General features: G+C 37.2%; 6 protein-coding genes and 1 non-coding gene across 7 annotated transcripts; 4 read left to right on the top strand and 3 right to left on the bottom strand.

The window, feature by feature from the left end:
* Positions 1-4,928: 4,928 nt before the first annotated feature.
* On the top strand, positions 4,929-6,272 carry LOC140778573 (zinc finger protein GIS-like). The gene has a single exon (XM_073123365.1). The coding sequence runs from the start codon at positions 5,385-5,387 to the stop codon at positions 6,225-6,227; it is 843 nt and encodes a 280-aa protein (XP_072979466.1). The 5' UTR covers positions 4,929-5,384; the 3' UTR covers positions 6,228-6,272.
* Positions 6,273-14,685: 8,413 nt separating this feature from the next.
* LOC140777742 (kinesin-like protein KIN-7D, chloroplastic) lies at positions 14,686-39,065 on the top strand. Its single transcript, XM_073122072.1, has 23 exons — positions 14,686-15,288; positions 15,389-15,486; positions 20,265-20,354; positions 21,437-21,489; positions 22,787-22,852; positions 22,945-22,998; positions 24,590-24,649; positions 25,742-25,820; positions 26,970-27,037; positions 28,468-28,530; positions 28,634-28,738; positions 29,642-29,746; positions 29,881-29,988; positions 30,163-30,309; positions 32,342-32,524; positions 32,696-32,854; positions 34,739-34,966; positions 36,428-36,568; positions 36,651-36,776; positions 36,856-36,906; positions 37,138-37,185; positions 37,281-37,487; positions 38,413-39,065. The coding sequence occupies exons 1-23, from the start codon at positions 15,047-15,049 to the stop codon at positions 38,929-38,931; spliced, it is 3,000 nt and encodes a 999-aa protein (XP_072978173.1). The 5' UTR covers positions 14,686-15,046; the 3' UTR covers positions 38,932-39,065.
* A 1,794-nt stretch (positions 39,066-40,859) lies between these two features.
* On the top strand, positions 40,860-42,795 carry LOC140778034 (AAA-ATPase At4g25835-like). Its single transcript, XM_073122552.1, has 2 exons — positions 40,860-41,723; positions 41,877-42,795. The coding sequence occupies exons 1-2, from the start codon at positions 40,973-40,975 to the stop codon at positions 42,686-42,688; spliced, it is 1,563 nt and encodes a 520-aa protein (XP_072978653.1). The 5' UTR covers positions 40,860-40,972; the 3' UTR covers positions 42,689-42,795.
* Positions 42,796-43,458: 663 nt separating this feature from the next.
* On the bottom strand, positions 43,459-46,190 carry LOC140778036 (uncharacterized). Its single transcript, XM_073122555.1, has 3 exons — positions 46,030-46,190; positions 45,862-45,944; positions 43,459-43,671 (listed from the first exon to the last, which is right to left on the bottom strand). Exons 1-2 carry the CDS (start codon positions 46,168-46,170, stop codon positions 45,864-45,866), a joined length of 222 nt encoding a protein of 73 aa, XP_072978656.1. The 5' UTR covers positions 46,171-46,190; the 3' UTR covers positions 43,459-43,671; positions 45,862-45,863.
* Positions 46,191-46,322: 132 nt separating this feature from the next.
* Positions 46,323-49,371, top strand: LOC140778035 (protein PHOTOSYSTEM I ASSEMBLY 2, chloroplastic). The gene is made up of 5 exons (XM_073122553.1): positions 46,323-46,523; positions 46,718-46,827; positions 47,154-47,337; positions 48,179-48,271; positions 49,028-49,371. Exons 1-5 carry the CDS (start codon positions 46,439-46,441, stop codon positions 49,156-49,158), a joined length of 603 nt encoding a protein of 200 aa, XP_072978654.1. The 5' UTR covers positions 46,323-46,438; the 3' UTR covers positions 49,159-49,371.
* A 1,058-nt stretch (positions 49,372-50,429) lies between these two features.
* Positions 50,430-50,520, bottom strand: LOC140779996 (small nucleolar RNA snoR117). The gene has a single exon (XR_012107441.1). It is a non-coding gene; the product is annotated as a small nucleolar RNA snoR117 (small nucleolar RNA).
* Positions 50,521-50,851: 331 nt separating this feature from the next.
* On the bottom strand, positions 50,852-53,876 carry LOC140777386 (probable protein kinase At2g41970). The gene is made up of 8 exons (XM_073121456.1): positions 53,679-53,876; positions 53,389-53,543; positions 52,829-53,082; positions 52,559-52,685; positions 52,200-52,473; positions 51,428-51,560; positions 51,246-51,332; positions 50,852-51,115 (listed from the first exon to the last, which is right to left on the bottom strand). Exons 2-8 carry the CDS (start codon positions 53,471-53,473, stop codon positions 50,993-50,995), a joined length of 1,083 nt encoding a protein of 360 aa, XP_072977557.1. The 5' UTR covers positions 53,474-53,543; positions 53,679-53,876; the 3' UTR covers positions 50,852-50,992.
* Positions 53,877-55,148: the final 1,272 nt, after the last annotated feature.

Genomic DNA, 55,148 nt, shown 5'->3' with positions numbered 1-55,148 from the left:
CCTTCGAGACGTCTGGAAGATGAGCTTTTGTGTGTGTTTGTGTGGGAAGCATTGTACACGTTCACAGAAAAATTTCTATTGCTTCTGCTTTATTTTTATTATTATTACTATTACTGCAAACAGCTCGAATTGTCTACAATTGTGCTTCTGGTTATTTTGCCTCCCTCGGAGTTGTACAACCCCCTCTATTTATCTCACTCACTCCATGGCAGGTTGATTGAGATAATTTTTCAATAGCATCCTTGCATCATCTTTATATTTTAAATATATGATGTGCCTGCACAGGCCCAAATCAGGTTAGGTTTATGTAATCAAGCCCAATTTGGAGACACAGGTGGTCAGGGTTAATGCTTTTACTTGATGATGCTCCTCTATAACGTGCCCCTTTTGGTTCTGGCAATGGTCCCAACTTGAAACTAAATGATGCTCCTCCCCAGTACTCCCATCCTCTGAGCTCCTGCAACCTCCATGCTAGCTGTTTACAGCATGCAATCTAATAATGGCCAGAAACAGGCCAAAGCCAACCTCAAAACGAACCATTGTTGTGATCTTTCTTAAGCTGGTCCATCGACTAGACATTAATAAGACCTTGGCAGGGCTCGGTTTTTAGAATGCCCAGCTCTGCAACTGACCTATAATTAATGGTCCAGGTGGTCCTCCCCCTTATTTCTCATATTTAATCATTAAACATACTATGAGATCCTCCCTTGTCTAGGTAAAACTCGGAGCCATTTATTTACGCCACCTCCTAACCAGTCTGGAGTAGAGTTTAGTTGATCAGATGAGTTTCTGATGATTGGTATAAATGTAAACCTAACAACAACGAAGAGCTAGCTAATTCAGGATATATTCTCCTGGCCCTCAGCAATGAAATAAAAGACGTGGTTGGACCTGAATCATCTGATGGCAGCCCATGAAAGCAACCGGATTCCATCTGAATTTGTTCCATGAGAATGGGACGGTCAATGAAGCAAAGAGTTATAATTCTTCTGCCGTGCTTTGATTGCCAAGCAAGAATTTGAACATCTTTTCTTCTTCGTTTCCCCCTTTTCATTTGCCCAACCTTAGTCATACACCATATTGAAATATGACTAATATTGAATAAAAGTATAATCCGGCACATATACCAATAGTAGAAGTGGTGACTACTAAAATGGCTTCCATGACAAGGTATGGGGGGGCTGCGCTTATCCAAATTGGCTCCAATCTTATTCCTCCCCTCTTCAACAGGGCCAGGGCCCCTATCAGGGACCCTACTTCACGAATTGCAAGAAAGGGCGAAAACTATGTTTTGGGAATACAATGCAACGAAAGGGAGAGGAAACACTTCGGTGGGTAAGGACTTTTGTTTGGGACCACTTTGCCACGATGCCCAAGATGGCGATCTAAGATGGCAAGTTACAATCTCTCTCTCCCTTCTCACAAGACGCATTACAAAGGAGAAAACGAGGTAGTCGTAGTAGCAGTAGTAGTACTGAACTTGTCAATAAATTTGTTAACTTTCGTTCTCTTGGTCTAAACCTTGGAAGAGTGGCAGGATTAGAAATTTAGGACGCATGTGGGACAATGACATAGAACCTACCTTGTTTTGATGTCTCCAGCTACGAGTTAATTGAGATGGTACTCTCGTTAAGAGAGGTCTTAATTTCAAAGGAAAGGAGGAGGGGGACCATGTATCATGTTTGTGAGAGGGAAGTGGAATTTATGGGGGGATGCGTTTGTTCATGTGAGTCCCTCTTAACCATCACCTACCATAGTTTTAAGTGTTCATGTGTGGTTGCAAGCAAGCAAGCAAGCCACAAACTTTTTGATTGAAGTATATATGCGACGTGGGAGGAGGACAATCCTTTCGATTCCTCCGATGGTTACATCTCTATGTCGCAATTAATCCAACTTGGATGGGATGGAAACATAGAGGTTTCTTCTTTAGGTTGCTCAACATAACATTTTTTTTTTTTTTTTGGGTCTACACGAGGTTCCTACCCTACTTACACATACATATCTACGATACTCTTGCATTAAAATTTTTCAAAAGTTTCTATCAAGATTCCCTCAAGTGTAATTAGACTCTCAATACTATTTAATTATTGTTAATAGTAGTTAGTTCGATTTCATTAATTGTACCCGGCTTCCCCATCTTCGTGATCGATTTATTTAGATCATTAGCTTAAAACCTCTAGAAGGTACATTTGACTGCCAGTATGTACCTCGTGTTAGGCCAGAGATATAAAGAAAAGAGTACATCTGAACATTATCAACACTGCTAACCTTGTCCATTGATTTACCATTCGTTTAGGTTATTGATGATGAAATATCTACCTATGATATTTTTATATTACTTCTGGGTGGGAAGTATCAAGTACGTCACCCCCCAAAAAATAAAAATAAAATAAAATAAAATTGGGTGCAATATTCCCAAGTTGCTTTAGCTAAGATTTAGAAATGCCACAATGTGCTATCCACTCAAAAAAGAATATAAGAAGCAAAGAATTGTTCTGCATAACAATAAATTAAAGCTGTGTGACATTGGGTGCTCCTGTGGTCCTAGCTCTCAGCCCAATGCCATGATCTGGGCCCTAAGAGAGGAAACCACCAATCCTCCACCATTTCGATCAAAGTTGATTGGTTCGCCTTAATCTGTCAGACCATAGAGATCACATCACCAAGTAATTTGGCTAAGGGAAGATGAGTTCTGGAAGTGAAATGGAGGGGGGGGGGGGGGGGGGGGGGGGACATATTAATCAACCATGAAAAGGGATACATAGATACGTTCCAATTTAATATATATATATCTCTCTCTCTCTCTGTATACCTTCATCTCTTTGTATTGATCGTCCAACATGTGAAAAAGAAACCAATGTGGAACTCTATAAAATCTAGTAATATCTATGTGGTCCTAAGATTAGAAAATCTCACTTCCGACAGCACTATCAAGCCATGCCTTGAGAAGACCACCAAAGACATTGGTATGTGTTACATGGAGGGAACCATCGACCATCACCCTCCTCTCTATTATTGCACAAAGGTTAGGAACTACTCCATAATTTTTTATTTATCTAATCATGGAGAAAGACTAGCCTTCCAGTGTTCGAGCAATCCGTGTTTTACGGCGGCATTGCGTCCACGTATGTCCCTGGACCTCAAACTGACCGTTGGGACGAGACAGTGACTCGACGGCACGAGGTGTCGTTGCCAATTAGCTCGACAAGGCAGTATTAATGTAGTATAATACTTTGCCCAAGGACTCGATTTATAGACGGGAAGTCTAATCATGGTATTGGTCCCCATCATCAACCCTATAACTCGGGGTTTACAGGGGGGAACTTCCATGAATGAATGTTTCATGAGTTCTTCGTGTTGTTGAGACTCATGCTATATTGGTTTTAGTAGATTTTGTAATTTCGATATCGACAGGGATTTAACTCATGATCTTCATCATAACTTAATTTTTAGATTTATAAATTATCTAATATGGTTCATAGTTAATTATGAAGGGAGTGTTAAAAGGAGTCAATCAAACAATTTGAGTTTTTTTTTTTAAAGTCAACTGATTATTTACTATAGATAACTATGTTTTAACTCATAGTAAACATATGGAATGTCATTCACATACACACACACACACACACTTTCCCAAGCCCCTAAAAATACTCAGATTCCTCCAATCAATTAAAGCAAGGTCAATCAGACCCACTAAAATTAAATTATCGTCACAAAGTCATACGGCCAACTAACAACTTCCCACTGCTCAAAAATAGGAAGAATTAAAGCCCCCCACTCCCAGCAATAAAAAGTCTACAATTAAATTACATGTATACATTCATTCATACAAGTCTTTGGGAACAGAGAAAGGGAAAGGGGCCGGGAGGATAAAACGGCATGTTACGTCTTTTTCCGGAAGTATGACCCTCGCCACTGTTCTTATCACCCAGGAACGATAAGGTTATGGAAAAAGAAAAGAAGTGTTTTGGGCCATAATTAACCACTCGTTTGTGAAGTTGTTGATACTTCTGTGTCCATAGATAACTATAGCCATCCATTTCCATCTGAATCAGGAATCTTTCGTGATGCAAGCAAATCTAGGTTGTGGGTCATCTTTGGAAAGTCTACCAACATGATAGTACAAACATGATGGCTGTGAGCACCCACCTACAGAAGACGAGTCAGCATCGGATGCTTAGTCGAGCTTTAGTTGTAGTTTTGAGTCCCTCCTATGAACAAATAAACAATACTACTTTAGTACCTCACCCATCCCAGCTTCTTTTTAGTGGCCAACTCTTTCATCTATCTGTATCTAAGTTAGATAGCAAGCAGGTGGTTGCACTTGCTGACCCTTCTCGTTCTGGTGGAGCTATTAATACTCATAAATTAGCGTACGATATGTTTATAGCAATGGAGTTCCTCCATAGTTGGAAATCTTGTAAGAGAAAGAAAACATTTAAATGGGAAGCTTTAGGGCCAGCTAGCTCTACCGTTGTGGTGGTTGAAGGACGAATTTTCTTTAACTAGTTGTGAAGAAGAAAGGTAGGAAGTTTCAAGAGTTAATACGATTATAAAAAGGATCACAGTGTTAATTAAAAAGGGTATGTAAACTAATATGCCTATATGTTTTATTTCTTTCGTGGGTGAATAGACTAATAATTCACAGAGGAAGGCCTAGAAGGAATCCCCAGAAGGATTGTACTACGGAGAACAACGTTGACAAGAGAAGAACCCAAGTCACTTCAGGGCAGGGTAAAAACCAAGCGAAACTACGCCATCTCCCCGTTCGGTAGTAATCATGGAGCACATCCCCAGGACCACTTACACAGTTACACACTTATATATAAAGAAATCAACAGCCATTAAAAGAAATAAAGAAGTAGATTAATCCACCCCAGCAACCAATCCCTGATCATATCATATAGACGGGGATAGAGAGAAAGAGAGGGAGGGACGGAGAGAGAGAGAGAGAGAGAGAGAGAGAGAGAGAGAGAGAGAGAGAGAGAGAGGGAGAGAGAGAGAGAGAGTCACATTCCCATGTCTCAACTTGACTGATGGTTACAGATGCATGAAAGCTAGAGATCCAAAGGAGAAAAGATAGGCAGTGAGAAAGAGATGGTGAGGTGATGGTATTTAGTATCAGCAACAGCAGCAGACTAGTACTACTTGGTTGTTATTTAGAACTCAAAAAGCTTCTCCAACTCAACAAGCAGCTAGCTCTTTGTCAGCCCTTAACACCCCCCCACCCCCACAGTGTTGGTCCCATATTCCTCCACATATCCCAACTCAAAAACCAATCAAAGCTAGAAGACCAAATTGAGCTAGCAAAAGCCTTCCCCTAAAATAATCATCCACCTCTCTCTCTCTCTCTCTCTCTCTCTCTCCATTGCTTGCAAGCAAGAATGAGCGAGCAAGTTGACTCCTTCTCCCAGCTCCCCTTCATCCGCCCGGTGCCGCCGGCCCTCGACAAACCCTTGAATTCTTCTTCTCCTTCTTCTAGCCCACCCATCCGCCTCTTCGGCTTCGACTTCCCACACGAGCCCAATTCTCCTAACCAAGAGCCCATCAAATTAGACTCACCCTCACCCTCGCCCTCACCCACCACCACCACCACCACTAACACTACCACTACTACTACTACTACTACTGCTACCGCCACCACTACTAATAAAAATAACAGCAACGGTGAGAGTGTGAGGAAATTCGAGTGCCACTACTGCTGCCGCAACTTCCCGACCTCGCAGGCGCTCGGCGGCCACCAGAACGCACACAAGCGCGAGCGTCAGCACGCAAAGCGGGCCCACCTCCATTCCGCCGCCATGGCGGTGCACCACCACCACGCCAGCATGGGCCATGAAGGCCACGTCTACGGCCTCTTCAACTACCATAGGCTCGGCTCGATCCCCTCGGCCGGGCGGTTCGAGCCTACGCCACCGGCCCATTACCCTTCTTGGACTAGTACTAGTACCAGTCTTTCTCCTGGGTTGAGCCCGGGTGCAAGGTTCTACGGGGGAATTGGGACGGTGTCGCAGCCCATTAACGGAAGTCCGTTGCCCGGTTTGTGGAGGCTGCCGGTCCACGGCGGCGCCGCCAGTTTTGGTGCCCTGCATCGAGATCGCTCCATGGAGGTACCTTTGCTCGGAGCAGGCGTCGTTGATTCGTCTTCTCCTTCGTCTTTGCCGCAGGAAAGAGGTGGGTACGGATCCGCGGCTAAGGATGGCCTGAGTTTGGATCTGCACTTGTAATTGTTGTTCGAACTCCTTTTGATTAAATAACAAGATTTTTCTTCCCATTTTTCTCTCTTTTCGCGGATTTTTTTTTCTTTTCCGGTGCTTCTTTTTTGGCTAAAAAATATAACAAAACCCTAGCTTGGTGGCAGAATGAGTCCTTTTCAACTGAGTTAGATGGTTGGCTTAATCATGGTAGTTGTGGTTGGCAGAATTTTGCTTGATATATCAATTAATGCTTCTGGAATTGATTTCACATTATCATTTTTATCAATAATTTACTTCATTGTTTTCACGAGAATTTCGATGCTAAAAAAGAATTATTCACCGTCTCTTTTTGTAGATAGTTTTAATTTTTATACGTCTTTTGAACTTATTGCTTTTCTCATAAGAAAACATAAAAGTGAAAAATAAACCACAAGAGCTGTAACCATTCTCACATCTTCTCCAAAGGCAATACAATTAGCGTCTCGCAGTAGGTACGTAGTGGCTTGAATACAAATATGATATCTATTCTTTATATAATTGGAGATTCTGTTCTCCAATTATGAACTTAAAGTTTGAGCTAGTTGCAATTTTGCATACCTACAAGCATCAAAGAGTACTGTCAAGTGCAGAGACATTCGGTTTAACAAGTTGGATAGATGATCAATATATAATTAGGGGTAGAAGAAGGTATTCATAAGATTACTTAAAGATCGGTGTATTTTTTTCTAATTAGTAAACGCTATGCTTACAAATAATCTACAAACATTCTACAAGATGACTTGTCAACTTATTAACCTTCGATAGTTTCTCTCTTCATCTCATAACCATCGCTATTACACTATATCAAAAGTGTTTGTAGAATGTTTGTAAAGTATTTGTGAGCATAGCGTTGTTCTTTTTCTAATAGCAAGGCTGTGAGCTACTCCCATGCCCTTTCTAGTTTCTACTTAAATATTTTGTACTGTCTTCCATGACCTGTCCGATGAGATGATAATAATATTTATGTGTAAAGTTCTGTTTAAATACATTAGCATCTGTCCTAATTCAATTCCATATACGCTCGAATGGTCAAATAGAAATTATACCGTTTAGGTTTGCATTATTTCCTAGGAACAAGCTAAAAACTTTCTTAAAGTGATATGATTACATATAACTAACTACTTACTTTATTTTGTTCTTTTACATAAATTCTTTTTTTAAAAAAAAATTCTCAGAAGCACAACCTTTGCCATTTCTCCACTACGGCATTTAGTTTATTTATTGTCAACATCCTGTCCAAATAATAAATATTAAACAAACGAAAATTCTGACAAAAGGATTGACTTTATCAAACAAAATGTCAGAGGAATTGATATGAACTAAACTTCTAGCAGACTAAGAGATTGCATTAAGTTATAGTAGGTACGTCCCCTCGCCAATAATTGGTGCTAAGAGCTGCTTGGCTAAGTTTAGTGATCACCTGGCTCACATTTAGATGAGTATACTTGAAACTAGATCAAATTGTACTTTGTAAGGTCTGGCGTTCCATGACAACAATGATTAGCATGTGAAGCTCATGTGGGAGAAAAGGGACAAAAAGGAGGAAGAATTATTTTGCTAGAAACAAACTTGTACATGCTAAGATCCCCAGCATAACAAGAACAAGTGTATCTCACTGGATTGTGTAAGATAGATAACAGTAGATCTATTCGACGTTTCTGAATGCAACTTCTAAGATGCAATGGTAGGTCAGGGTACTTTGATGAGAAATAAATAAAGTGGGGAAAAATCCAACGAAGGAACCCAGGTGCATGCTAGCTGCAAACTAATTTATAGTTTTTGACCAAACTAGCCTCCTCTAAACTTTATATACTGAAATATACCATACCTTAAATTTAATACGAAAACAAGTCTAATTTTGTCATATCAGTATCCGTGTCAATATAATACTGACTGATCAACATTTTACTTAGCTGACGATCGAGTTTAGTGTACTACTTACAGGTTAAGTCACTGATCTTATTAGTGTTTTTATTATGCCAAGGTAACACATGTCAAAAAAATTATTAAGGCACAGACTCAATACGCTTGACTTAAGTATCAGATAAAAAATGTTATACATTTCAGCGTTTTATTTAATATAAAAATATTAAAAACTTATTAGTAGTTCATCTTAATATTGATCAATTTAGTAATTTTAATGCTGAATTGATGATATAGATACGGAGTAGTAAAAATATACCCGTTTCCGCATTAGGTTTGGGAGTGTGGTAAAGAAAATTTAGAGGTTTGTAAGTTTGGTCAAAAACTCAATTGATATCATGAGGGGAACTTATTATGTCCCCAGATAGCTACACATCATTGAATGGTTTCCTAACACACCTCTAAATGCGGGCTCTGCCACTTACAGTCTTACACTGCATGCCCAGTGCTGCAATCTCGTGCCTTTTTCCCAGAAAACAAAGATCAGTGGCTTAAAAGATCATCACCATCATCATTATCATCATTCTCTCTCTCTCTCCCTCCCTCTCTCTCTCTCTCTCTCTCTCTCTCTCTCTCTCTCTGCATCTGAGTGTTGCATGTGCCAGCCTTTGAGTTCTTGGAATTGGGAGGGTAAAGATGAGCACAAGAACCTAAAAACTGAGCACAAGAACAAAAGAAAAGGGGTGGTGGTGCGTCAGAAGCATTTTGGCATGAAGAAATTTTTTGCCAGGAACTATGGCCCAAGATAGTACCACTGACCGAAGCCCAGTAGTAGAAGGCCCCCACTTTTCTTTCTCTTTCGTTCCTTGAGTTTTGATCAACAAAGAAGGTCAAAAAATATAATATGAGAAGATTAATAGACACATGAACTGTTGCCCATCTTTATATAAACCTTATATTATCTTCTTCTTTTTTTAACACGTTAATATCTTCAACTATCTAATATCTCTTACCACCTAACATCAAACGTGAAATGAACTCCTCTCTCTTCTCTTTCTTCCAAAATAAGTTAAAATATTCTCTGAAGCACTTGAAATGATCACATAATATTCTTTTAACAATTAGTTAAACAAAGAATAACTAGAAGAAATATTTCAAAGGTTTTGCATAGTAAAAGGTCACAAAGATTAAATGAGAATCTATATATAAAGATGAGCAATAGTTTAAACATCTCATCTCTTTTTCATATATTTTCACCTTTTTCTTTCTTCTAAATTCCAATCTTATATTACAAAGATCAACCTGAGGTATTAAAATTCACAATCTAGACCAAAACTGAGTTATAAATTCCAATCTTATATGAAAAAGATCAACATGAGGAATATAAATTCACAATCTTATACAACTCAGTTTTGGTCTAGATTGTGAATTTTAATACTTGTTGAAATCTCTCAAATTTATCAGTCAAGTTTGGGCCTGTAAACCGGCATAGGACAGAGTCTTCGATGAACAATTGGGATTTGGGCTTACTAGAGGCCCAAAACCATCTGATTAAAGGAAAGAGCTATTATCTATCTCTCCATTAAATCAAGCATTGAAAAAATAGAGAGTTTTTGGCCTCAGCTCAGCTCAAGTTGAGTTTACCTTGAGCCAATCTAAATCGAGCCCGGGCCTCAGTTGAGCTTATTTTCAAGCTGAGCTAGTCTAAGTCGAACCAAGCCCAAGCCGAGCCTAACCCTAAAGTTAGGCTATTTTCAAGCCAATCTAAGCCGAGTCTATCATTCAGGCTTGGCTTGAAATTCAATTCTAGCCCAAAAATTTGTTTAGACTGGCACCCTAACTAACCATTCTGATGACTTATATAGAAAATTTAAATCCAAAAATTATATATTTCCAAGTCTAAAGTAGAAAAATTCTATATAGGTTGTTGGTCCAGTTAGCAACTTGTATTTGAATAATATCCAAACGTAAAAGAGATTTATGTATAATTTTCTTTCTGAGATTTAACAAAAATTTTAAAAATTTTGAAATTTTCATATAAGTAGGTGACCAAATCAGTGATTTATATCTATAAGTCGCAAGTGATTATTAAACACACCCAGTCTTGTATTTAACTTTCAAAATAAATTGGATATGTAGAAAAACTCATCAAACTTATATTTAGGAAGCTGCTCCATCAAAGTCTTAGACTAGGTTAGAAATTTACAGACACACATAGTCTCATATTTAATTTCTAAAGTAAATTAGACATGTATAAAAAAAAAATATAGATGACTTCCATTTGGGAAGTAGCTGAACCGAGATAGCTGACTACGTTAACAATTTTCAAACACATCTTTTTTTATATTTAACTTAGAAATAAATTTAGAGACAGTTTTAAAATAATAAAAAACTATATTAAAAAAAGACCCTGATGTTAACTTTTGATCCCTTTTAAATCGATCAATTTGGCCCACTAGTCGATATGCTATACCGACCTATTAACAAACCCGTGAAAGTTATAACGTCCGATAAAGTCGATTAGACAAGCTAACCACTCAATATATATATTTAACAGTTAACGAGATTAGTGGCTCAAACTTCCACATCCATGCTTTGTGTGTTCAGAGTAAGATTGCAACCCAAAAATCTAGACATATTAGTTTCTTTCCAAACTTATGTCTGCCCATCTCTCAGCGTACGTCTTTCTATTGGGGGGCTTAAAGTCTTAAAACGTACTATGGAAGCCAAATTCTATGTGTTAATGTAGACATTTGGTGGTACTTGGCTCCTTCGCAGAGATATGCTTCCATTTGAATCTTGACTACATGGACAACGCTACCATGTCACAGTCACTTAGATTTGACATGCCCATCAGCCAAATAGGACATAATTATAGCCCTAGACTGTTTAATTTGGCTCACTGATATGGAGCCATCCATACATGCACACATGCACATCAATAGTCAGTGTTTACTGTATCTAAATAGTTATAGAGATTTAAATTTATGAATAATTCTCTTCACCACCATCGAACTATAACGATTTTTTCATAATGAACTCCCGAATTATTTCTTAATATATGATATTAAAAATATATCACCCACTTCTTTCCTTAGATTTCTACTAACTATTCTTATCCATAAATTGTTATATAATAATCACATGATAAAAATATGACATATTTATTTTTTATATATATATTTGTAAGTCACATTCAACTTAAGAGCTAATTTTATGTTAACAAAAATATAGAAGGAATTTGGTTATTTTCTTAATTTCATCTATGACTTTAAGGGGCTGAGATATACTTGACAAAATCTCATATTTATTATTAAAACAAGATGAGTGATTCTTATAAGAAGGTTAATGATTTGAGCACTATTATGCGTACAAATATTTTACTAGTTAGGTGGCATGGTATCTCATCAACTCTTAGTTTTTCTCATCAATTTAATAACTATTATAACTAATGAGCAAGATGACGACACATTTTAATTTTTTTCATACAATGTTTGTATAGTGTTTGTGGATGAAGTTTTATTTTAACAATATTGGGTACTATCAAAATCTTATGTGTCTTACTAAACCAACTAATTGGACGAGTGATTCTCATCCCCCCAATAATAATAATAATTATTATTATTATAAATAATATAAAATTGCTCGTCTGATTAATAATTTATGCAAACTAAAATCAGGATAATATTTCTACTTAATGGAGCACACAGCGTACACCTACTTATAAGTTTGGAGCTAATCCACTTGACGACCTTCATCTTTTGATGTATAATAATTTATATGTTTAGATAATTGATCAATAATATATATAATATTTATAATATTATTCTTAATATCTCTGCAAAATCAAAACAGACATATATATATATATATAAGTCAACCCGACACGTATCTATGCTAATAGATTATAGTATAGCAATTACGAATTTAGTCTGCATAACTAGTGCCAAAAAATTTACCCAAATGATTGCACTTTTCCCACAATCATTGTAGCGGATAATTTTTTCAACAACTTAGATCAAATCTAAACCTATTTTATTCGGGAGATACTAGCCTGCTACTGGAGAATTGATAAGGAGCGTAGTCATCAAAAGAGAGAGACAAACTTGTTTCTCTTTTACTTTTCTATACCTCTTTAATCATTTATTTATCTTGCTCTCATGGTGATGAAACTTAGATTCCAAGGAAGAAAGGGACACAAATAATAAGTAATCAGTAGGACAAAAGGAATCCTTTGGTTGCAATGAATGGTTGGTGTAGGACAGGATAGTATTTTTGGGGGAAATTAATAAGCAAACAATGGAGGTTGAGTCAGCCTTATATACTGACCTTTTATTGTTTGGCCCCTCTCAAATTCTTTTATTTTATATTTGAGACAACTCCCTCAATCAACTAAAACAGGGATGATTACAGTACGTCGATTTGTTATAAAACACCCGGGTTTATAAAATACTCTCTTAATAGTACCTATATAAAGTATCATTCAATTCTTTATTGAGATGTTTACATAGCCTTCACCGTAGTAGAGTCATCAAATTCAAGGTCTAATTTATAGTCTATTGTACAAAATTTGTCCATATCTACTTTCTCCGGATGGCAAATTAATAAAAGATTATATACCGTGTTTACCTATCTCTTCTTTAATTTCCAGCTACCAAAAGTATTCTACTCTGTTTGACTTTAATTCTTATGTACGATAGAAGTCATACATGTCATGATAATTCCTCATGTGCCTTCTTCAGATTGAGAGAATATTAGAACATGGTGAGGCCAAGCAACTCATGTTTCTAACTTAACCTAATAGCTAAATCTATTAGGGCCTAATTGAGTTGTATCGGGTCGATGAATATATGTTTGATTTCTTTAGTGAACGTTGAGATTAACACGTAATGATTTTTCTAATGTGTATGGGCTCGAGATTAATTAAACAATTATTTTATTCTTATTTTTTAATATAATTTTCATCCATATCCTACTTACTTTCTGTGCGTGTGTTTAGTAACCATGGACATAAAGAAGACTTGATACTACTGGTTACCTCATAAACAGGTTAAAGAGAGACTAAATAAATTTTATGTTGAACATGATTTTTAAATACTGAGATAGACACATGTATTTATAATTTAATCTTTGTTGATTTCGAATCAATTTATTAGATTTGAATCCTATATTTCAACAAAACAAATATTTAAATTTAATTTTTAAATATATTACGGAATAAAAAAATACTTACATTAGCCGGAGAGTGTGGTTTGAAGTACTCTCGTCTTTCGAATGATATCAGATAAATTCGAATCAAATATGATTTATATTCAAATAGATAAATGAGATGTGTTAAAAAAATAAAGTCATAGTACGAGCGTGCTTAATTACTTGTCATCCTTAAATTTATAATAAAATGATACTACAAAATTTGGTACCGAATATTAAAAAAAAAAAACAGAAAATTGACAATATTTTAAAATTTATTTATTGAAGTACTTATCTTTCTAATATGAAACTAAAATATATAACGTACATCTCAAAACAAATGATGATGGTACTAACTTTATTCGCGTCACAGGGGAGAGGGCCTGCGAAATTATCACAACCGTTTGAGCAATTATGAAGGCTGTTATTAGAAATCATGAGATGAAGCAGGCAGCTATAAGTTAATTTATACTACTGTCAAGTATTACAAATAGGAGGTATACTCCTTTCACTGACTTGTACTTAACAAATAGTAGCACCGGTTGTCATCAGAAATGCAATCATACGTATAAAAGATAAAGACTAATTTGACCAACTTTTTGTATCTACAGAATTTATCTATCAAATAATCCCCATCCTTACCCACGTCACAAACTCACACGTAATGTAAGTATATATGAAAAACATGGATACTTCCTGTCACTGTCAGAAAGAGCTCCCCTCTGCGTGCAGGCCCATGTACACAGTAAAATACACGAGCGTCCAGTACATCGTACGGTCCGGCTATTCTTCCAGCCGCAAGTGACGAGCTACGAAGTAAAAAAAGAGAGAAAAAAAGAGGAGAAGAATAAGAAGAAGAAGACGGGGCGAGGACCAATTTGGCCATAACACAAGATTTGTGCTGGTAGAAAAGGACTTCCCGACTTGCCCTTTTTGGCCTTCTCCTTGTGCTACCGAGGACCTGCGCGTTTCGGATCTGTCGTCTTCCGGAAAGTGCTACCAGATGGCGTTTCGCTCCGGCACGTAACGGCGAGGACCACCAAAGTCTGTGTCGCGAGTTGCGACGACGCACCCCCCTCCCCACCCCACCCCGCGAGAGTTCAGTGTCCCGTGTGCTGGGAGTGGCAGCCAAAGTCGCCACCACGTGGGGACTTGTCATTGGGTGATCCGGGCGTATCCACTACGCTTCTCGCAATGGAACGGGTGACATGTGACTCGTCATATTTGCGTGCTTGACCATCTACCGTCCGTTTCACCCGTTTTAATCATCCCGTCCGTTTGAGTTACCGCGAGCTGTCACTGTTCTTTCGAAGTAACCGCATATAATATTTGTATAGGGACGTTTGTTGTATTATATTTTTTATAGGTACTAATATCCACAATCTTTCTCTTCCCCGCGCCAGAGTGGAATAAAAGTGGGAGGAGAAAAGGATGAAGGGGGAAAAAAATAGGTGAGAAAAGGGAAGCTTTCTGCTATAGCTCGCGAGCATCACATCTCATCGCATCGCTTCCAAGGTAAGAAAGAAAAGGCGAGGCGAGAAACCCTAGAAAACCCCTGGCTCTCTCTGTTCTCTTCCAAATCTCGTCCCAATTCCGGCGCTCTTCTATCGGGGCTGCCGTGGATTCAAAGCAATGCCACTCCGATCTGCCCCGATCCGAGCTCCAATGGCGGCGGGAACTAACTCCGATGTGATCTTGATCCACTAGAGAAGATTCTCGAAGTCTCCTTAGGGAGGGAGGAAAGATTCGATATCGCAATGGCGTCGAGATCGATCCCAAGGCAGAAGAAGGCATCGCCGGCTAAGGCCACGAATTCTCCGGCCTCTTCGACGACCTCGTCTTCGTGGCAGGTGCCGGAGGCTTCGATTGACGGGCAGAACTCACCGATGTCGTCGGTGGCGCGGAGCAGAGCCCAGGACTTGTTTGCCGATGGTGCAGCATTGGATATGGAGGGATCCAAGGAAAATGTCACTGTCACTGTCCGGTTCCGGCCGCTCAGGTTTGGTTTTCTCTCTCGTTTCTTCTTTACTTTTAGTATTCTGCGAAAAGATTGGAAAATTGTTGCCTAAGCGGTTGGAGTTTTGGTTTTTTTACTGAAGCCCGCGGGAAATTCGTCAGGGAGAGGAGATAGCCTGGTATGCGGATGGGGATACTATTGTGAGGAGCGAGCATAACCCATCGGTCGCATATGCATATGGTATGTGGTATCTGTGCCGCTCAAATTCTGGTGAATTTTTGTGGTGCTAATATAAATTTGTGCTGCATGAACATGTGCCTGTGATTTAGCTGTTCCAACGAAGTAATAATCGTCATTAATTAGTGGCCTTCTGTGTGCCGTACTCTCGTTGTTTCAGTATTCTACATGCATTTAGTAAACGTCGGATATTTGTATTATTGGTGTAAAATTCCATATTGGACAATGTAGATTTTCTTTCACAGTCTTGAATTACTGTCAATTCATGTTTGATTAGAAAGCATGCAAGAGAGATGGCAAGCATTCTCATGTCATAGAACATGACCTAAATTCTGACAGTGGAGTTGATGGTCTGGTTGGGATATTAATGGGAGAAGAGTAGACCTATAGACATTCTTTTAAATCCATATAACAAAATGAATCTATTATCAAATTTTAGAAATTATGAAAAGTGATCAAAATCAGTAACCAAATCAATCCCAAATACTTCGGGATAAAGGCTAGGTTGTAGTCGATGTTGACTTCAGTTTAGTGAGTAATTCTTTTGTTTCTATGAAGTGAATAGCTTGATATTATTTGGTTACTTTTTCATACCTTGGAATGAAAATTCTTAGGGCAGTCTAATGGTTTGGAAATCTCATTTTTCTAGGTTCTCCACTGATAGGTGTCTCATACGTTGAGACATCTTTGTTACTTTGCTATGTGGAAGATTTACATAATCTCTTACTTTTCTTCTGTAATATTGTGGCCCTAATGTTTCTAACTTTTAGATAACTTTTATCATTAAATAAAGTGAAATCAAGGTTCTAAAATTCGGGATCGGAATCGGGACTGGTCATCTGAAAAAATAGTACGTATCGACTGTATTGGCCGCCCCCGTATGGAATCAAACTAAATTTTAATATATAAATTCTAAATATTATTTGAAACTATGGAAAAGTTTCTAAAAGTTTAGAAAAATGGTAAGAAAATAACAATTATTTACATATGAAGTCTAAAAACTAAAAATTATATTAACTTATTCAAAACTTTGATGAATATCGAGTTGGCTCTCTATTCTCTTTTCCCTTTTCTCTCTTTTCCTCCTTTTCTCTATTACTGCTAATGCAAATTTATTTTTTTTCTAATTTTTTTCCTTTTCTCTACCTTCTCTCCTTTATTGCCACAAGACAAATTTTATTTTTTTATTCTTCTCTCGCCCTCCTCTCTCTCTCTCTCTCTCTCTCAATTTCTTCTCTCCTTTCTTTTTCCCTCTCAATCTCTTTCTCCCTCTCTCTATTACTCCCTCTCAATCTTTTCCTCCCCCTCCCTTGCACTCTCTATTACTCCCTCTCAATCTTTTCCTCCCTCTCTCTTTCGTCTCTCTCTCTCACTCTCTATTACTGCATCAGATTTTCAGCTGTAGTAACAGAGATTGAAAGAGAGAGAGAGGCAGACAGAGAAAGAAATTGGAGAAAAGAAAGAGAGGAAGAAGAAGAGAGGGAGATGCTAGAGGGAGAGTAGAGAGATGGGGAAAAAATTAGAGAGAGAATAGAGATAGAGTGAGAAGAGAGAGGGAGAGCCTGTATCGGGTGGGATCGGCCAAAATTTGGAACCATGAGTGAATGTAATTTATTAGAAGAGTATATTGTGAGAAATTTTAGATAGATTACATTGACATGGATATATTATTTTAGATTTATCTTCTCATTCTAATTCCCTTTTATTTCAAGATTACTGATTTACTTATCAGTACTTGGTAATCGCAAATTAGATTCTTACTTCATTTTTTTTAACTTGCAACCCTGAAGCCCACAACACTTGCACACACTTAACAGATTATATTTTGTCGGATTTTGTCGGGCAATATTTGGTTCTGATTTCTTCATAGTTCATGCTAGCTTGATAACAAACTATAAATTTTTTAGGGTTTTTACAATTTAATTGCATTTGTTTTTTCAATTTATCATGGTGGTGCTTGGATGGAGGTTGTAGCTACAATAGGTGCAACTGTAGTTTGGGACTTGGGGAGTGATTTGGCCAAGCACTAGCTTGACTGTGGATGCTAATGGAGATGGTGATGTGGGTGGAGGTGTTGTGGAGAGGATGGAGGCTTGGTTGGAAAGATGGAGCGCTTTAAGGGTGGTAGGTCAGTGATGTGGTGGTGGAGTCAGTGGAGAGGTTGGATGATGGTGGTGAGGACGTAGAAGAAGGGTAGGTCTAAGCTTAGAGGGGAAGAGGAGGGAAAAGTAGACCAGCCCTAGGGACTAGAGTGATACGACAGTGGATGAGGGAGGATGGACAGTCTATTATTGCAAATCAGAAAACCAAATATAATTAATTGCAAAAGCCCCTCAATTCCTCTAGAGCATTCTTATCTTTGAATTATGTCTCAGGGCCATATGATTGCAGATTCTAATCTCCTTAGTTGTCAGATCCAAGGTCATTGAGGGCACATTGCTGCTTGACAATGAGATACTTGAATAAGAATGACGTGGTCAATGACCTTGTCTACAATCTTATCTACATCTAGATTCTAGCACCATCCTCATGGACTCATGCTTCCTATAAACGCTACATAAGATGCTGGCTGTGCCATGGTTAGTTGTCTCTTGTCTGTGAATAATTGTTAAGAAAGAGATGACCAGACCCAGAATTTTTTTCTTTAATTTGCTCAACTTAGGGATGGACTTAGTCATAGTATATTACACCAGGGTATTGGTTCATTTTCATTTTCTGATTTCTCAACTTTGTTGTTTGTGTTATGAGTTCATCCCTAACTCCAGATGTTGCAGTTTGCTGCATTTTCTGATTTCTTCTACTTCAGTTCTTCTGCACCATTTGTCTCTCAAATTGAGATACTTTAATATATAATTAGTTTCAAGTCAATGGGCGGCTGCACTAGTATTTCATAATCTGCACAGTTGGCTGGGTTTAAGACTTTTAACTTTATACCTGTTTTGGGAACAAGTCACCAAACTACAAATTGGAGGAGCAACAGAGTTTTTTTTATATATAATATTATTTTAATATAAAATTTCAAAATTAATATAACTTCCCAAACTATTTACAGATATAAGTTTTTCTCTCTCCTAGTCATTTGCCAACTCATTCATTTATATCATGTCATCATTTTTCAATCTCTATCTTTTTTTTTTCCCTTCCTCTCCTCCCTTCTACCCAACCAAAACCATTTCTTTCTCTCTCACCTAATCCCACCCAACTCACTTAGGAGTGAAAACGGGTTGGATTAACTCCGACTCGACCTGCTATCCAACTCGATCTGGATCAGATTCGGGTAAAACATCCCTACTTGATGGGAATATGGATTTAGATACGGGTAGGAGTTTTGTAGAAAACTCAGATTTAGATATGGATACGAGTCAAGTAAATTTTTCCTGAATATGGATATAAATATTGGACATCCGTTACCTATATAATTTGTAAATAATATACCCTACCCGCTAAAACCGACCCGTTAAGCCATAATACCCTCACCTAGTTAACTTCTTCATCTTAACTCTTCTTGCCCTATCAGCCTCCGCAACCTCGTTCTTACTCTATTCTCCTCGTTGACGATCCGAGTGTGTTGGCACTGGCGCCCAGTTTACCTCGCCACAGAGATAGCAACAACCATATCTCTTCTCCTATTGTGCCACTAGATTTATGCAAGAACCGGATCATTTTGCAGTAGGTGCTGCTCGTCGTGCCTCACGATGAGGAATTGAGAAAATTACTCGTTGGGGGTCACAATCTCCCACAGCGGGGTGCTTCCTAACATTAACCCCATGCTGCTACCAGATCTCGGTCAGTAAAGAGGCAAAATCGGCAGCAAAGGCCACAAAATCACCCAAAGGCTAAGTAGGTCTTTCCTTTGTGTGCAACTTTGCGAATAATTTGGGAGTAGTTGTGAGATCTAGAAAAAAGATAATTAAAAAGATAAGAAAATAAAAATTAGTCACATATGAGGCCTAAAAATTAAATAAAAACTCACTCAAAATTATGATGTCTATAGTTTGAATTTAGTAAATTTTTATGCTCCTAAATTACTATTGTAGAAGTGAGATGAAGAGATCTCTCTTGACTATTGTTTTGCAGCAGTAAGAAAAGAAGGAATTGAAGAGTTAGTAAGAAAGAGAGAACAAAAGATACTCATTCATGTTCATCAAATGCGGAATAGCTAGAAGGACTCACCAGATCAGCTGTTGGATGAGCTCAATATAGTGTGAGATGTGGAGAGTGTATGTGAAAAATAGAGAGAAACTAAAAATTTGAAAAGAGGGCAATTAGAGACATTAATAGATTCAGGTCGAAATTGGCTGATCCTTCATTGAAACCAGTCTCAGGATTGGGATCGATTATGGCCGATCCAACTTAGGATCGGCCAATTTTGCGACCCATGAGTTCAACAATGCCTTCATATATTGTTGCTTTCGGAAATGAAGTTTATCGTCATGTAGTTCTTTCAATTTTATGAGGAAAAATTGACATTTGATTTCTTCTTTTGCATCTAGATATTTAAGTGCAACTCCAATCAGCAGGAGTGAATTATTTATTTATTAATAACCTTCAAGGTACACCTTCATGTGCATAGGCAATTGTATCAGTGCTTTATTTCATGGCGGAAAATTGAGGGTAGTTCATTCTATGATATTTAATCAAAATTAAGTAATAAATATCTTCACCACACTCTCTGTAGGTTCTTCTTAGGTTGTTGATTATGTTGGGCATGTGTTTGTGCGTCAGTTAAAAATTTGTGAAGCTCAATATAAACTAATTACTTATTTATGCCTGATTTCCAGATCGAGTTTTCGGACCAACTACTACAACACGTCATGTGTATGATGTGGCTGCTCAGCATGTGGTTAGCGGTGCTATGGAGGGTGTAAATGGTAATTGGCTTTAACAGCAAATATGAGTTGATGGACTGTGATGGCATTGCATCTTTAACTCTTTTCAATAGTTAGCATCTCATCTCAGCAACAAGTTGCGTTCATGAGGTTTTCACTTTTCAGCAATTTTATCTGTTTATGCAACATAATTTCAAGAGACGTGTGACATGACACCGGGTCTCTTTGACTTTCTGTAAGTCTTGTCCTTATGTACTAGAAGTCTTAAAAACATGCTATCCACTTCGATGGTGTATTGTAAAAGCTAACACAGGATGGCTCAAGTGAGTTTAGGTATACAAGGGGAAGTGATGCCTTAATGTTATTTTCACAAGAGTCATCATTTTTAGATCCTTTTTAGTTCATTTCTGAATGCAACCATTTAGTTATTGAATGATATCCATTCAAATTCTTTGTCCTCATCAATCTTGATAGATTTAATTCATTATTTGGTTACGGTATTCAATTAATTTGTGCTACACTGGTTTATAATGAGTGAATGTCTTGTTGGATGCCTATTGCCATGGTGGCTGCAAATGCAGCTGCCATATCTCTTATTTTAGAAGATTGATAGCTTCTGTAATTTCCGATTCTCAGTTCAGTTATTTCTTTAGAAATTTGATTTTGCCCCTTCTTAAATTCAACTGCATCAAGCTATCTCTGTCTCTTGAAATAAGCAGCGGTAGTCATGGTTCCATGATTTCATTAAACTATTGTGTGGACTAAAAAGTCAATTCGAGTTTTATTGTAGCCATTTGGATATTAACACATAAATCTAAATTCCAGAGTGTCATGCTATGCAAGCACTTTAACAGCAGAAGCTTATGTTTGGGATTATTATACTATTGCACCAAGAAAGCTAGTCTGTATATTTGACTTTCTCTACTAAATCTAGAAAAGGCATCATGCTGTTTCACCATGACAGGTTAAGAGACCATGCTGATAGAACCCTGATATTACTTTAGAGGATCTCAAATGACATATAAATAATTTAATCTTCTATGTATTGGTCCAAGCTGCTTCATCTTATGGTTCCTTTTGTTTTTATCATTTGATAAATGATCTTGTTGCTTGATTTGTCATAGGTACAATTTTTGCTTACGGAGTTACGAGTAGTGGCAAGACACATACGATGCATGTGAGAGTTACAATGTTTGTTTTCACTAATATGTTATTGTCAAGTGAGCTTAAAATTAATGCTTCAGATTCCTTTCACATATGCATAGTACAGCTCTCACATGTGTTTTATTATATTTGAACTGTTTAAGCACTAGAAATTGTTTTGATTGAAAAACATATGGTAATTCTAGAAAGAAAGGAACTTAATAGTGGGATAATGGATAATCCAGATGACAAGAACTAAGCAGATTTAATATCTAGGTCTTTAAAGTAGCTAGTCATCTACAATTCAGGTCTAACCTTCTTTTTATCTTCCTAGTATTGCACAGAATAGTTGTCTTGCTCATGCACGCATATGTGCCCAACTGTGCCTGGGCCCTAACAAATGGATCTACGCTACCAGACAAGTACTAAATCTGCATACATAACCACACGAACATATTACAGAAAATTGATTCTTTTCACTTTCTATTATTCTGTTTACGAGCATTAACGAGTTTTTGTCCTCCATATCAATGGTTAGGTCAAGACTAAGAAATTTCTAATCATTCTCATTTACAAGAACTGATCTCCTGTTTCCTTTTTCTCTTTTTTCCTTTTGCGTAAAATGAAATGTGCTAGGGTTTGTAAGCCATATCTGTGGATACCTAAATTGGAAATCACACCTATCAGGTTCTAACTATCACAAGGAAGGTCCATATTATTGCATCAAGGGATCAATTCTTGATTGAGGTTTGCTGTTAGAGCCTAGAGGATTAAAAGCAGTTGTTCCTCTTTCGGAGGCACACCTACTCCAGCATATCGTAAATCATATTGTATGAAATATGAATCAAAAGCAGTTGTTCCTCTAAATCCAGCATCAACTTCCTCTTTGTAACTGGTTTACCTATAAATAGAGTATGTTAGGGTGTTCTGCTAGACTTCTTTTGAAGGGTCAACTTGCCTTCAATTTATGCATTCCTTTTTCCTCTTTCATTTCATTTATTTGAATTGAGAGTGCCTATCCACTAACTGTTACAGCTTGAAAGAAAAATGATTTATACATATCAAAGTACCTAGTTTTGGGGAAAATGGTACATATGCATGTAAGCAAACACATATACTGAAGGCCACACAAATTGTTGACTGCTTTGGAGTCCTACCCAAGGAAATTATGATGTTCCTGATGTTCTCTTGAGGAAATTATATCCACTTTGATTGTCTCTACTATTTACTGGCAACCACTAAATGGATTTAATTTCTTTAACTGGTTTATTTTGCTCAAATACTAACTACAATGATGTCTCTAACATTGATTTGCGATTCTTTAAATTCAGGGAGACCAAAGGTCCCCTGGTATAATACCTTTGGCTGTGAAGGATGCATTTAGCATCATTCAAGAGGTGAAGTACTTGGAGCTCTCATGTTTGTGAAATTCTGAAATATCCTAGTTATTCTAAGAATTTAATTATTTTAGCACATGTTTCTTTTCTAGACCCCAAGCCGGGAGTTTCTCCTTCGCGTGTCATACTTGGAAATCTATAATGAGGTTTGTTTTCTCTTCATATGTTGTATTTGGTTCTTAGTACTAGACAAATGGTCTAGTTTATGTTTTTTTTATTATCTTCAGTTCTCTCTCTTAGATTGTTTGTTTGTTGCATGGTACATTTCACTCAATCTTCTGATTAACGTGGTACTTCAAAAGCTCAAATGTTATTCTGTTGTTTGCACTTCATGCTTTGTTGTTGTAAATTGTAAAATTGTCTTGATGATCTTTCAGGATATGATCATTTCCAATTGTCTTGCTATCAATTGAGATTGTAATTATCGAACAAATTTGACAACTTTGCAAGAGATTTATTCTATCAAAACATTATAATTGACCAAGAAATCCATTTGTATAAACCAGCGATAGTCGTGCCGATGGCATACTGGCATGTGGCACGACGGGTGCCGCATGGCACCACTCCCAGCCGTAATCCAGGTAGTCATTGTCATCACTGCTCTTGGTCAAGCTTGCCATCGTGCTCGCCGTTCGCCGTCGAGCTCATCGTTACTCACATGCCCTGGCTCGAGGAAGAAGTCTCGCTGGTTGCATCCCCTTTCCTAGCTCGAGGAGGAAGAAGAATGGGTTGAGTCGATTAAAAAATTAAGTTGCGGATCTTAAGTTTTTATTCGACCCGACTCAGAGTATTCTCCTTCTTCCTCTTCAAGCTAGGGCAGGGGACCGCAAGCGGTTGGTCTTCTATCTTGAGCTAGGGCATGTGAGCGGCCGGCAACGGTGAGCGCAACGGCAAGCGGTGAAGGGCATGGCCGATCTATGAACTTATTAAGGGCACTTCCTGCTCTATATATTTTATCTGTTTCATGTAAGTTGAGAAAAATAGTAATGTCCAAACGAAAATCTGAAAGTGAGGGCACTCATTCAAACTTGTAGCTTTATGAAGTACTTGTTTGTGATGAAATTGCACAGAATATAGTTCTTTCTTTTTTGATAAATGGCGTAACAGAATCATGAATACTTTTTAATAATTAGCAAATGGAAGAATTAATACATTTTAAAAATACATGTAAGTTGGCGCTCCATATATCAAACACCATGACCAGCAAAGTTTGGCATGAATCTTTGCATTCTGGAACTAATAAATTTGAGCATATAGAGAGCTCTAATAAGTGATGACATAGTTTGGTTTGATCCCGGAGCCTAATGAAAGTTCCAAGTGGCCACCTATATGAATCTTTCCGACAGGCAAACTACTTGATAAGTTGATATACGTGAGAACATGACTGGAACAGGCATATACTGTTCTGTTGTACACTTTGATTAGCTTTTGATGGCATCTTTGATTGGTCCTTGGGTATGTGCATCTGATTGCTTTTGCTAATCTACTACTCATGCTGTAATTATAATTTGCTTTCCTATAATTGCCTTGTTTGTTTTCTACTCCTATAATTGATAGCTTTCCAGTTTCAAAGATCCGAACTTACAAAGTTTTTATTTCTCCTACTGGTTTGAATTATCATTCTACTGATCTTTATTTATTCATATATCATGATGATTTCCGTCATCACTTCCATGTTTCTATTTAATATAAGAATCTTTTATTGGTCTATACTTACTGAAAATTCACTGGTTTTAGGTGGTTAATGATCTCCTGAATCCTGCAGGACAGAATCTACGAATTAGGGAGGATCTTCAGGTGCTACATATCACTCTTTTAGTTGACTGACTTTTTCTCATATAGGTCTCGTTTTGATCTTAGGTCTTAAATTCTTCAAGATATTTAAAGGCTAATATGATATGCTTGCATATTAATTGTACTAATACTAAGTTAGGCTTGTTTTTCTTTGTTGATACTCATCTCTATTGAGGATGTACTAAGCAATGGATGTCTTGCATTTTGGTTTCCAGATGATATAAAATTCTATAAACAATTGTGGCTATGAACTAGTATAGACTATCATACCAATTTCAATGTCAGCAATTTAGTGGGTGCAAATGTTCAGCCCATGTGGTTGCATAAAATGTGAGTTATTTGGAAAAAGATCTTGTAGAAGCAGCTAGTCAGTATCAAGGAGCCTTAGAATTGGTAATTTAATTCTTTGCAGGTACAGCAATTTATATGCTGGATCTGCAAATGAAGTGCACAGAAACATCCCAGTTATCCATGTTGCCAAACTGAATAAACTAAGAATAAGAACAAAGAAAGCTGAGGCTGCATTATATCATCATATGAAGTAATCCAAAATGAAACTCTGAAAGCATGGAAAATTTCTAAGTTCCCATAGTTCTTTGAGTTCTTATTTTAGCTGTTACAATTTCTTCATCTCCCTATTTCACTGTTTTGCCGGTTAATTCACTAAAATAATTCATAGACCAAATGAGATTCATTAGATCTTTTGACTTTGTAACAAGTCATGTTACTTACTGGCTAGGATTATCATACTATTAGGTATGTTAGGATTTAGTGTGATATTGCAGCCAGAAGAGCATGGCTAGAATTCTAACAATTTTTGTCATGTAACTTTGTGCTATCATAATTTATTTTATCAGTTCCTATATAACATCAAAGCATAGTTCGCAGGCATGGGGAATCAACTTAAAGCCTTTATCTGATAATGTGACAACAGTTTGCTCAGTTGTGCACATATCCTATAGCTTTTCTCATAGATAGTAGTTCATATACCTCTGAACAAGATAACTTCAGCTTTGGATTCTTTTATTGTAGATTATGCTTTATTATTTTTGTTAAAATTTTTGTGATTCCTGAATTTGGCTTTCATGGTTTCAGGGAACTTTTGTTGAGGGTATTAAGGAAGAAGTTGTGTTATCTCCTGCTCATGCTCTTTCACTTATTGCAGCTGGAGAAGGTCAACCCAACTTTTTCATTGTTCTAGTCCAATCAATTTCAAAAGACGGGTTTTTAACTAACCGATATATTCTCACGTACTTGTAACAATATATTCAACTGATGAGGACCTAATTGGGTATCTACATTAAAGACGGTTTTTTACTTTTTAGTGATATACCTAAATGAAACCAAATTTAGAGAAGTGCACAAGTAGGCATGCAAATAAGGAATTTTAGGAGGTTATATACTTGCAAGAATTGCTAAACCAAAGTTGACATGTATTTCCATTTTTTTGAATGGTCATTTTGACTTACATACTGTATGTTCCAGTTTGACACCATCTTCTTTCTAACCCATGGTCCTTAATATTACCTTGTCTGTCAGCCTGTACTATCAGATTTTCATATGGTTATTCTTCCTTCAACCAATTATAATTAGATTTCTGACATTTCATAAGCTGCATGAAAGAAACTTCTTTGAAATCTCCAAGTCATTTAAATGTTTTGTAATATATGAGCCTTATGAGGATTGCTCAAGTCTGACTCGTTTATTATTGTGCGAAGAGCCCAACATCAAGTTGACTCGTCTTTTAAGCAGTACTCTAGCTTCTTGCAAACAGCTAGTCAAATATAGTTGCAGAAAAATCTGAAATATCTTTTCATGATTCATTTGCATATAAATTGATTGAATATCCACTTTATATTTGATGTCTCATAATTACTTCTTTATAGGATGGTAAGTATATAATAAGTTAATATCACTTCACTGTGAAAGTAGTTGTTTGTAACTTTTGTATATCATTTTCAGTGATACCCTATTTGTTATTCTACAACTACCAAGTTAGCCAGTTTCTACAGCCATATTTCTTGTCCTTTTCAGATGAAGAACATCAAGCATACAATACTTTGTAATAATCTTTTCCTTGTCAACTTAAGGTCACACATAGAAATTAGATACTTGGATCACAGTTTTTATATTAAATGGGCATGTTTTTTATTATGATTTGAGAGACCTAGAAAATGTTACATTTTGTAAAGATGTTTCCATTCAATATTCTTTGGTTCTATATAGCTTTGAGTTGGCAACTTGTTATTGCAAAACTCTTCGCAATTATCCACTCCTGCAATATTAACTCTCTCATGGCTTCTGTCTACTGCTGATTTAACAGAGCATAGGCATGTGGGATCCACCAACTTCAATCTGCTCAGCAGCAGAAGTCATACAATTTTTACACTGGTATTTAAATAACACTTCCATGGTTGTGTATTTGATCTATGTCATATTGGCCTTTTCATTTTGATATATAATATCTAATCTGATTACTATCATATTGGTTTGAGAAGTCAAGCATGCTAAAATTGTAAAGTTATTGTACGGACTGATTTTATCAGAATTTATCTCTATTGGGAGGCTGTTGTTGTGCCCCATGAATGTGATTCATCTTTCTGGTACAGAAAGTTTAATGTATTTCTTTTGCCAAAAGTATTCAACTTGTTAAATCCAAATTCTGGCTAGTCAGGTAATTTGATAGCGAGCGAGCTATAGAATCTTCTGGTGCAAACAAGAAATTATTTTACTTGCTGAATTCTATTCAGGACTTGTCCCAAATGTATTTTTTACTAATTATGTGTTTTCCTTGATCTGTTTTGGTCTAAAAAGTATCTATTGTAAAATGCACGGCAAGTTCTCTAATGATTTAGGCGAACTTTCAATAGTTTTGCCAAAAGCCTCGACTGTATCTGACTCAATGAAGCTAACTTTGTTCCATACATATATCATCTATGCTTTCTTTTCTCTTTTATAGTTTTTCTCTCTTCAAGTGGATTAGTATAGTCCTTTTACCAAATTTGAGATAATGAAAACTAAAAGTGATTATATTAGATCTTAGCTTCAATAGATATGTTGGCTAACATACTCAAATTTGTTTCACAAGTTTGAAGAAGTTAAAATAGGTGTTTTACAGAGATTTGAATTCCAGCTGTAAGAGTAATCTGTTTTGGCTTTGATTGACCCTGATTGGAAACCTTCTTATCTTCTAAGGTATAAAAAAAAGAAGCATGATATGAACCATGCACGGAACTTGAAAAATCAAGGATATCTGTGAAACCTCATGCCTAAGGTCTTCTGGACACAAAAATTGTAACAAACAAGCATTGTCATAAATTACCTATATTGTTGCATTTGTTATGTAATTTCCAGGATCTTTTAATGATGGTGTAAAAATAATCTTATTTTTTGTGGAAATTGTGGTAGACGACAACTTGATTAAGAGATATTTTGCATGAGAGTTGTTAAAGCATGATTTAAATGAATTCTATGTTACTAATGATTGTAGAATTGTTTTCTATGCCGGTTTCATTCCTGATCTTTTCGATTTTCTTGAAATTCTTTTCTTCTGAAACCTAAAATGCCAAAACAAAGATACATCATCCTGGAGGAAACCCAAAGTCCCAAACCGAAATGATACTTGGAACCTTGATTTAAATGAAGTATTACTTGTCTACTGTTGTATTTTTGATCAAACCACACAAAATTAGTTTATCTTCATGTTTTCTCCACTTCCTTTCTAGACCAAGGTTCACTCCTATTTGTAGTGGGATGTATGCATTATAACATTCTAGATTTCGATATTTAGAACTGATATTCTTCATGCTGTTCAATAACAGATAATAGAGAGTAGCCCTGTCGGTGAGTGTAGTGAAGGGGAAGCTGTTAGTTTTTCACAGCTGGTGAGTTTGTCTTCATTGTGGCTTTGGTTGCTCTTTTTCCTACTCTATATAACTAGTTCCACCAAATGATTTCTTATATCATTCGCCTTTCACTTATCTGCAGAACCTCATCGATCTGGCAGGTTCAGAGAGCTCGAGGGCTGAAACAACTGGAGTACGCAGGAAAGAAGGATCCTATATCAATAAAAGCCTATTAACTCTTGGAACTGTGAGGACTAATACGTTTAAACTAGTGTGAACTGCGCACTATGTTTATATGCTTATTTTTGTGTTTTTATATTTTTTATCAAATTACTTCAGCTTTCTTTGTTACATTTTTGTGGTGTCTCATTCTTCCCTTTTGTGTTAGTGTGTTTATTCTTGTCATACTGTCAAGTCTATTCCCTAATTAAGTTTGTACCTAAGCTTGGAATGTAGGATATAACTTTTCTAAGAGTAGAGGAAGGAGCTTCTGATTGATGAGTCTGATCCCAAGGTCATAATTCTTGGGATTTGATATATTTACCACTGATTTAGTTTAATCATTTCTTGTTTAGTCGTTAAATGAAGGAAATCATATTCTCTAAGAGCGGTATATCTTTTTGGATGAGAGGCGATGTAGATATCATCACTCTCCGATGTCCTCCCCTTATCCTTCTACGTGGTAGATATATTACTGATGTCTCAATTTGCATATATTTATAGTTGGTAATAATGATGTTTTTCGATTGTCCTTCACAAGAAAATTTGCATGGCCAACTTTTAGTATTGCAAGAAACACGTGGATTGTAAAAATGTTGCTTCATCAGCTACAATATCATACATGTCAGGAGCTTCTCCAAAGATCTTTAGCTTTAGAGTGCCTAAAGCACATTATGATTTTATTTCTTGTGGTTGATGGAAAAATAAATATGCCCTTTTCTTGTAAATTTGAAGATTATTATAGAAAAGCTATTTAAGCTTCAGTGAATCTGTCCAAACATTTTTGAAGTTACAAGCTTTGATACATGAATTCTGATTTGCTTAATATGTTGTATGCCCATTATTCTATTTCGTCATTTGTTTCACTTCTGTAGGTTATTTTCTAGATAGGAACTCGATTTTTAAACTTACCTAACTTTCGCCTTTTCAGGTAATAGCAAAATTAACTGATGCAAAAGCTACCCATATTCCATACAGAGATTCTAAATTAACCCGACTGCTGCAATCCTCCTTGAGTGGTCAAGGACGCGTTTCTGTAAGTTTAATTTTTTACATGTGCATCTGAAAGTAGGATGATAACTATGCAGTGATTCAGGAAGTTTGGCAGCTTTCATTTGGAGTTCTCCTATAAATTATTATTTAAATTTCTAATATTTCATTCTTGCATAGCTTATTTGCACAGTTACTCCGTCATCAAGCAATGCAGAAGAGACACATAACACATTGAAATTTGCTCATCGTGCAAAATGTATTGAGATCCAAGCATCACAAAATAAAGTAAGTTACTTTTTACATATGTAGTTAATAAGATTTTATTATATATTTTATTATATCCTGTGCTTGTTGACCAGATTTCTTAGAGTTGAATTTTGCTTTCTGTCAAGTATGTGTCCTACTCACATGACCCTTTTGTTCTTTGACTCATTTATTCTACTATCCCATCTTGTACAGATTATGGATGAAAAATCATTGATCAAGAAGTATCAAAGTGAGATTCGTAGTTTGAAGGAAGAATTAGAAAAATTGAAAAGGGGCATTGTCAGTGGCACTCCGCTGAAGGATATTGGAGAAGATGATATTGTCCTTCTGAAACGAAAGGTGCTAGATCAACTAAATTCTGTTTTATTTTCTCACAGGTCCTTGGGGAAGTTTGTTTTTTGTTCAGATGATCCGGAGATTAAGTTCTATTCTAATTTCTCCACGAGTGTAATTGGACTTGGTTACACACTCAAACATCAGAATATCATATTTGCAAAATAAGAAGAAACTATCTAAATCCTAAAAAGGCGATGATGATGTGGTTCGATACATCTTTTATCATGATTTTATAGGTTGGCCAAATTAGCAGGTGTGGACAAGTTTGAAGTTTTACCCCAAGATAATATGACCAAAATGTGTTTACTTCTTTCAAGTACGTCTACCCAAGTTTTAGACAGTGATTGCCAATTTTGCCATATCAATTTCATTTCATCTATTTTGATTTTTCTGGTTTTAACTATCATATCTCGGACAACTTCCTTACCAAATGGTGCTTCTTACTTATTTGTTCTTTAGGGTTGTATTTTCTCATGAATGAAATTAAAATTATTAGGAACATCTTCCAAGATCAAACTTATGGCCAAGTTAGCTAAGGATATCCAAGATTAGGTTTCATGTCATCTTCTATTTGTTCATAATATTGTTTCAATTGAGGAAATTTAGGATAAGGTTGAATATTAAGCTTGGAGCAGAAATTTCTAATCTAAAGGTTTTAGAATAAGTAGATCTGAAACTGGGCATATGTAATGTTGTGATTGAGATATATGTCTTCATATTTACATATTTATCTTGGTATCTTCAGCTTTATTACATTCTCATTTCTGGAGTCAACTGCAGGAAATTGGATTGTTCTTGGTTTATTATCTACTGGGCATCAAGTTGATAACACTAGGCTGAAATCCTAATGCTATAATCAGAATATGACAGAATGTCCTTTTTCATCATTTAAGTATATAACAACTAGCCCGATGAAGAGCCCCACCAACTCTTATTTTTCATTTTAGTTCATCTCCAAAAAAAATTTCTTGCCTTCCTAAATCATCTTCTCCTTTTCCTCTTAATTTTTAGATCCATGCTCCAGTAAATATAAAATTTAAATCCTTCCTACTCTTCTTATTATCTCTTTTGCTTCCCAAAGATCCTTCCATCTCATTTTAGAACCCCATAAAGTCATTATTGCAGTATGCATTTTGAAGATTTTTCTCTCAAATGCATCTCAGATGAAGATGAGTTTAGGGTGAGAAAGTTATTCTCAGTGTCAGGTTTTTCTTATACTACATGCACAGTTGGTTTTAGAGATATTAGAATATTTGCATGTCAATTCAGAAGATATGGAGACAAAGTGGAGAATCCTAGAATTCAGTTGATCACTTGCTTGCATTAATATATTCATGGGAGAACAAAATATCATCACTTGCTAAAAAAACTTGTGTGTCTGCTCTGATCTTGGTTGGTCGAAAATTGAAGTTTTCTATGCTTGTCTGTTAGTGCTTAGTGAAGGTCTCTAGTCTCTACAGTTGATGTATCCTATCTATTGCTGCTGTGATTTTGGTAAAGGCTTGAAGTCCAATTGAGCAATAAGAAACTATGAAAGATAAGACTATGTGTAGCATGCTGTTCAATCAGGACAAAATAGTCGCTAGAGAATCTACCTTATGTTCCACCTGCTGTTCGGCAGATGTTGCATTTCTTTCTTTCCTTTGGAATGAATGAAGATCACAATCTGGAGCATGAGACTCGCCTCCAGCACTGCTCTTTCTTTTCTTGTTATGTGTGTTTCCATTGCCTACTTTCGTGGACAGGCTTTGTCACTTCTCTCACTTCTTTTTCTTTGGATGTGTCAATGAAACTCACAGCCTCTTAAAAGAAGTAATAAAGTTTCTGTTAGCAAACAGTGTAGCTTGCTGGAGATGAGAATATAATTCAATTGTTGGAATTTGTTGGCAAGCAAATTAGTTCTTATGCATGTTTCTAAACTAAGAAGATTGCTTTCTACAGCTTTCCTTACCTATTTGATATATAATACTCCTTCATTTATCATATCCTTTTACCATGACTACTAATTTTGACTATAATACTGTCATATGAAAAGCTAGAGGATGGTAATGTGAAGCTGCAATCAAGGTTGGAACAAGAAGAAGACGCTAAAGCAGCATTGCTTGGAAGGATTCAACGTTTGACAAAACTAATTCTAGTTTCTACAAAGACTACTCAGACTCCAAGATTTCCTCAACGTCCTGGTCCAAGACGAAGGCATTCTTTTGGAGAAGAGGAGGTCCGGCGATCCAAAGCTTTTTAAAGCTTTTACTTGGCGAAAGATAATTAATATGGCTTCTGATTATTCCAGAACTATAAATTTGGATTATGAATTGTAAATGTTTACAATTTTACTTTTGTTTTAATAACTTTGATATTTCTGTTCTAAGCAATCATGTGAATTCTGCAGCTTGCTTATCTTCCATATAGAAGGCGTGACATGATATTGGATAATGAAAGCAGTGAATTCTTTGACCCCGTTGAAGTTTACGGTGAAACTGTTGAAGATTCTACAAAGGAGGAGAAGAAGAACCGAAAACATGGGCTCCTAAATTGGTTTAAGCTACGGGTATGCATTTGCATTATATATATGCTACTTGATAGAACTTTTCTTCATCTTGTACCCTTTATAATTTTATATAACACATTTCACTTATATTGATATGATATTATTTGTTATTCATACTTTTAATCACCACTTTTTTCCTGGTATCCATGCTGCATCATTCAACAAGGCACACTTCACTATTGTTGTCATAATTGTGTCCACAAACTTCCATTTGTAGTTCAGCTTATGATGGATTATGAATGTTGTTCCAATTTCATCAGTTTCATCATTAAATCTTTAAGAATTGCAAAATCAGCAAGAGATACTGATCTCATGGATTTCCATTAAATTCTCCAGGGAACTTGTTGTTTTTAGGAAATGAGCACAGAAATAAATTCAGAAGCATAGAAAACCTATATATATATATATATATCAAAAGGAATGCTTGAACTAATCTTTAGGCCTGGATTACAAGTAGTTAATTTAAACGATGTCCTGCATCTTCCCCATTATCAACAAATAGTACTTGTATGGTAATCTTTGTTGTAAAAGAGTTGTTCAAATATAAAAGTATCCTTAATGACATTAATAACTTGGTCAGTCAACTCCTGTAAAGATCGAAATTTCAAGTTGTTGGATCTTGTATTTTTAACAAGTACTGAACTTTTGAATCAGGAAGCTTTCATATAAAATGATAGTTTGATTCTTCCAAGTTATTACAATCGGTAAAAAATCCTTCATTTGCCTTGCAGAAAAATGGCATATGAAAATGGATTTGGGGGGAAGAAAATACTTTGTGGAATGTGAAAGCCTTAGCCTTGACTAAACTGTGAAGATTTACATGATAAAATGAATGACTATTGACAATTAGTGTTCTATAGTTCTACAGTTCTACTCAAATTCAAAGAGTCGTATTGTTATTGTATTTTTAACCATGTAAAATTTTATAGAGCTGTCTTTTTGTCTTGTCAACAGAGGAATCAAACAAGGCAAATAATCACACTGAGCATTAAAAAGAGCTCAATTTGACCAGGGAATAACATATTGGTGAAAAGTTGGATCGAGTTTATTCCTCTTAGTATTTCATTTTATAGACTCAGACTCCCATATATGCTAAATTATTTTCATCGGGTTAATGCACCCAATTATTAGACTGCTCTAGATCTATGAAATGGTCTGATTTCTTTAATTTAAATCACAAAAAGTATCTAGAAAACCAAAATACAGAGTGGAGACAGCTTTCTATGTATAGAACTGCTAACAAAGAAGGCTATTAAAGTTTTGAAGTTGTACAGCATGCTATGGGCCTTCCAGGTTGCAAATCACCATAACACATCATGTGACAACCTTCTAAAGGTCAAACTCAAATGCATCAAATTGTGATGCTTCCAAAGCATTGTACTTGACCGCATCACCCTATCTTTTACACTCAATAGATAAGAAGGCTTGCAAATCAAATAATCTTACGTCACAATGGAAAGAGTAGATCTTTGATCTTGATGGTCTATATTAGATTTTTACTGATTTTCAAAAGATAGGAAGTGTGGTACATCTTTAATGATACATGTTACCAGGACCTTAACTTTCCTCTACACTCTTGTTAAGTTGGATAATCTAATATATTCTTTATTTGTTGCTTGTTCCCTTGCCCATACAAAACTTGCAAAAATAACTGAAAAATAAGTTGGCTCCACTTCATCAAGTTCTTGACATTTGGAGCTGGAAGTTTGCTCTACATAATAGTACATATCGCTGATTAAAAGCTTTGCAGAAGGTTTTCTGTTTGGCATATTTGTAGCTTATTTTCATATTTCTGCAAAAGCATGCTAAAATATTACTAATGCAACCTTCTATTTTAGATCTTTTTCATTGTTGTTGCATGTGCAACTATTTTTGTGTTCTCAGAAACGAGATAGTGGCCTGACTACTCTGACAAGCTCTGATGGTGATAAATCAAGTGGGACCAAATCATTTACTGCGCCTTCAACACCTCAAGCAGAGAGTTTAAACTTTCCTACAGAACACAGATTTTCAAACTCATTAGTAACTGAAACAATTCCTGTTCATCTCCTGGACACAAGACAGGATAGAGAACGTAATTCTGACAATATTTCTCTAGAAGACACACCCTTGGTATGGATTTTTTAATCTTTTTTCTTTTCAAAGTACTTCTCATTCAGCACTTCACCTGGCTTGTCTACCTTGTAAGAAACATATACATCTGTATGACAAAGAAGAAAATATTAACTTGTAGTAGCATAGTAAGATATTTATACAATCTGGTTCAATAGGCGCATTTAAGGCAGATTTAAACATTGCTCTTTCTCATGATTATTGATGAATGAATTAATAATCCTTGTGGAACTTGTTTATAGAAATTGGAGTTCGAGAAGCAGAGCGACATTCTAGTTACAAAGACTATGTTTAAGATAGCTTTCAAACTTTTATCAGAAGAATGTCCTAGATCAAAAGCCCTTTAGAACGTATGTAGACTATGCAATCCCTTGACTGCCTACATGAAGCATCTGCCTTTAGAACATTGATGTCAAGCAGCACACTAACAATGGAAACTACGTACCTAAGATTTACCTTTTGAGACATAAAATAGAATAGGAGAGAAGGTGGCTTTCATCCATAAAAGGCTATCAGTAAGTGATATAGGATTATATCTACAGCAACAATGGTCGTGCCACAGGCACGGCACGGCATGTGCCGTAAAAGAAAGAGAGAAAAAAAGTAAGGGATATTTACATTTGCCTTTGCTGTTGCTGTCGCAAATAGCAGCTTGCTTTCGCCGTAGCCCGAGAGAGGAGGAAAAGAGAGAGAGAGGGTGAGAACTTAAGTTGCTAGGTTGCCAATCTCTCTCTCTCTCTCTCTCTCTCTCTCTCTCTCTCTCTCTCTCTCTTCCTCCCTCGGGCTAGGGCACCCGACGCAAGCTCGGGCAACGGCGAAGATGAAAGCGATCGGCAACGGGTAGCTCGACGATAAGGTCGATGACAAGCAGCAAAACTATTGGGTGGGGTACCGTGCAGCACACCTCGTGCCACGTGCTGGTACGCCATCGGCATAGCCATCCATGATCTACAATTTACTAATCATGCATGTTCCATATGGATATAGGTCCAGATTGCATGATCATCAGTGTCATAGTTTACTCCATGAGAGGTGATTCATAATCATGCAGATTCATTGCTGATTATCATTATGTTTTCTTTCCATTCTAAGCGGTTAACAACTTCAAGCTCAACTAGTTAAGTAGATCTACTATCAATTTTGTCTTCTCACTATTGTGTGCTAGTTTTAATAAATTGTTCTTCATCTAAGGCTTCCCCACATGCCAACCTTGCTCTCCATTAAAATAATAAATCATGAGAAATCAGTCAAATCCATGCAGATCAAACTTTACAAATCGAGATTTTCTTTTTCTTTTCTGCGTTGGCATTAAACAACTTGGAGTTTAACTATTAAATAATTATAATATGACACCTCATGTCCCATTTTGACAGGTCACACATTTTCTTATGCCATTTCAGCATATACTATGTACATTATTAAATTTTAAAAATAGTGACTGTGTCATATCTGCGGATGCAGACTAGCATAAAAACTATAGATCATGTTGATTTACTGAGAGAGCAACTAAAGATTTTCTCTGGAGAAGTGGCACTTCAAACGAGTATTTTGAAGCGACTTACAGAAGAAGCTGCAAATAGCCCTAAGAAGGAACAGATTCAGGTAGCATTTTTTCTGCCTTGTTTTGCCTGATTACCGAGTTAGCACACTAATTCATGACAATAAGCAATTCTTGAACTTGAAGATTGACATTAAGAAGGTTAGTGATGAGATTAAGGCAAAGAAGCAGCAGATAGCTTCTTTAGAAAGGCAGATGGCTGATTCAATTTCGGTTACTCAAAGCAAAGTGGACAACTTGGAACTTTCTCCTGTAAGTTTAGTTTTTCTCGCATTATGCTACTTATTTTGGGTTAAAAATAATAATTTGTTTGGTCATTTTCATTTTCCAGTCTTATGCTCAACTGCTTGAGCAACTCAATGAGAAGTCATTTGAACTTGAGGTATGTAATCTTTTGTGAGATGTATACTTTTTCATGTATAATTTTGACAAAGGTGTCTTATAATTGTTTAGATTGGATATTATTTTGCTGTGAGGTAAAGCTTATTAATCTTGGTATGCATCAATTGGTAACTGTTGAGTGAATTCTGCAAGCAATCTGCTAGATGTGAATGTATGTTGGCATATTATTCCTAATTGAAATTAAGGAGCATCATTTTGTAATCCATTCCAGGTGAAAACTGCAGACAACAGAGTAATACAGGACCAGTTGCAGCAAAAGGTTAGATTTGATACCGGTTTTTCTTTGGCGTTTGAGAATTGTACAATCATGAGTAACAAAAGAAAGATTTTCATGCATGAATTCATCTTGGTCAGATATCTGAGTGTGAAGAGTTGCGGGAAATGGTCACTTGCCTGAATCAACAGCTTTCTCAGGCGCTTCAAATGAAAGATTTCTCTTTACCGAGTCCTAAATTGCAGCAAAATCATGGAGGAACTAACTTTGAGATGGAATTGCATGTTGACAAGGACAAGACACCATCAAGAGATTTTACTGCAGAATTGCTGCAACAAGCCCATCTGGTTTGTTTAATTTTCTCCTACCAATTGAGATACTGCATTTGTGGCTTGTTATTTGACTTAGACATGATCTTCATGCAAATGTCATTAGAAATTCCCAGCACCATTATTTTCAATATGCAGAAATCCCCCTTCTTATGAAAGTAGCATAAAGCTTTCTTGTGAATTACCTATTTCTCTGTTCCCTATGAACCGAGACCTTCTTGTTCTATACCAAATGCTTTTTCACCATGAGTTTCAGCCTGATTGTTCATAACTTTAAAGGACCAGAATCATCTATTTTCAAGAGAAGACACATCCCATGAACATGCGAAGCTTGAAGTACTTTTGCTGTTAAATCCAAGGCCATAAGCAGTTACAATTTTGCGGTGCATCCTACTACTATTCATGCTTTGAAATATAAGTCTAACTACAACCACTACAACATCCTAGTTTCCTTCTTTAGCTATTCCAGTTTGAATTCTAGGCATGCTACGGAGAGCTGCTCATGATCTCAAGTTATGCTTGCTGGCTAGGTCTTCATGGCAAGAATTTCTTGGTCTTTAGTTCCTTACTGGGTCATACCTTATCTAATTAGTTATAACATATTCTGTAGATGTACTAGTCACAGAAATCATATATTAACTTCAAACAGTAGTTGTTCCCTTCACTGATGAACACTTATACAAAATATTTATGTGTATCTGTGTTTTGTAACAAGACTCTTATGGAGTAGCTCATCACTTGAAAATTTTGGAATAGATACTTCTTAGCATCAGACGGAAAACTCTTAGAAAGTGAATTTTGGATTGAATAGTAGTTCATTGCAACATATTATCATTTATTACTCTAGGCTACAGTCGGTATTTTTTGCAGGATATATTCAGTTATTCTTGTAAGATACTATTTGATGTGTTTAACTTGTTCATTGCTTGTTCTATTCCCTCAGGCTTCTGAGATTGAAGAACTGAAGCAGAAAGTCAATGAGCTTACTGAAGATAAATTCCAAATAGAAGCCCGAAATCAGAAGCTAGTAGAGGAAAGTACATATGCCAAAGGCTTGGCTGCAGCTGCTGGAGTGGAATTAAAGGCACTGTCAGAAGAAGTCACAAAGCTCATGAATCATAATGAGAGGCTTGCAGCGGAGTTGGCATCTGTGAAGAATTCTGCTCACCGGAGGGTGACTAATGGACCAAAGAGTACCAAAAGAGAGAACCATATCAAGCGTCATGAGCCAGCAACCCGGAGAGAAGTGAACGCAAGCTATGAAAGAGAGCTATCACTTGAAGCTGCACTTACTGAAAAGGAACAAAGAGAGGCTGAGCTCCAGAAAAAAGTGGAGGAGTCTAAGCAGAGAGAAGCATTTCTGGAAAATGAACTAGCAAACATGTGGGTTCTGGTGGCAAAGATGAAGAAGTCTCAAGGGAATGTAACTGATGATTCAAATGACAAAAGTAAAGATCCATAAAAGGGATTTATTTAGATTGGGAGTTGAATGTTTTCAGTGTGTGGTCCATTGATTGGGGGCGTATTGTATGTAAGAGAAGATATTGTATATTGAGCTTTTCTTGGGTTGAGAATCAGGTACCTTCTTTGTGTCTATTCTTTTTATAAGTTCAATTTGTTAATGAAATGTCATAGCCGACGAAGAGGCCATTTGCCCCAGAGCTTGCTGGAACTTATAGCAGATAAAAGTTACCAAGGTCGGCTCTTGGTTTGACCCTGAGTTTCCGTTGAAATTGTGGCTAAGCTCGTTACAATTGCGGGGTCATTAGAATTGACCCTCGAAAGAATTACTCTATGTGCAGGCCTGTCTTATTGGGTACTCTTGTTCCGGATACTACTAAGATTGGGCATAAGTCCATTATTTTCGAACCAGGTTGCTCAAGTTAAACTCAGGCATCTTGTCATTATTGTATTGATAACAATCGCAGCACAAAATGCGTCTGATCAAATCACAAAGACGAGGGCAGTCTGTCTTTCAGCTTAGCTAATGATGCTAATGCTTTGGTTGTCCTCGCTTCACATGCTCTCGGTCACACTTTTATTGAAGGTTAAAACATAGAATCATAGATTAAGATAAAGGGACAGATTTTTGCATAAAAAGGCCGAAAAAAGCACAAGGGAGGAAAGCAAAAGGAAGTTAGGTGCTCAGAAAGTAGTTTTGAGCTCAAATCAGATTCTTAACCATGTGAGGATAGATGCTATTCTATGGAAATCAATTGGAAAGGTTGAAAAAAACATAAAAGGAAAAGAGAATAAGGGAGTAGTTTATCATCAGGGAAAAGAGAGACAGTAGCTGAAACCTCTAGGGATAGGAAGGTTCGCATGGTTACTCTATAAAAGCACCCAATTTCATTTGAGTTAAAGAGGATTGCAAAGGCCAAATGGTTCCTTTAGCTAAGGTGTCGCAGACTTAAGTATTCACTTTATTACTCGTGAAGTCAGTCGAATATCGCATTACAAACTAAGTTCGCCTTTTCGCTTTGGAGAATCCAATGCTACATTTATTAATATCCTTTTAGTTCCCCGAGAAGCTAATCAATTCCCAAATCCCATTGTTGATGTCGAACACTTGTCCAAACACGAATCGTTTAATTTATATGAATTTAACCGGGTTAAATGAGTCCCTAATAGTTTATCTCATTTAAATCAATTTCTCTCTCTCTCTCTCTCTCTCTCTCCATCCACTATAAGAATATTTGTATCTTTTAACAAAATCTCCTAATCTTTTTTATTAAGTGATAAACTAGTTTGTAACTAAATATTATATTTTTCTAAACTGATTTAAGCTATTTTATTTAAAAATAATAATAAGTGTAGCTAACAAAGTGTAGCCGTATCTAAATTCTAAACGCCACAAAATTTACTCAATGGTAATCAGAATCTTTTATCAGAAAAAGAAAAAGAAAAAGAACAGAAGAAAGAAAGAAGAAAAGCACCACCGTCTTTGTCTCGAATTCCTCAGGTCAAGCATTGTTACTAACTTGTTGCCTTTTCATATCCTTAGGGTAGACTTAGACAATTGCTTGACCCCAAACAGCTACTAGCCTACTACTCTACCAGGGGGAATATCGCCATTATCTTCTATCTGCCCAAAAATTGTCTACCCTTCTCCTTTCTACTGGACTCTTTATTCTTTGATTCCCTCGTCAATTCGGTTGCATGCCTCCATGCATTCACCCGTGCAGCTCACCATCACCATCACCACCACCAATCTCCTCCTCTCCCGAGATGCCCAACACCAACAAAGCAAAAAGAGAAAAGGAAAACCCTAAAACAAACCCCACACCCTCCTGTCCTCTCCCTCTCCTTCAGCTTTCACTTTTACACCCCACTCTTTTATTAAATTGTATATATAATTCCCCCCCTTTTTTTTAACCCTCTCTTTATCTATGACTTCCCATCCCTTACCATCATCATCAACAGCAACCAACCCTCCACATGCAAACAAAATCCCAATCTCCACACAAGAAGACAAGGTAGCAGAGCAACCAAAGTACGTAGCAATGGAGCTACTATCCCAGATGTGGTCATTATTGGGTCTCCTCACCGTCCTCCAAAACGTACTCCCCTCTCAACTCCTCTCCCTCCTCCACTCTGTTTGGCAGTCTCTCCAAGACTCGCTCACTCCTTACTCCTACTTCGACGTCCCCGAATTCCTCGGCTCCTCCGCCGTTGAACCCAACGACCTCTACCGGCAGGCCCACCTTTACCTCCACCACTCCCTTCTTGTCTCCTCTTCCCCTTCCTCTTCCTCTTCCACTCGCCTCACCCTCTCGCTTCCTCGCTCGTACGATTCCTCCGCCTCCACCTCCTCCTCCGCGTCGCCTTCCCTTTCGCTCTCCCCCAACCACTCCCTCGACGACTACTTCTCCGGCCACCACCTCCTGTGGACCCACCACGCAGACACGCTCCAAGACTCCCTTGAAGAGCGTCGCGCGTTCTCTCTCCGCCTCCCGAAGCGCTACGCCGCCGCCCTCCTCCCTGCATACCTCGCCCACCTCTCCGCAGCCGCTGACCGCCTCGAGCGCTCCTCCCGCCCCCGCCGCCTCCACACCAATTCACCTAATGGTGGCGCTTCTTGGTCGTCGATCCCCTTCCGCCACCCCGCCACATTCGACACCCTCGCCCTCGACCCGGCGGTGAAATCCCTCCTTCTCGCCGACCTATCCACATTCGCTGGCGGCCGGGAGTTCTACCGCCGCATAGGGCGACCGTGGAAGCGCGGTTACCTCCTCCACGGTCCACCTGGCTCAGGTAAGCTTAAGTAGAGAACGACACAGTTTATTTTTAATAGATTCAAGTCGTGAATTTTAAATTAAACAAGCAGCACACATACATAGGTGGAGTGATAAAAAAAAAAGAGCAAAAGGAAAGGTGCAAATTATAAAATTCCTTAATCTTTTGTAGGTAAATCATCCCTCATTGCTGCCATGGCCAATTACCTCCGGTACGACGTCTACGACCTCGAGCTCACTCGCGTCACAAGCAACTCCGACCTCCGGAGCCTCCTCATCCAAACCACCAACCGCTCGCTCATCGTAATCGAGGACATTGACTGCTCCCTCGACCTCACCGGCGACCGCCGCAGTAAAGTTACCTCCAAGAGGAGGAAGAAAAGAAAGCACTACATGCACGTGCAATCTTCAGACGACGACGGCAGCGACTCCGACAATGGCGGCAGAGAGGAAGGCAAGGTGACGCTGTCGGGATTGTTGAACTTCACCGACGGGCTGTGGTCGTGCTGCGGGGAGGAGAGGGTGATCGTCTTCACGACGAACTACGCCGACGAGGTCGATCCGGCGCTGCTGCGGCCGGGACGGATGGACGTGCACGTGAGGCTGGGGGCATGCGGAATGCACGTGGTGAGGGAACTGGTGGAGAGGTACGTAGGCGTGGAGGAGCACGAGTTGTTAGGGGTGGTGGAAAGTTATATACGGGACGGGGCGGAGATGACACCGGCGGAGGTCGGGGAGGTGCTGTTAAGGAGTAGGGAGGAGCCAGAGACGGCAATGAGAGATCTGGCGGCGGAGATGAAGGCGAGAGCAAATGGTGGAAGAAGGGAGGAGGAAGAAGGGTGGGAGGAGTCGGCGGCAGAGAGCTCGGAGGGGTCCGGGGAGAAGAAGGGGAAGAAGGGGAGAGTAGGATGGGAGGGGAGGGTGAAGTTTTTGGGAAGGCTTAGGAGTTTGACTAAGTCTGACTCAGGGAGGAGAGGGGTGTAAAAAGTACGTGTGCTAGTGTTAGCCTTAGGCTGCAGTCGTCTGTACCTCTCTTGTTTTTTGCTGTCAGGAATGCTATGGTTTCGTTTTGGTATTAATATGTTAGTTTTGTGGAATTAATTTGTTTCATATGTAAGATAAGTAGCTAGCATCAATGTTGTTTACGCTTTAGCATAAAGTGAGCTCATCCAGATGCCTGATGTTAAACTTAAATCAACTGACCAGTTGGGTTGTATATGGATTGTGTTCAAGTATTTTGTTCAACTAGTTTAATGAACACTAAACTAATATAGTAATCAAACATTAGATTAAGCACTGTGTAGTCTGTGTGGACATATGAACTCTAGCACAGAAGATGTAATAAATGGTTCTAATCCCGAAAAAGAGAAAACAAACAAAATGAGAAAAAACAAACAAAAAACCGAAGTGTAGACAAACAAGTGAGTACCTGCCAATCCCCCAACTCAAACAATCTGATCTATAAGCCATCTACAGAGAAATAGAGCACCTATGAATCAACCCTTCAACACAAAGCAACTGCCCCTACTTGGCCATAACACGGTTAAAACTTAAGAGAAAATGTCTGAAACCAAGCAAAATTGCAGTTACCTCCACTGCATTGCTTGTTATTACATTCTGAATGCTGTCAGTGCTCAAATCTATGGTAACTGTGCAAAAATCCATGCTTTTTCTATAAATATACACCTAGATAAACATATTTATGTCTAGTTTTAGCCAACGAGAACCAGCAGAGCAGGTCAACAAGCTAAAGAAACAGGAAATGGTGTGTTTTTCAATCCAATCGGTAGTCAAAGTCTTAACAATGAAAAGGAATAACTGGGATATGATGTTCAACGCTCTGGTCCCACCCAAGCATGACAAGTGAGGAACCATGAGAAACACATAGTTAGATTGATAGATCTTATAACCACCTTTTCTTTTGCTCTCTCATTCCAGCAAAGGACATCATCAGCAATATATCATTCCTGCATTTCACAAGTAGGCTACTAAGAGACTGTCACAGTTTCAAAACAGTCAGCTCACTGAAATTATACTTTGTCCCAGAAGGTTTGATCAATCACACAAAGCATCATTAATTCATTGTGCAAATACAATTCATGTCAACTCAGGCATAATTATTCCCTTAAAAGTACTTAATCATGAAATATGCAAGTAGTCATAAATTTGAGGAGGCATTCGCAATTAGACTGCCTACAATTCAATGAGCAGTACTACATTAGTACATACCTGTTAGGTTAGGTTAGACAAATGCAGAAGTGTTTCCTCAATCAAAACCAGCAGGAAACTTATGGAGAGCAGAACTGGTCAGGCATCTAAACTGAAGGTTCCTTATACCAAGAAGAAACAGAACTTGTACCAAGAAGTAACAACCAGAAGAAGAAACAGAACTTGTACCGAGAAGAAGAACAATATAGTAATATACAGTACTACAGATTAACTGACTGCAAGTTGCATGAATCTTTATGCTCTACCAATATTAACGGCTTCCTGTATATCTGAAGAAGGTATCATAAATTTTAAATCACTCAACTAGTACAAGTTGCATATGCACACATTCAACTCTGAGTTCTTTAGGTTTCACATAAAACTGTACACAAGCTGTAACAACGAAAATACAGCCAATATTTGTTCCCTTTTGCTCCACTCATGTTAATATTCATGAAATAGTTGAAAAGGATTGTGTTTACTACTGAACTGTACTAGGGGGATTTTTGGCTTCATGTGTTTCAAAATGCAGCATCTTAGTGTTAAATAAAATTAATATAAACAAAAGTCTTATATCTTTCATCTTTTCTTCCTATCAAAGATTGAGAGAATGTGTTTTAACATCCACTTAATTGAAATGGGTGTCAAGATGCTATGTGTGAGCCCATCTAGTTCTTGGAAAAGACATTTATAGAATTTATAAACTAAAACTTAGTTTTCATATTATACTTCATGTGTAAATGTAGTGTTTCCAAATACATAAAGCTAGCCAAAATTGGTAAGTTAGAATCACAGAATTGTAACCCAAAGGCTGTATCATGGAAATGATTTAGGAGACATTTGACTTTGTGCATTTGAAAAAACTGTATCTACATATATAAAGTGTAACACAAAGATTAATTTTTAATTTATAGATCCTATGAAATATCCTATCCAAGAGATAAAATGGGCTCACATGCATCATTTTGATATTCGCTTTAATTGAGTGGATGTCAATCAAAACACACTTGCTTAAGCTTTAATGGGTAGAAAAGAGAGAAGATACAACACTTCTGTTTACGTTTGTTTCTCATTTAACACTAGAGATATTGTATCTTAAAACAATATATTGGTTAGGTCTGATGTTGACTGGTAGGAGCTTTGTACTGTATATGGTTACAACCCTCAGTGGTTTTGCTTAGTATTGTTTTGTAGTTATTGTGCAGGTTATGCTTTGATGATGTGGGGGGTGTTTGTGTTAACATCCTCACTGGGGTTAACAGATTTATATTTCAATACAACAGGGCTGTGGCCTTTTGTAAAGAAGAAGATGTTGTATCTTAAACATGTGAAACCAAACATTTTCTTAGTAAGGCTACCTTATCCTAGACCAGTTTCCCAAGAAAATCTTTAATATCTTACTATTTGTGTCCCTTTGCCGTACTGAACAATGTGGATTGCAACAGATTAAAAATGACAAATTGTTGCATGAGCTATATTACACTGTAAATATAGAAACACAATTTTCTAATAATAAAAAAAATTAAAAGTGAAAGCTTTATACTGTGAATAAAGAATACACCAATAGCACGAGTGTACTGCAGTTCTTCATGCATATAAACATAATGTTTGATTATATAGCATATCAAAGCAAAGATATGATACAAATATTGAGAACATCTAATTTGAAATAATAATATCAAAACAAGATCAATACATTTAAATGACATATCCTTTGAGCAGGGCAGACGAATCAAGCTAGATAATCTCTAGATTTTGAAGATAAATTTGCACCTGTTTACTTGATCATATCTCATAGAGAAGAAAGAAGTAAAATTGCACATATTTCTAATTCTGAGCTAATGTAACCATCTTCTCAGTTACCATCCTCTTAGCTTTACATGATGACCGATAGCTTTAAGACCTTGAACAAGATCATATAAATAAATATATAAGAATCAGATGATTACCATCACAAGTGGGTAGTGCCGTGGGGAAAGGGAGGAAGCCGCAGCACCGCTTGCTCAGTCTCGATCGGATCCGATCTCGATATCTGACGAGAAGCATCAAACCCTATCAGATCAAAGAGAAGGAAGAGAAGCGTCTATCATCAATAGAGCGATGCGAAATGGACGGACAGGATCGCGTAGCAGTGGCTTGGTGTCGTCCTTCGCGGGCCTAAATGGGGGCTTCTTCTTTGCGTCTCCTCCGGCGTTTGGGCCGCCGACTCCAGTGGAAGCTTCCCCTTCTCCACTGCCCATTCGGCTTCCTTTCTCCATTGGGCTCCAAGCCTCCAAAGGAAGTGATGAATGATAGATTTCATTTTATGATGAGAATGGACGTCCGTGATTTAGACACGTCTTTCCTAAATGAAAGGGCCCACTGTGTCAGTTACCAATCCCTCACCCCGGCAATCTCCAGTCACTCACTCGTCTAGTGGGATTATCTCCTCGATACAATCCCCTCTTCCCCAAATCTTTTCGCCGAGAGAGAAGAGAAATATATATCGAGAGAGAGAGAGAGAAGACTTCGAGAGCGTAGAGAGAGATGGGCAGCAGTTGCCACATCTTCCTCTCGAACGCGCTCCTTCCACCCTTCTCTAAAAGTAGAAGCAGCTCACGCACAAAAGGATGTTAGTTCGTTCTCTTTCCCCAATTTTAAGCGCCTTTACTGAGAGATGGTTTTAATCATGAGTGACTGCATCGTTGTGTTTACTATCTTAGTTTAATTCATTTCATGGAGTCTAAGAACAGAAGACCTCAGAAATTAGTTTCCTGTGATAGATAAAGCTTTTTAGTGGCCTAATTTGCTTAAGGTTGTTTGCAGCATTGGTAAAATGCCCAGCTTCAGCCAAATCTCATGTCAGCTCCAGTTTAGGCCATGCTAGTGCGAAGCAGGACAACCCTGAGTCGTCATTGGACTCGACGAATCTTAAGGTTGCGTGTCTGCTTGCTTTCCTTTATAATTGAATTGTTTTTTGTTTCTTTGTTTTTTTTCCCTCATTATATGGTGCAACCTTGATATGTCACTGCTACTATCCTGACTACGGGATTAATTAACAAGTTTCAAATTTGCTTATTTATTTCTTCATAAACGATGAGCATTGCTATCTTAAGTGGTATTTCATGTTTTATTGATGAGTTATGAAAAAGAATGTGTTCATATATATACTTACTCTTTGTAAGAGTTGAGAGACTTTCTGAAATTTTCTGATTCCGGTTGTTTTTTTTCTTAATTTTTTGTGTTCTAATCTCTTGTGCAGGGTGGACAAGAGACTCCTTCAAGACGAAAATGTCTTGCTTGTTTATGTGCAACTGTAGCATTAATAAATGTTTCAGGCTCTTCTATTTGTGCACCTAGTGCGCAAGCCTTGGGTACTATGGGCGAGCAGTTGCCTAATGAAAATGCTGTATGCCGAAATTGTCAGGGAAGTGGTGCTATTATATGTAAGAATACATTCCTTCTTTGCTTGTTTGATTATTTTTCTGTCGCAATGTTATATGATCCATTATCCAGTAACTAGTTGATGTGCTGATAGGACTATGTGCTCTTCTATATTTTTGCAATAACTACATCAGCTCTTTTTGGAATTAGATAATCACAAAGACTAAATGAATGTAAGATTATGAACTACATAAAAATGTTGGATTTCATATAAGGGGAAAAACAGGAGATATGCAGGAAGACCTATGATGAGCAGCAAAATTTGATCTGTTAAACCATGGTGTATGAAGAGGAAGAACTTAAACATACTTTTGCCCTAGTGTTTTATCATCTACAAGACTGACTTATTTAGTTCCAATAATGAAAAGATAGCAGTATCGAATTGACATTAAGATTATCTTTTGAATATTTTAGTACAACCAAATAATATCATTGCTGTTATTTTCAGAAAATGTTCCATTATGAGATCTATAAACAGCAGGGTCATATTTAAGGTTCTCAACTTGTTGAAAGCAAAGATTTATATGCTTCTGATCTTTAGTTTGTTGGCCAAGAATAGGAGGCGCACCTACATAGAGCGCCTACATAACATGGCCGACATGCCCACCATTTGGAACACATTCCATCATTACATGCATAATTATCCTGAGTGAAAGCAACGCAAATTTTGATCATTATCAATTCTGTCACTGGTTGATAAGTACTAAAGTCCTTCCTTAAAAGGTTGTCTCTAACAAAATTATCAGAAAGTAGATTTATAACAAGCACTGAACGTGTTAGTTAAACAAACATCTTGTTCTGATATATGGAGCTGGATCTGATGATTTACTTGCTTCAATTTAGGCGACATGTGTGGCGGCACAGGTAAATGGAAAGCTCTTAACCGGAAGCGAGCAAAAGATGTATACGAGTTTACCGAGTGTCCAAATTGCTATGGTATGTCCTCTATACTGGCTTTGTATGATCTGATATTTACCTTTTTCTTATGGAGGTTGCTCAAGGTTTTATTTGCACTTGCACAAGGATTAGATTGTCCTGTTGCTCATGAACTTTCCAAGGGTCAAGCTTTAATATGTTTGCCATGTAAAGACAGGCTATCAATTATCTGCATACAACATGAAGAATTTGAATACTTTTAAAAGTGATTTCTAACTTTGTTCCTTGCGTTCATTTCTCAAGTTTAACGTGTGGTTAATCTGTCCTTACATTTTAAGCATATTACTCTCTCAGTCCAACAGTAGATAGATTGCCGGATTTCATTTCATTGCTTAATTACAAGCTTGTGAGTAGTGACCCGCATGTAATTAGTGAATACACCTTCTTTTTAATTCTTCTATAATATCCTTCATTCAGTTTCCCTTCTTTTCCTTTCATGTTTAACATTTGCATCACCCTCTCACTACCCTTCGCACACAAAGAAAGACCACCTACCAAATTAATTTCCATCGACTGCCGTTAAATTAGGCAGAAGAGAAACAGTGTTATTGCAGGTGCATTATAATTTCCGTTAGACCAAACATTTGAAAAGCAGACCAACCTATGCTTCATCCTTCCAAACATTAGCCGTAATATGAAATTTGCATTGTCTTAACATATGTTTTTTTTTTAATGGAGAAAGCTGTTTAGCATAAGCTTTGTTATCACCTCCTGCAAATGTAAGAATGAGACAACATATCTATAATTGTGGCGTAGGTCGTGGAAAGCTTGTTTGCCCAGTTTGTCTAGGAACTGGTTTGCCAAACAACAAGGGACTACTTCGGAGACCTGGAGCGCGGAAGTTACTTGACAAGATGTACAATGGTAAGCTATTACCTGACTCCTAGGTAATTTCATGAGCCATATATTTCCAACCTGGAACAGAGCTTGTCCCTCGTGAAGCAGATGTAATCATTCTTACCACAAGCACACAAAAATTAATAGCAGTCACAAAGTGCCCTCAAATTTTGACAATTGAGCAATTTTCTTCCACTTATATTGGCAATGTAACATTTAAACTTGTGCTTAATCAGTGTATTTATTGACATTCTTTTCCATTATATTTTTCTGTTATTTGTTCTGGGTTTCATAAATTAATGATCATTTGCTTGTATCATCTGTTGTCATTATCGATCAATTTGCCACAAGGCATAACATGTGGGCATTATAACAAAAACAGAGTTCACAGATTTATCCTGCTTACAGGTATGAAGTTGAAGACAGATAGGCATTGAAATAGTTCCATCACTTTATTTTGTTTCTGTTTCACAAACAGTATTTACGAAACCTCGTAAAAGTAATGGATCACAGAAGAATAAATTCCTTCGATTCTAGTGACTATAAGCAATTGGCTTTGCTGAATTCATAGGGCTTGCTCTTTGTTCATCTCCAGCAAATTGAGCAATTGGCTGCTAAAATGCAATCCAAGAATATGTTTCTCTTGCTAAGTGCATATGTTTATTGTCGCCAAGTGCTCGTGACAGCCAATTGAGACTGCAGGGGAGGTAACTCAAGATAAATTTTAACATACATGTAAAACGACAGATGATTTAACCAACTCGAATAAAATCTATCTTTTGATTCAAAATTCAATGATTAAGGTGGCATATGCTAAAATCATTAGCGGATAAAACGATATGCCAAAATCATCACAGAAAGCATTAGTTACAATTTGAAATCAACAAAGAGAAGAAAAAAAAAAGCAATCGATTAGTAGAATTACGATTCAGTAGAAGTGTCCGAGCATCTGAATGCATAAGCCATACTATGTATGGATGGCAAATGCCAGAATCTCAGCTCGGCATCACTCTCGGCAACGTACAGCGCTGACAACGCTACGGAAAGAAGCGCATCAGAGACTCTAATTTATTGCCTGTCTTCCTAAATCAACTCAAAAGACAAGAAAAAAAGACATAGAAGAAATTATCCATATTATAAAAAGATCTACAAGAGAAGCTAGACTCAGATCGAAAGATATCGACATTGCTTTATTTTCAAAGCTTCAGCGTTTGATGGTATCTTTACAAAATCATCACTGCCTAGAAGATATACGATCGAATAATATAACCCAAAACCCCAAAAGAAAAAAAAATAGAAATAACAGTGGAAAAGCAACGAAGGGCCTCAGAAATATGAAACGATGATGCATCAAAGAGACCGGCGATTGCCGGACTTCAGATGGTACGGACAATTATCTCAAATCATCGGCCTAGATATTGAAAGAAAATAAAAATATATAGTGATGCGGCTTGGTAAAGAGGTAGACGAAGAGAGTAGTTGACGGGGGTTTATATAGAACGCAAGGAGAAACCCTACCTAATTCTTACTACTATTACATAATTGCCCTTGGTGACGTAAGAGTTTTACTTCATGGTTTCGGGCCTTACGAAGCCCAAGACAAGAATGCTGTTTACTTTTATGGGCCATCTAGTTTGCAAGGGATTAGATTTGAATTATGAACAGCTAAACCAAAAAGGAACCATAGGCTTGAAGGATATATATATATACACACACACCATGCAATATAATTAAGCACGAATGCTAGATTATATTCAAGAATCTTTTTAGTGCAATTACATCGGTATTCCTTGATAAAGAATATATTAATCCTCAAAACTTATAGAGCAGTGGAGGGGTATACATAATGATCAGAAGAAGAACGGGAGCAGTACTACAATTCAGTCAGGGAACATGGTCTTGCCCTGGTTTGGAGTTGAGAAGAGGTTGAAGAGCTTTGACGACAATTGTCATGTTAGGTCTAAAGTCAGCTTCATACTGAACGCATAATGCTGCAACTGCTGCTAGCTGAACATCGACAACAAATGCATTATTTTAGATAAATCCAACAGTTCACTGATCCTGCTCTACTACCAAATCAACAAAAAAAGAAAGAGAGAGGAACAGAAAAAAAAGCATAGAAGGGGTAAAAGAGTACCTTTGCAACAGCCTTTGGAGGGTAGTCATTGTTGAGTTTAGGATCTACACACTGTTTAACTTTGTCTTCGCTCAACCTTGGAGTTGCCTGATTATAGTTGTAATGTAGGTAAGATAATGACGAGTTTAAAAAAAAAAAAAAAATCAAAGTGATATCATCACAAATTCAACCAGTAGATATACCCAAGTAACAAGGCTTTGTTGTCCTTTAGGCATGGTGTGATCTACTGGCTTTCTTCCTGTGAGAAGCTCAAGAAGAATTACACCAAAACTGTAAACATCGCTCTTCTGAGTCAACTGGCCAGTCATAGCATATCTGAGAAATTATAGAACATGAGAAACAGTCTGTGTTGTATTATATATGCAGATACTGAAATTCAGACATCTGTTAAAAAGTAAAATGCTGCAGTTTATTCATTTTCTTTTGTTTTTTCTTGTTGAATGCCAAAGAAATATCATATGGCACCAAATACAAAATGCTCAGGCCCCAAGGAATCTAGTGAAAAATTCGAGCAATTTTAGAGGGACAGGTAAGATGTATCAAGAAACTAAGGAAGCAAGAAATGATTGCAATGGTATAGATGCTGAACAAAGAAGCGAACAAGCTGACTTTAAAACAAGTGGATGATGAACTGTATCAAAAAATAAGAACGTGGTTGCATTGTATCAGCCCAGTTGTAAGATAGTTTGTGAAAACGAGAGAAAAAAAAAAGGTAGGTTCAAGGTATCAAAAGGGAAATGTTTCTTATTGAGATGAGAAGAACTAATTTTCCAGGTCAATCGAAACTAATCCAATTGCAACTGGAAGGTCCGTAGACGGAGATCCAAGAGATAATACAAATATAAAAAAGGTGAAATCAACTCAACATGAGAATCAGTGAGATATAGGCATAAATCCTGATGTTGATACTACAACTAAATACAGGAATGTGGAGAATAAGTAAAATTAACTTACTCTGGAGCATGATAGCCAAAAGTTCCTAAAACTCGCGTAGAATGTAGACGAGCTGCTGAGTCAGGGGACTGATTTGTCAGATTAAAATCAGCAATCTTAGAATTATAATCGTCGAAGAGAAGTATGTTGCTGGATCTGACATCTCGATGGACGACTGGGGGCTGAACTTTCTCATGAAGATACTCTAGACCTCTTGCAGCTCCATAAGCTATCTTCACTCGTTGGTTCCAGCTTAAAGCTGGACCAGGTTCAGCACCTTGTACCCCTTTCCTCCCTGCACGGGAAAATGATTCCCCTAGAGCTACTAACATAGAGCAGCATATTTATTTTCAAGAGACGAAAGATCAATACAGACATACCATGTAAAGTGTCATGTAATGAACCTTTTGTGGCAAACTGATACACCAGTATCCTGTTACTTTCCTCCAAACAGAAGCCCAACAGCTCCACAAAATACTCGGATTTGAGTTTTGAAACCATTGCCAACTATATCAACCATAATGAGCAGAAATATAACAACATTATCATTTAAGTTGTACTAGGAGATATCAATGTCATGCACAAAAATTACATAGAATATGATAATTCATCTGACTAAAAGTAAAGCAGATTCAGAAAATACAATTCACCTGCGCGGTAAAGTCTGAATCGGGCTCTTGTGAGACGGCAGGATCAAGCTTCTTTATTGCAGCATGCTGTCCACTACTTAGAGTCACATCATAAACGCGTCCATATGAACCTTCTCCAATTAAGGCCTTCTCGTCGAAGTTATTTGTCATCCTTTTCAGCTCAGCTAATGATATGACCGGCACCTCAATATTCAGGGCCTTTTGGGGACCTCCATTTCTGGCAGCATTAGGACCTCTGGGATCTCTACCATTACCTATAAGATAAGTTCAAATTCAGCAAAACCTCCAGCATTTTGTGGGGTAAGAATTACGAAAACTTGGCCAAAAGAGGTGTCTGAACAATTGAAATCTTATTAAATGAGAGAAATTCTGCTATAACAGAAAATCTTAACCAACGTTAATTATCTACATGAAAAAATATGCCCAACTTCTTAACCACCTTGATATCCATTTCCCTGCGTCAAATTTGCAAATAGAATTGTTCGTAGTAGCCGCCACCAAAGATATACAGAGAAACACACAGATAGAAAGAACATGTGAAGCATAACATCAAATCATACCGGGGCCATTGCGGTTCGGCTGGGGAATTGCTTGATTAGAAGGTGGGCCAAAATTTTCCTCTTCTGCGCCTCCACAGCACGACATGTTGATCGACCAGGGCAAAAATCAGCAACGGAAATGGTCAATGTCCCGTTTCACAAATTGGGTTCTCAGCCTGACAAAAATCCAAGAATTGTCAACAATGATCGGAGTGGCTTAGGAGGTTTGAGAAACAAATTGCAGCAAACTCGCGGATGATTTCGTAAATAGAAACGAACAGAACAAGTATCAAATTTAACAAGCTATGTACCTCTTACGATATGCGCCAAACAAGAGACAAATGGAAAAAATAGGTCGAAATTTCGCATCAAATAAATATTCACGGGAACTGTGAAGCAACGTTTCTCAATTCGAGATAATGGGTGCGTTGGTATATTTGCGTGTGAAGAGATGGAGAAACTAGCCGTGATTACAAAATTGTCGAATATCCAATGCTGACCACGAGGAGCATCCCCAGTCTAAATTAATCACCACCTTCCCAAACCCATAGAAGAGAAAGGAATCGGTTAGAGAAGGGAAGACGGAAATGGGAAGATCGAGGGGTCTCCCGGGGAAAGCGCTTCTTTATTTGCCAATAAAACATCGTCGACAAATTTAATTATGCATTATAAATATATCCACCCACAAACATACTATATATTACGCAAATAATAATTTGCTTACATGCCACAACTTCGACGTGAATTATAATATTTATTAGTCTACTAACCAACAAAATGTGTCGCAAATGCAATCCACGTAACTAATTATCTTACGTAGGTGATACTTGCCCATTAAGAACACTTGTCCAGAGTTCAGCGATGTGACAGACGTTATTATGTAATCCCCAGCAAAACAAATTGAAATAATAATTTTCTTTTAAAACCTTTGCAGTTATTCCTTTTCTTTTGTGGGAAATAAAATATTTCCTTATAAGATATGTTAGGCCTCGTGCTGCAATGTTCTTCTTGAAAGGACCACCGCTCAGGGCTATCATGGTAGGGGTGTAATTGAGCTGAGCAAAGATCTGATCGAGTTTAAATTAAAAATAATTTCAAATATAAATTTATGATCAAGCTTAAATTAAAATTATTTTAATTTAAATTAATTTTTGAGCTCAATTAATAAATAATTTTAAGAGTTAATCAATTCAAACCAAATTTCTAGAGCGACCTTAAAATAAGGTCTAATTTTAAAATATTTATTATTAGAAATATCTATATATTTTAAAAACAAATGATAGATTATAATTTATAACTAAACTTTACAATATCATAGTAAATAACAATCCACTAAAATAAATTTTAAAATACACTAAAATTATATAATATACATATATAACTCATGTTATATATATATATAATAATTATTTTGAGTCTATTTAATTGAGTTGGCTCGTGATCAAGCTTTGCGCAACTTATTTTTTCGAAACAAGCTTAATTGAGCCTTACTGAGTCAAGCTTGAGCCGACTTAGATTATTTTGACAATCCTGTATCATGGTAGCCCAATGATCAAGTCCAATTAGTTAATCATAAAAATTATGAGTTCTTTTGAAGCTCTAGTGTAAGTTTGACATTCGTAGCAAGATTACGTTTTTTTTTTACTCTATTTAGAGTTGTTTACAAGCTCCTCCCTCTCAAGGATGAGAAGGACACATATTTCTTTTGTTTTATTTGTACTTTTCTTTCTCTTCCTCTATCTTTCATAGTTCTTTTTTTTCTCTCTCCTATTTCGTGCTCA

The sequence above is a fragment of the Typha angustifolia genome, chromosome 15, assembly GCF_048772165.1.
Source record: "Typha angustifolia cultivar Huaian chromosome 15, ASM4877216v1, whole genome shotgun sequence".
Taxonomy (NCBI): domain Eukaryota; kingdom Viridiplantae; phylum Streptophyta; class Magnoliopsida; order Poales; family Typhaceae; genus Typha; species Typha angustifolia.
This window is presented reverse-complemented; position numbering and strand designations above follow the sequence as displayed.

Bases quoted from the DNA above. Each gene is read 5' to 3' on its own strand.
- LOC140777386 (XM_073121456.1), bottom strand. From the start codon at position 53,473: ATGTCGTGCTGTGGAGGCGCAGAAGAGGAAAATTTTGGCCCACCTTCT. The intron at 52,686-52,828 runs GTGAATTGTATT...TGGTTGATATAG, and splicing joins ATTCAGACTTTACCGCGCAG to TTGGCAATGGTTTCAAAACT. The intron at 51,333-51,427 runs GTATATCTACTG...AACTATAATCAG, and splicing joins AACAAAGCCTTGTTACTTGG to GCAACTCCAAGGTTGAGCGA.
- LOC140778034 (XM_073122552.1), top strand. From the start codon at position 40,973: ATGGAGCTACTATCCCAGATGTGGTCATTATTGGGTCTCCTCACCGTC. The intron at 41,724-41,876 runs GTAAGCTTAAGT...AATCTTTTGTAG, and splicing joins CCACGGTCCACCTGGCTCAG to GTAAATCATCCCTCATTGCT.
- LOC140778573 (XM_073123365.1), top strand. From the start codon at position 5,385: ATGAGCGAGCAAGTTGACTCCTTCTCCCAGCTCCCCTTCATCCGCCCG.
- LOC140778035 (XM_073122553.1), top strand. From the start codon at position 46,439: ATGGGCAGCAGTTGCCACATCTTCCTCTCGAACGCGCTCCTTCCACCC. The intron at 46,524-46,717 runs GTTAGTTCGTTC...GGTTGTTTGCAG, and splicing joins CAGCTCACGCACAAAAGGAT to CATTGGTAAAATGCCCAGCT. The intron at 46,828-47,153 runs GTTGCGTGTCTG...TCTCTTGTGCAG, and splicing joins TGGACTCGACGAATCTTAAG to GGTGGACAAGAGACTCCTTC.
- LOC140778036 (XM_073122555.1), bottom strand. From the start codon at position 46,170: ATGGAGAAAGGAAGCCGAATGGGCAGTGGAGAAGGGGAAGCTTCCACT. The intron at 45,945-46,029 runs GTCCGTCCATTT...GCTTCTCGTCAG, and splicing joins AGCCACTGCTACGCGATCCT to ATATCGAGATCGGATCCGAT.
- LOC140777742 (XM_073122072.1), top strand. From the start codon at position 15,047: ATGGCGTCGAGATCGATCCCAAGGCAGAAGAAGGCATCGCCGGCTAAG. The intron at 25,821-26,969 runs GTCAACCCAACT...CTGATTTAACAG, and splicing joins ACTTATTGCAGCTGGAGAAG to AGCATAGGCATGTGGGATCC. The intron at 37,186-37,280 runs GTTAGATTTGAT...CATCTTGGTCAG, and splicing joins AGGACCAGTTGCAGCAAAAG to ATATCTGAGTGTGAAGAGTT.